This window comes from Brassica oleracea, chromosome C9 (assembly GCF_000695525.1).
Source record: "Brassica oleracea var. oleracea cultivar TO1000 chromosome C9, BOL, whole genome shotgun sequence".
Taxonomy (NCBI): domain Eukaryota; kingdom Viridiplantae; phylum Streptophyta; class Magnoliopsida; order Brassicales; family Brassicaceae; genus Brassica; species Brassica oleracea.
This window is the reverse complement of record NC_027756.1, coordinates 10,624,771-10,677,264: the sequence shown is the minus strand read 5'-3', so window position 1 is coordinate 10,677,264 and position 52,494 is coordinate 10,624,771. Positions and strand designations below refer to the sequence as shown.

Genomic DNA, 52,494 nt, shown 5'->3' with positions numbered 1-52,494 from the left:
TAATCCTACATGTCTGACCAAAGTATAGAGTGGTCGACAGCAGAGGTTCACTTTTTGACCATGTACACTCGATGTCAGAAGACATTAGAAAAGACCGGAAAGATCAAAATGGTCCAGTTACGGTTCAGTAATAAACTTGGCCGATTTGATTACCCCCTTCATGCACGTCCAGGAAAGATCACGCATCAAATGCGTAGACTAAAGAACATACACTGAGGTTCACATCAGGGGGAGCAGTACGTGTTGTACTCTTTTTCCTTCATCATGGTTTTGTCCCACTGGATTTTCCTGATAAGGTTTTAATGAGGCAACATTAAGCGTATTACAATCCCTGAATGGTTATGACATCCTAGAGAGAAAGAGAGAGAGGCGGCCATGACCTTAGGAGAGAGAGAGAGAGAGAGAGACGGCTTATGCTTTGGAAAAAATGAAACTTTATTTCTTTTTCCTTGTAATTGTTATCTTTTCATTATTATGTATTAGTTGTTTTTCTAATCCTTGTTGGTTTAGGTTTTTGGATACTTTCCTTTTCTATGACTTGTAATCTTTATATAAAGGAACCCATGTTATGATTAATAAAACACAGAACTATTCAGTCTTCAATCTTCTAATTACAACAAGACTATTATTATTTTTTTTTATTTGAAGATACGAGCTGATCTAAAAAGGTCAAATAAGGAAGACAGTACTTGACAATATTTTTTTTTCTTTTTAAAACTATTGACAATGTTTTCTCTAACAATATACTCCCTTTTTTTTATATATAAGTCGTTTTAGAGAAATTTTTATGTTCCAAATTATATAACGTTTTATGTTTTCTATGTAAAATTTATTAACACTTTATGTTATATTACCAATGATAATATACTTTCTATTTTATTATTGATTGATTTGTGGTTAGGTAAATAATTAATGAAGTTTTTGTTTAGAAAATAGAAAAAATTTTAATGATTTCTTAATTTATGTGCACAATTTTGAAACGATTTATATTAAAAAAACGGAAGAAATAACTAGTTAGTTGCAATTTTCTAGATATTTACTATACTCTCAAGTCTCAACGTTACTGAACGAATCACGTGAATGAAAACAAAAAGGATTATAATTAGGTCTACTTTAAAGCCATACCAACAACATGTCAAATATCAGTCAGAGGTCGAAGAATGGTATCACTGTGACGTCATTTCCCGACGAAATTACATAATTAACTGAAACAAATGTAGTCGCCGTGATATGTAGTGACGAGATGATCTGGAGCATCCGTTTAATCTTTATGGGACCTCACAAGGAAACAAAGTTTGGTCACGTGTCGACTTCAGGAGCAGTGGACCACTGTTCCGTCGGCGTTGCCTTTCCAAGACATGCGTAATAACGACAAAACACTACTTTTTCGGTGTTCATAATGTCGGTTATACCCCTGACCTTTCCCTTTATTTACTGGTTTATGGCATCGGTTTTCAACTAATAACGTCGACGACAGAGTTACTTTCATACGGTGACTGTCACTTGATCCGGATAAGATTCTCAATGTTCTCGAGTTTACCATATTCCACAGTCCACATGCATCCGCTACTTGTATTCCACAAGTCGTAATGCTCTTCGGCTTACATTCGAAAGCAACTAATAAAAAGTTGATGTTTACGTGTAAGAAACAAATATATTAAGTGTATGTAATAGATATGCATAGTCTTTTTTTGACTAAAATATATATGCATAGTTGCTAATTAACTTTCTTATACTTGGAAAAACAAGCATTAAAACATCTCAATTTGCTAAGTTGCTATTACCCACCAATCAAACTTCATATCACAAATTCGAATGTCAACAGACGAAAAATGCACTGTAACTATAAATAATTATTTATACACATGGATTGCATATATGTTAAACTTTTTCATATTACTGAAAGCACTTAATTATAACTGTGAAATTTCAATACTAAGAGAGGCATCTATCTTTAAAATGGCCTCAAGTAACTCCACATGGGATTCTATTAGATTTTACTTGCAATACTTGATTAGTTTGAACTTTATCATTTGTTACTATTTGGAATTTGAAAGTTATTGCGATTTTTTTGTACCTTCTTTTGGTTGATTAAACTGAAATAACATAGACTTAGCCAAGCTTTAGTAAACTTTCATTCGGCTTAAATTTCATATAGTAATATATTTCAACAAGAATTGATGTAAATAAATTTCATAGCCTCTCATGGAAATAGTGGGTAAATATGCATATCCCATTTATATTCCATTTTTCTCTCCAGGAACAAGATAACAAAACAAAAATCACCGAAAGGCTTACATGTGACTGGCTTTAATGATACTTTTTGGATTGATTATGAATGGACCGGCCCCGAGATATGTTCGAAAAGTTATTTATTGACTGTACGTGTCATTGATCACACACCAATATTATATGCGTACATATATGTACACGTCAAATTTAGAATTGAGATTTTAGTTAAAAACGTATCGATTTTGGCTAACACTGCACATACTTTTTTTTTTTTTTTAACACAAACACTGCACATACTTAAAAGACAATCCTATAAACGTATGGTTACCATCCATACAATATAAATCATGACGTATGATTGCGATCCATACAATGTTACTCGTGACCTCCAAAATACATCTTTTCGTTGAATAGATATTTTTAAAAAACTTGAGTGAAAAAAAAAAAATTCAAAAACTTGAGTCTATAGCTAGAAGACTTTCAGATATTTGATGCAAACGGGGTTTGCACATGTTGAGAACTTATCAATTGGTTTTGGCAAAAGGTGTCATATTCGTATATATGGGGAAAATATATAGGCCACAAGAAAGAATTTGAATTAAATGTTTAGATTATTTTTAAACGCATATATATGTCTCAACTTAATTATGATATTTATTTTCGAAATATTATTGTGAAGGTTGGCAACAAGTGAAAATGGTGTTTGCACCAATGAAATTACCAGTGTTTATTTCTTACATTGATGAATTTCAACAACATAAATTTCTTTCCACAACTTTTCAATCTAACATATTCCAAAAATAAAAATAGAATGACTGATAAGTGAATATATGATGCTTGGAGTTCTTCTTTTACTATGTTATATATTAATTTTGTTCTAAGTTTTAGCTGTTCGAATCGGTGTCGTTTTCACAAGCTAAACTAGTTATTATTGGCAAAGAAAAAGAATAAGATTTGAGCTAAATTCTCGACAAAAAAAAGGATTTGAGCTAAATTGATCTAGTAGTTTTACACCCCAGTAAAATTAAATTAAATTTACATTTTAAGTATTTAGTCGTGAATGTATATCTAATCAACGCGACGTCCCGTAGATGAGAAGATATGCATAACACAGAGAATGAAATCATAGACCTCAGGATGGGCGAGAAAATAAATTTGTGGCAGAGAATTTATGATACCATACGGACCTTTTCGAAACAGAAGGTGTCTTGACTCTATGCTCTCTTTCTTTCTTTCTCTTGCCTCGTAAATTTTAAAAGTTTCTTGTGGTCTCCACACGGACTTGTCTTTATGTTGACGAAAATAAATATGAGATTATGAAGAAAAACTCACAAAGAATTAAGAAAATTTTGGAATTGACTCGGTTGGAAAATTTTCAATTAATATGTGCAGATGAGAAGACACAAGTCAGAAGAGGGTTAATTTCAGCTGTTTCTGCATCAAATGTATGTATATTATTAATGTCATATAATGTTGTCAAATTGTGTCTGACATAACAAATTCCCACGAGACTAACGATTTTTTAACATTTGATCAAAAATCCTAAAAAATGATGTTTCGAGTTGTATTATAAATTTTATATAATATTTCTTCCGTTTCATTAAGATAAAAGTTTTAGAAAAAATTTTTGTTTTACAAAGATAATTTTTTTATGTTTTCTATACAAAAATTACAAATTTCAATAAAATTAATGAGTTTATTGAAAGACTATTGATTAAAAAGCATTGAAATTTAATAATTTAAAAAAAGATACATGATTAATGTGTTTCACCAAAACATTCATCTTTAAGAAACAGAAAAAGTATATGCTAATTTTACGGGAAAAATATGTGTCTGACCGTCGAAGCAAATGATAGAATGATATCATTTAGCATCTATCACATATCGCACCACAAAACCAACAGGCAAACATCAACACGTTTCTTATATGGTAACTATAGTCCATAAGAACCAAGAGCTCTTGGTTTAGTGGTATTGGAACTCCGGCTGGAGTGCCCGCCCTGGGTTCGAGTCGCCTTGGCCACCTTCCTGCCTATAACCGTGCGTGCCCGGATGGAAGGCCTCGTGGGGATTAGTTTGAGCTTACCGCCCGGAAACCCCACGGTCATCAAAACAAAAAAAACTATAGTCCATAAGGAGTCAAACGCTCAAATTTTCTTTAGTCGTTTGTACCCAATATATAAGCTAATTACAATTTTAAGACTCTTGCTTCAAAAACGGTATAAATGTTTTTATCAACAAGTGTGAAGGTTCAATAAAAGAGGTGTGAATTTAAAATGTTCACCTTTGATAGAAAATACTACTCTCTTCGGATTTTAATATAAGTCGTTTTAGAGAAATTTTTATGTTCTAAATTATATGATGTTTTCGATTTTCTATGTAAAATTTATTAACACTTAATGTTATATGACTAATGATAATATACATTCTATTTTAGTATTGGTTGATTTGTGGTTAGGTAAATAATTAATGATGTTTTTGTCTAGAAAATATAAAAAATTAATGATTTTTTAATCTATGTGCACAATTTTAAAATGACTTATATTAAAAAAACGCACCAAGTACGTAGTAGATTAATTTTTTTGCTAAAGCCGTAATCAAAGCTGGTACCACCTTATCATTAGCAGCGATTAATCTATTTAAATTATTGGCACACACGACACATTGAATATTAAGGAACGACATTACTTATTGTGTCACAGCTTTTAAAGTATTATATAGTATTGTAGAAATCGTAGCCAGGTTCTTGCTAGTTCAACATCAGCCTAAACCGCGGTCGACGCCTCACGTCGCTCGGTCCGTACACTGACCGAACCTCTCAAAATTTTTCCCTTTATTTAAAACATCGCCCATAGGCGAGGGCTAATTCAGATCTTAGCTCAAGACTACCATAGTCTTTTTTACTAGCTTAGATAAATTCAACACATACACAGCGGAATATCATCTATCATCCATTGGTCTATAACCAATCTAATACTCGTCCGGTCGAATCACTTCAGCTCTTGTAAGTCTACCCAACTACCAACTACCTCAAAGGTAGATCCTAAACCAGAATCAAATCATACAAATCCGAGGTTCTGTTCCCCTAACCTTTCTATCTAGATCTATGCAACATTGCTAGACCATACCTTTGCCACATCCACGGAGCTTGTTAGCTCATTGTCCCAGCTAACTTAGCTGTTTAGCTAGCTCATCCAGCTAGCTGAGCTGAACACTTCACTTGAGGTTCCATCTACTCTCTTCCAGCTGATAGAGCTGCGAGGTAGCTTCGACCAGCTCCCCGACTACTCGTACAGCTTTCTTGTACCTGCATAAACTCTTCCCTTTGGTACTTAGTCATTCAGCCAACCATCCCCACAAACAAAGTACATTTGGGAAGTCTTCAGCTACATTTCTGGCCACTTCCAAAAGTGCTCCAAAAATTAATTAAAATTCATGAAAACTCATGATAAATCCCAACTAAGAGATTCACATAATCAAAATCCAATGAATCGACCCAGATCATATGGATCCTGATCATGAACAGCCCGGCTAAGCCATGGACTTCATTCCTGAACCGGCCAAAGGCCTTAGTTCAGTGCCTCCATGTCTTAAGCGTATGGTCCCCTGGAGCCAAGTCCTCTTATGGACTAATAATGCCCATCAGATCCTAAGTCAATCAACCAACCACCCCACATGACTCAGAACTGATGAATCTTCACACTGCCATGGAACCATGTCCCATTGAACCCGATCAATCTTGCTCTTACAACCGGTGCATCCTTTGATCAATCAGATCAGACACCTTGATCCATCACCTATGGACCATGTCGTCCATCCTTGCCCAAGACCAGATAACACACGGCCTTCTTTGGATAAACACACCCGACCCCATACTTGTGGTCTATGCCACTTAGTACTGGCCTTACTCACCGCCACGGCTTGCTGTTGGTTCCAAACGAATTGGACCTTGCACTCCACATGGTTCCTCATGTACTAGGACCCCATGTGTCTCCTCCATGAGTCGGATCATTGATTCATACCATGATCAGAACCAAGACACACCATAATCCACCATGGATCACTATCCAATGAGTGGCCTCTAACTTCCATCCCACATGGATGAGTTAGATCAACTAAGATCCACCCCTTCTCTAAGGGTCCTGGATCCTTAGTTTACATCACAACATATGGTCTTCAAGGGGCGTGCCATACTTGGCCTTAACCGCACCACAAGAGACAAAAACATGAACTAGGAAGTAATCATAAACATGTTACCTTATACTTGATGGTTGTTGATCTTGTGTCCTCCTTTACCAGGAATGGCCATGATCCTCAAACCCACGTCTTTATCAAGCCCTTATCATATACTTACAGTAATGATAAGATCCATGCAAGGTTCGCTCATCTCTTCCCTTGAACTCCCATGAAACCGATTTCTGCACTGCATTCGCCTGCAAGGTTGTCCATGCCATTGAGAGTGGAGTCAGGCCTTCTCCCTTCTCTCCTGGATATTTGCGTGTGTTCCCAAGACATAGAGGAAGCCTAAGACGTGATCATCCATGATCAAACACAATCACAGGGTCGTTCCTAACTCTCATGAAACTGCTTTCCCACACACCTCTCTCCTTAAGGCTCTCTTGGCCATAGGAAGTGGAATCCGGCCATCCCTCTTCTTCCCTGACTATTTGCGTGTGTTCTCAGGCCCTGGAGGATGCTTTGGGTGTTATTAACACGAATCAGAACCCATCAAAGGGTCGTTCACAACTTCTCCTTTGATCTCTCCCAAAACTGCCTCTTTATAGCCTTCAAACCACTCTTGGTCTTGGATGTTGGATCCGACCAACTCTCTTTGTTTTCTCTGTTTTTCTGCCTGCCTTTTTGTAGAAGAAGGGGTGGTTACATCTTAACCATTGCATCCCTTCGGTATCAATTCTGGCCATTGATTTAATCAATAGTACATATTGCCCCCTTTCGCCTATGGCAGTTACCAGACGTCCTGGAACTGTCAAACCACTCCTGGACATGTCCAAAACAAGCCTACATGGATTGCCCATGCTTCTGGCTCAATCCCAAGAGCCCACCAGCCCATCATCACACCCGGGTCGCCCACATGGCCCGGCCACTGTCCAGACCTGGCTCAACTGCCCAAGAGTTGAACACTCAGTTCAGCTGAGTTGAGCTGATCCCCAGCTGACCCAGTTGAGTGAGCTAGACCATCCAGCTCAGGGAGCTGACCTACACTTCAGTGAGCTACACCGAGCTGCACTGCACTTCACCTAGCTGGTCGAGCTTGCTTACCGCATCGCCCAGCTGTTATACACTGCCTCTAGCTTGCTCCCTTTATCTTCTCCAATCCTTCTAAGTCCCTTAGTTTATTTCCAGACCTAAACTTAATTTCCCATGATCCATTTTGACCATTCACTTCATCGAACTTCACCCGGACCTCATCCAGCTACCGGCTCGCTTGTCCAGCTCATTTGAGCTTGCCTCTACCTTATTTTGGTTAAGTTCCAGCTATCTAATTCCCTTAACCACGTTTTGGACCATGACACGCTTGTCTTTAGGTCGTATGATCTGGCTGGTGCGTCTCCTCGCACCATGGTCCATCCAGACTATCCTATCTAGGACTACAAAAACGTTTAAGAAATACTGATTTCAACCAGTGGTCTACTTTATTTCATCACTAGCTAAATTTCGATTTCACAATTTTCAACACTCTAATTGACAAAGGTTTTTTTTTCCAAAGCAAAGCTTGATTAAAATTAAAGAATATGCAAGTTTTTTTTTGGTAAAAGGATATGCAAGTTTGTGCTTATATTGACAAAGGTTTTTTTCCAAAGCGAAGCTAGTGCTTATAATTATCTTACACTGATTATTAATTAAATAAAATGTTGTTGGAAACATAGTGTCTCAAACTAGAAACATTTAATAAAAATCATGGTGAAAATAGCTTGGCAAACTAAAAAAAAAGTCAAAGAGCTCCATGTGAAATCAGTAAAGCAACATTTCTGGGTTTTCTTCTTCTCTCTATAAATATGTACAAGCTGAACTGAACTTTAATAACCCACAAAGCCATCAAATAGATCTTAAAAATAATTATTTTTCTTTTCATAGCCAATATCTCAAATCACATTTTTCTTCATCACTTTTGAACCTGAAAATTCACCATCACCGTTATCATATTCTTTGATCTTTTTCTCTTTGCTTAAACAAAATTTTTTTTTGCTTATACTCCAAGAATCCGGGACGGTTTCTGCTGACATAATCTTTTGTGTGTTTACAGTTTGAAAAATGGAAGAAAGTAATGATGTTTTTCAGACCAGGTTCAGTCCCAAAATCTCAGAAATAAGAGCTTCTTTGTCTCAGATCATATTAGCAGGAGGACCAAACACGCTCGACTCAATCTTCTCTCTTCTCACTCCCTCCTCCCTAGAGTCCTCCACAACATCCCTAGACACTCTCAATCCTCCACCGCCTCCGCAGCTCGGCTCCTCCGTCTATCTCCAGCAACGAGATCTTATCGAGAGACTCCACCTTCAAAACAGAGCGGTCTCCACTCCTCCTCCTCCTCCTCCTCTGTTTTCCTCATCCGCAGCTTTCGCGGCGAAAAGGAAGAAGCTTTACAGAGGAGTGAGGCAGAGACACTGGGGAAAATGGGTCGCTGAGATAAGACTGCCGCAAAACAGGATGAGGGTTTGGTTAGGTACTTACGAGACGGCGGAAGCCGCCGCCTACGCTTACGATCGCGCCGCCTATAAGCTCCGCGGAGAATACGCTCGTCCCAACTTCCCAAATCTCAAGGACCCGAGCGAGCTGCTCGGACTCGGGGATTCCTCTAAGCTAATAGCTCTCAAAAGCGCCGTCGACGGGAAGATCCAAACGATTTGCCAGAGAGTCAGAAGAGAGAGAGCCAAGAAGAACGGAAAAGGAAGCAAAGATTCTTCCACCGCGACGGCGGACTCTTCGTATTCATCCTCGTCGGAGATTCTGTCTTCTCCGGCGGCAACGGTGACTGCCACTGTCGTTAATTCTGAGGACTCTCCGGCGATGACAGCGGAGGAAGACACGATGATGGGAGTGGATACTGATGGGTTTCTGCTTGCGAGGATGCCATCGTTCGACCCTGAGCTTATTTGGGAAGTTCTCGCCATTTAAATCACACAAACTGTGAATTTTGATCACGATCGTATGGAGAGTAAAAGAAAACTTGGGATTCAAGAAATGATGGGAAGATTAGGGGTTTGGGTGTGAATTAGGGTTTAAAGTAAACCGGATCTTTTGTTAAATAATGGAATATTAAAACTTAAGCCTCGTAGTTTTTGAAAGAGGTTGTGAAAGCTCCTTTTTTTAATTTATAATGCAATCATATCCAAGGACTTTCTGATTGTACTGTGAACCACTATTAATACGTTACAATTTTATTTGAGCAAGGCTTCTGGAGATTGAACACTGGTGCGAAGTTAAAACATGATGTTGGTAAGAAAGCTATTAAATAAGACTGGTGGGAAGGGTAGACAAGCACATGTCACAGTCTCTACCATATGCCCAGTGCTTAGTGGTCCCTTTTATTCCATCCTTCCATTGTGATAAGTCAAAAGACTATTTTTTTTTTCACTCGTTGATAATTTAACATTTGCAACTTGGTAGTATGAACCAAGCAAATTTCGGTCCAAACCATCGTAACAGATCTTGATTTAGTCCATTTGGATATACAATTCTACATTTGGTCCATAATATAAATCCATATGTACATGTACAATTCTACTTTTTATAATAAATTTTCAATATCTCAATCTATCTTTCTTCAGTCGTCTCTTTGGGATCATGAAAATCCACCAACATCAACATTCTTTTTTTGTCATCTGAATTTTATTGATAGACTTAAACGGACGATACATGTTCGAAACAAAGCCGGTGATTGCATAAATGCAATCCCACAGACATAAGTTGACGATCTAAAGAGTACAATCCCAGAGATAAGAACCGGCAGCTTAACTATTACAATCCCAGAGTCAAACACATTAAAACATATAAACAACGTTAACTAGACATAGCAAAAGCCACAGCATCACCATTCTCTTTTATTTTTGTTCTTTTTCTTATATTCCGGAAAACTTCTTGTTATAGTAATTTTCCCCTTTTACAGTGTTTGAAATGGTCTATAGACTAATGTTCTCATTTCTCACTACTAAACACCCTTAATTCTAAAATTTATAACTGTAACTGATAATTTCTTTTCCATTCATCAAACTCGCTATAGCAGATCCTGCAATACTTCCAACTGGTAAAGTTGTTCTTCGATCTTTGCATCTTAAAAACGGTTGATCTCGTCGTTATATTTTTTCTTAGATTTAATTGTAGTTTGGTGGTGATCTTGCAACTCCTTTGGAAATATTACCCTATTGTATATTAATATGAGATTGATCAAATTTTCTCAAATGTGATACACACAAAAGGAAACACACAAATGTGATCACATCGCGAGTAAAATTCATTTTTATCCTTGGTAAAAAATCATGAAATATGAATCACTTGTTTTGAATTTCACTGCTAATTTTCTTGGTAATTGATATGTGTTATATGATCTCTAGTCTTCTCAGTTGGATTTGAAACAAAGGCATTAAAGTATATTCATAGTAGTGAAACTCATATTTGGGACACAGAGACAGCAACCACCTAAGTGGCTTTTTATTCAAAGTACTACGTCTAAGTACTTTATAGTTTATATAGTCTCCCTTAGAAGCATCACGTTTATGGAAGTATTTGATTTAGTCGCTGTCGCTACCGCTGCTGCTTCCACTCTCATTGCCACTGGCATGCCCATCCTTGTTCTTCTTCTTCTTGTGCTCATTTTGCTTCTTATGTTTCTTCTCTCCATTGTTTATGAACATTCCTAGGCCCTTAACACCTTTGTTTGTGTCATGAGTTTTCTTCTGGTGCTGTCCTAAGAGCTTCCCATGTCCATGGCCCTTGTTAGTATCTTGGTTCTTGTGTTGCCCTAGAAACGACCCTAAGCCGTTCTGACCCTTTTGACCATTTTTACCCTTGAATAACCCATCAAGAAACCCACCGTGGCTACGGTAGTTCAGAGTCGGACTATGCCCATATACTGGGCGACTTTGGCTCTGTCCATATCCCTGGTGGTTCTGGCCATAGCTCTGGCCGCTCTGACCTTGAGCCACATCGTAGTATTCTTTCTCACGGGTTTCGTAGTACTGCATTTGGGAAGAGGTGAGTTTTATGATTATATTTGTACTGTGTGTGGGTTTTGGAGTGAGTTGTAGATATCTATATATACAATGATAATTTCTTACGGCTTTCTTGAATTCGAACATACTCCATTTGTTAGTGCTTGTCTTTTATCTTGAACTTATTCTTATTCTTAGTTTAAAGTTATCTACAATTGAATCTATTCGAATGCTTCTTTTTGCCTAATTTGGATGTCTATTTCAGAATTGGTTCTCAGATATAGTTGTCCAAGATTCATATTCTTTGATTCGTATTTATCTCATTGCTCAGTTACAGTGTAAAACTGTGAAAATCTACCCCCAAGTTTGTTTTTTTTAATATTGCAGACTATTAATTATGCTAAAATATACTTCTGCATGCCTCCTTTTTTTTTTCTTTAACGTCACTTATCGTTTGAAATAATATAAGTAGGTAAAGAGATATTGTAGAATTATCATTCCATAGTTGCTTTGCAAAGAAACCGAATGATATAGATAATAATGAGATAATCTCATTATTAATATTTTCATGAGGCATCCATCCTTGAATTCTTATTTGTTTCATTCATACATACTACATAATTTTTATGGCCTTTAGCTAATTGGTCTGTCTTCAACTCTCCGTTTACGTAGTCCAACAACCCATCTGGCATCTGCCCATCTAAAAAAGGAAATCGGAAACAAATAAAATAAAAATGAATAGAATAAATTAAACATTCATGGTTTTCAAGAGTTTTGATCTTAAGTTTGAAGTTCGAACCTTTATATATATATGTTTAGTAACGCGGGTAATTTTCGCTGCTGTAGCCATTGCCACAGCCAAATTTCTTGGCCCTCAAGGTTGGCCCACGATAGGGTCGGTTATCAATTCCGGACGATTCTCTCGAGATGCTGCGGCTAAACAACTGAGAGTAACCTGGAGTAGACATGGTGGTTCCTTTTTGTTTTTGGACAAACATGGTGGTTCCGTTATAATCTGATCTGATTCAGAGTCAGACTTCTCGGGGCATTTTTTTGGCTCATGTATTCTTTTGACTTCATTTCCTCACACGACATCGTTTTCACCTGCAAAGTGTTGTTTTCTTATTTTTCTTTATTGTTTCTCTGCCTTGGTGAATTCTGAGAGCCAAGGTTCCATATTTATAGATGAACTTGTATGCATGAGTTTTGGTATGTAAATGTATGCACATTGTTAATGGATTCCTCAAGCTTTTGTTACATCAAACTATGAATTAGATTCATTTCAAGTGGATACAAGTTTCTTGACCTTCACTGATGATAAAGCACTCGTAAGACAACGGAATAAGTGATAGTTTTTCTTACTCTAAATATTAAGTTTGCATCGGTGCATAACACTAATTTAAAATTATTCTCTCTGTGCATCGTACAGGAGGATAACTCCTAGTTAGATAGTATAATGCAGTGATAAAAAAACCTTCCAAGCAATACACTCTGAAATTGGTAAGGGATAAGCCTTGCACCGAATGAGATAGAAAGCAACAAACGATCAAGGGATGTGGATCAAAAGGTGATACAAGAGGGGCGGAAAGTCTCTTGATACTACCCTATAAAGGCCACCTCTAGATATGACATACTAGATTAGACCAAGTTAGACTGAAGGATATTACACACCAACAATCATAAAAGTTTTGACCAATGGATATGACACACCATGATAAGTGGTTGTAGCGAATGATAAGCTTAGTGGACGCAGTCGAGGGAGGGAACGTGTGGAGAGGCAGATATCTTGGCAGAAACCACCTTCCGGATGGATCAAAATCAATACTGATGGAGCAGCTAAAGGTAATCCGGGTCTTGCCACGGCAGGAGGAGTTCTGCGAGATGAGTATGGAATGTGGCATGGAGGCTTTGCGCTTACTATTGGGATTTGCTCCGCCCCTATGGCAGAGTTGTGGGGAGTATACTATGGGCTGTGCATAGCATGGGAGCGTGGGTTTCGTCGGGTAGAGCTGGAAGTGGATTCAGAGAGTGTGGTGGATTTTCTTCGGACAGGGATTAATGATTCTCATCCCCTGTCATTCCTAGTACGTCTGTGCTATGGCTTCATAACAAGAGACTGGATAGTCAAGATTTCGCATGTGTATAGGGAAGCTAATCATCTAGCCGATGGATTAGCTACTTATGCTCTTTCTTTATCATTTGGTTTGCATGTTTTCGAGTTTGTTCCTGATAGCGTTGGTGATATTTCTTTGGAGGATATTAATGGGATATCGAAACCTCGGCAGTAGGATACTAAACTTGGTGAGAAAGCTAAATACTTATTACATGGAAAATGAAAAAAATCAGTGCATGGAGGAGAGAGAATGTTCTTGAAACAAGCATTCCTTGCATGCAAGAGAGAGAAGTTTTCCATGCAATGAAACACCAAATTTTCGTAACTTCTCTTGGACAGCAAATAAACCACTTGTTTATGAATCTTTTTGGGCTTGTAATTGATAAAAAATGGGTTGGACATGCTATCTAACATCATGGATCAAATTCTGAATGTCTTTCATGCCTATAGCTTCATATACCAGCCCATGATCACATCATACTCCTCTTCTTCAAAAAGATTTGTCCTCAAATCTTGCTCTCCAAAGAAAGAAAAACTTGAATATACACTTCCCAAACAATCTAGCAGATTTGTAGAACATAAATAACAAAACCTTTTTTTTTCTTTTTTTCTTAGAAGATGGATAGATGAGAATGGTGGATAACAGAAGTGAATATCGCTTTCAGAGTGGCTCTGATACCAAATGATAAAAAAACCTCCCAAGGAATACACTCTGAAATTGGTAAGGGATAAGCCTTGCACCGAATGAGGTAGAAAACAACAAACGATCAAGGGATGTGGATCAAAAGGTGACACAAGAGGGGCGAAAAGTCTCTTGATACTACCCTATAATGGCCGTCTCTAGATATGACACACTAGATTAGACCAAGTTAGACTGAAGGATATTACACACCAACAATCATAAAAGTTTTGACCAATGGATATGACACACCATGATCGAAAACAGGTTTGAGAATCACTCTTAAAGTTCCAAGAATATAAACTCAACTCTTATTTTATTTCATGAAGATTACAACTTATTTATAGGATACTAAACTTGGTGAGAAAACTAAATACTTATTACATGAAAAATGATAAAATGAGTGCATGGAGGAGAGAGAATGTTCTTGAAATAAACATTCCTTGCATGCAAGAGACATAAGCTTTCCATGCAATGAAACACCAAATTTTCGTAATTCCTCTTGGACAGCAAATAAACCACTTGTTTATGATTTTTTTTGGGTTTGTAATTGATAAAAACAGGTTGGACATGATCAAATTCTGAATGTCTATCATGCCTATAGCTTCATATATATACCAGCCTATGATCACATCAGGATAATTCGTAATGATGTGGCTGTCACGCTAGAAAATAACCTATACGTAGCGTAGTATTCAAACTTCAAAACTAACAAGTATATATGGCCACACAAAATTGATTAACTAGTCAAGCCAATTGACGCTTTCTTCTTTTTCTTCTTCTTCTTTTCATGAATAGTGGTATTTTTTGCTTTTGGATCAAAGCTAGTACTTTTTTGTATATTCGTGTTTATGTTCAATAATTAGTATGTAGCTGTACTTCTGCTTATATACAAGTACGTATAATATTTAGTGAGTTAGGGTTTGATTGGTTGAAGCTGTGGCTTTTTATTTCTTAGTCTAAGATTTTGGCTTTAAATTTTTAGCTTTTGATTTCATTTATTTTGCTGTAGAAATTTTTTCAGAACACTAAATAAAAACTTTAGAGAAAGTGTTTTCTAAAGCTAACATATTTTTTATTTTAATGTTTTGGCTTTGGATTCAGTTTTAAAAATAAAGCATGATTGCTTTTAAAAATCGCTGTAAAAATTAAAAACTTATATTCAATTTCTGAAATAAAAACATGATTACTTTAAAAGATTGTTCTAGAAATTAAAAAAGCTATCTACAGCTTCTACAGTCACTGCCAATCAACCCTTTAATCATCTAACTAATGACTAAGCTAACATTTAACATAAATCTTAACTAATAATTTATGAGCTTGATGCAATTGTTCCTCTTTCGACGAGTCTCTTTTGAGTCATTCTGTTCTCCAGCATATTTAGCACTAGCTTAATAAATGCTTAATGTTTTTAGATTCCGAGTTTTTTTCATCCAGTCAAAGCTTTGAACAAGATTTTGTTTTTGCTGCAACATACTCTCAATACGATATATACCTTCATGTACTTTAGCATAGCAAGAAAGATAATTCAAATATCAGAGGTAAGAGCATCTAACTAGCGTTGGCGCCACGCATGTGTATATGGACCATAAGCTTGACATTGTCCATAAGTTACAGTCCAAAACAGGTAATAGATGCCAGTGAGTTCTACTCCATCCGTTCATTTTAATAGTCATTTTAGATTCATATACACAAATTTAAAAAATATTTAATTTTGTATATCTTTTAAAAAAAATTATTATTATATTTAAAACCATATTTAAGCCAATAAAAAATAGATTTGAAAAATATAAAGAATCATATAGCATAAAATAATAAATTTTGCATTGTAATACTACAAGGATACTTATTTTGAAATGCAAATGTTATTCTACAATGACAATTAAAATGAAAAAGAGAGAGTATCATTTATAACCCCTAATTAATTAAACAAAAAGAGTAAAATTCCCAAAAAAAAAAAAGAACATATCATTCCGTATTTTACTAGACTGAAGATTTTTCTTGTTCTTGTTGACTTGTTGTTGTTGGAGTTTCCTCATCATTATCTTCAGACTTCCTCAGAGCTTGTCTGAGACCCAACACGATGAACAAATTGGTGAGAGCAAGAAGTGATTCAGCTCCTCCATGTAACCAATCAACGTTCGACAATGAAGTTCCATAATGCACCTTAGCTTCATTTTCATCCAATTAAATATTAAAAAAAAACAGAGAAAATCAATCAGTTTCCAAGATCAACCACCATCAACATTAACTGAGAAATTTATATAACGTGGAAGAAACATACCATATATTCCAGCTGGTACTGCACCGTTTACACCCCAAATTCAATTGATCAAATCACCAAAGCCAAAAAGGAAATCAAGAAACGCTAAACGCTATCAGAAGAGCAAGACGCAAACGCTAAAAACAGGCTCTACTTACTCGTAGCTCCAACGAAGGCAAGCAAGAAGTAGAATCCGAAAAGTGTGAGCTTTGGAGCAGTTTTGGATTTGGTGAGGAAGTAGAGGAAACCTATGTACGGAAACAGAGACACCGCGAAGAGCTGCGATGCTATGCTCTGTGAATCTATGGTTGGAGCCCATGGGTCCACCGGAAACATCCCTCCTGCATCACAAACGATCGAAACTCTCCCATCTTCTCCTCTTCTTCTTCTTCTTTTCTCTTTCGTCTCTTTCAAGTGTAAGAAGAAGCTTTTGTTTCTAGAGATGGAGATACTAGGCTGAGAAAGTCGTCGAGTGTTGAACGGAGACGACCCCACATATTTAACGGCTGAGATTATCGCCGGAGAGTAAGAGAGCATCAGAATCATCTTCTTTTTCTCTTTACTCTCACGGTGGGTGAGAGAAGGAAAATGATGTGGATGAGAGATGACAACAAATGAAAAGAAGATAGGTGGAAAATTTCGTCCCGTTTTGGGTCTTTGTAAATTACATGTGTGCTGTTTCCCCATTTGCTAGATGGTTGCCCGAATTCGTGAATACAAATAGCTTTTTAAATTCAATATAATATAATATTTGCTATGTTTTTCAGATGTTATAATATAATTTTTTTTTTCAAATTGAGTGTGAATTTAATTTGTTATATATTTTCTATATAATTAAATTTATTTTTTGTTTATTTTGACTATCTTATAACATTTTAAAATAGAAAATATCATTTTGAAGTATTTATTAGATTTCTTATTAACAACAACTATAGTAAAAACAGTTAGTGTATGATTTAAATGTCATTTTAGAATAACTAACTATGTACTTTTTATTTGTGAATATCATTCAATTAATATTACATTCGTTTATACATCCAATAATATTTTCTAAAAATAATATATACATGACATCACAAATAATATTTTTTAAAAATGATATATACATGATAATAATTGGTGAAATCACAAAATATTTCATCGTCTAATATATCTTAGAGTAATTCGCCCTGTATATTATTTAACGCCAAACGTGCAAAATTTTGAAATAAATAACTATATTAAAAAAAGTTCAAAGACATTATGAACAAATTTCAATTAAATGATTCAGATAAATTAAAATAGTTAGCCACACCACATATATATAATTGAAATGTCTTGTAAGTCAAGTTTAAATGATTGTTCAATTTTTTGTATATCATTATCTATAAGATACACAAATAGCAAAAAACTGTTAATTACAAATTTTATTTTGTTTTTAGTTATATATATAACATGCTAGCACAAAGTTCTAAGAAATTATGAATAACTTTCAGTTAAATGATCGGTTAAATTCAAACAGTACAAACCACATATTTATATAACTGATATATGATTTGTAAGTCAAGTCTACATGATTATTCATATTTTGTATATAATTATCTATAAGATATACAAATAAAAAAAAAACTGCTAGCTACTAATTTTATTGTTAGTTATCTATAACATGCAAACGATTTTAAAAAAATAATTTAAAACAAATTATTTTTAATATCTGTAAAATGGTTTATCTGTTTTTACAAACGATATAGCTTTCTACATGTTTGATTATGAAAAAAGTAACTACAAATATTTTTTTATCTAAATTTTTTTCTAACATTAACTTTAAAATGAAATTATATTACATGTTTTGTATATCATTATCAATACAATATGCACCTAATGAAAATTACAAATTGTATTTTATTTTTATTCATCTATATAATATATAAGGAAATTTTCAAGTCTCTTCTTTCTTAAACAATTCATTTAAAATGTGAAATAATTTACCAGATTTTACAGTAAATATTGACTTTACATATTTGTTAATGGAAAATCTTAAATATGTTTACAATCTAGAATTAATTTTATTTTTTACTTTAGATTATATTATATATAGTTTTGTATATAATAATATATATAATACACAAGTAAAAAAAATACTAACCACTAATTTTATCTTGTTTTATTATCTATAAAATATGCTAAGGAAAGTTTTTAAATTTTTGTTTTCTTGAAAAGATATTTTCTTAAATAGAAAAAATAATTTATGACACAAATCCGAGCATTGATGACACAATTTCTTTAAATACATATTTGTGTTACCATTATTGTTAAGTATGATTTGTTTGGTTATTGATGTAAATTAGTTTTTAATTAATTTTTAACTAGAATAAATAAATAAAAGAAAATAAATCATTAGCCAATCAAATTAAAATATTTAACTAGAGAGATTTCCTATGATTAATACATCAGCAAAAATCAGTTAAGTGATTTCTTAATTAATATTATCTATAACATACTCAAATAACAAAAACTGCTAGCTACTAATTTATTTCCTAACATGCAAAGGAATTAAAAAAAAATCTTAAACATAATATTTTTAAATATGTATTAAATAATTTATCTGTTTTTACAAACGATAAAGCTTTCTACTGGTTTGATGATGAAAAAAGCAATTTCAATTTTTTATATCTAATATTATTTTAATATTTACTTTAAAATGAAATTATATATACCTGTTTTGTATATCATTATCTATATACTATGCACATATTATTTTTATTTATCGTTATAAGATACAAGGAAATTTTCAAATCTCTATTTTCTTAAACAATTAATTTAAAATGTGAATTTACTTACCAGATTTTACAGTAAATATTTAATTACAGATTTGTTAATGTAAAATCTTAAGTAAGTTTATTATCTAAAATTCCTTTTATTTTTTACTTAAGATTATATTATATATAATTTTGTATATTATTATCTATATAATACAGATGTAATAAATTTACTAACCACTAATTGTATCTTTTTATTATCTATAAAATATGCAAAGGAAAGTTTTTAAATCTCTGTTCTTTTTGAAAATTTTATTTTCTTAAATGGACAAAATAATTTATGACACAAATCTAAGAACTGATGACTCAGTTTCTTTAAATACATATTTACGATACCATTATTGTTAAGTATTATTTATTTGGTTATTGATGTAATTTAGTTTTTGATTTAATTTTTAACTAATCTAAATAAATAAATAAAATCAATAAGTAATCAAATTAAAATAATTAATTAGGGAGCTTTCCTATGATTGATACATCAGGAGAAATCACGTAAGTTACTTCTCAATTAATATTATCTATGAGATACTCAAATAACAAAAACAATAACCGAATTATGAAGGTTGCTAATTTCGATAAAAAGTAGTGTACGGCATTGGAAAAATATGAAAGTAAAATAAAGGATGAAAGTAAAATTTCTGACAAAACATTTGTTCTTGGGAATTTGTTGGCCTTTCTGTTAATAAAATGTTTTCAGCTAACTACTTAAATGGCAAGAATAAAAGTCATACTACAGTAAATAAACAGTGTTTCAAAATAGAAAAAAAACATGACCATAATACTTATTTCAAATACAGTACTTTTAAAGACTTTCTATTCATTAACGAGTTACGCTTACATCAATCAGCAAATTATATAATACTGATCAGGAACAAGATATACCCGCGAGACGACTCGGTGGGAATCGCTCTGACACGGTTTTTCTATCAAGCGAGTTGATCTCTGAGCCAGCCAATTCTATTGACTCTCTTGACTCGGGAATCGTCGTGAGGGATCCCGTCTTGTCGAAAACGACGTAGTATTTATCCATATCTACGCCGTGACATGCCTTAAAGGGAGTGTTTGACTGTTTCTGTCTGAAGATTGACTTTACGAGTTTCTGTAGAGAGCGTGAGATCTTGTTTGATGGCTGCTTTTTTGTCGCAGACGAAGACGTGGTTTCTGACGGTGGAGGAGGAAGGTGAGGCATTGACATGGATCTAGCGGAGGAAGAGATTGCGTTGTCGAGCTGACGATTGAACGAGTTGAGCTCGAACGAGTCATAGAGTGTGCTTTCGCAATCCCATACTTTCTTATTCTTCATCTTATGAACGTTACTCTCGTCTTCTGTGTTTTGTTTCAGGTTCATCACCTTCTTACCCTTGTCTTGAGTTTCTATCCTTTTAGTATTTTCTGATCTTTGAATCGAATGTTTGTCTGTAAAATTAGATTGCTAACTCAATATGAAACAAGAAGTAATCAAGAGAGTGTTCATCAAAATAATTATATAAATGATATAGAGATATAAACTTTCACTTTAATTTCTATATTTACTAGAAAAAGGTTCATGCATGATATAGGGTATAACAAACCTAAAATCGATGTTCAAACTTAATAATTTGGAACCAAATTCAATTACTTTATTGTAATTAAAAACAAAGACTATGATGAGAAAACATAAAAACTCACAATTTCCCATCTTGATTTCCATCACATATGATGATGATGAGGATCTCGGGCTCCTAGATTGATCGTCTTTTGTCTTACCTTGTCTTAAACCCTCAACGATTTTGAGATGCCCTTTAATAGTAGTGAACTTTTGACCATTACTGGTCATCATATTATATTTCTTTGTCTTCTTTTCATCCTCAGTTTTTGTTGCTATCTTCTTTGAGTCTGAGGCTTTTGGTTTAATTATCTCCATCTTTCTTTCTATGGTGGAACCTTATCAACCCTTTACTTTTTCTTTCGGTAGTGGTTATTTGCAGATTGTATATAAACTGAGAGCTATAGAGTTGGAGTGTTTGGTGAAGAATGAAACGCGTAGCGAAATAAATTGTCTATGTTTGAGACTTCAACTGCACACGGTCTCTTCATATGTCATACGTTGCAATTAATACCCTCTCTATATGTTTTATTTATATCTAATATCTAGAAATTTCGAATATAAGGTCGTCAGTATTTCTATGTGGCTATGTCCAAAACCAATTGATGATTTTTTTTAAGGGTTTTAAAACCAACGATGATATATGATGACACTTTCTTTATATAGCATGAATCACTTCTTTTTAGCTTTGTCTTCCCGGAAAACTTATTTTGTTTTTATTTATGTTATATTCACCGAAAACTTGTGCGAGAAGAAATAACTAAAACAATACTCTTCATCGTATCAAACATCTCAATTAGTATTAACAAAATTGTTTTCTGCTTATACGATTCAAACATTTCTATAAACTAACTTCCTATTTTGTTCTAAATTAACCCAACACAGTAACATGCACAACCAAGTTTATAATAACGCCATATTTTGTCAGCATTTTTCATTTCATTTTTAGAAACTATAAACAAATCAAGTTTATAAGGTTCCGGTAAGTATTTCAACGTCTAAACGTTACGACCGTTTACAAAAAAAAAAGAATATCACATGCATTATCGTTTAGAAATTAATGTGAAAATATACCCGTTACGTAATGCGAGGTTCATGGCAGTCTCACGTGCAGAATCTGGAGACAATGCAACTATATATATAATATATGTATTAATATGAACAATATAACATTTTCTTAATTAGTACCTTCAAATATTTTTTATACTGTCAATAATTTTGTTCAGAGACTTTTCAGTTTACAGAACTATAAGTTTAAGAAAAAAATTTTGCTTCAAAATCATTGAAATTTTCATTTTTACGTACATTTAACGTCGTTTGACATTTGAAAATATTTTTTATGTAACTAAGATAAATTGTATAACAAAAGTATTTTCTTAATATATAATATGTAATAATCTAAACATAAGTTAAAATAAAAAAGAAGAAGTCTTTAACTAGCCAACAACGAATTAGGAGGGCGAGCTGTCGTTAGGCCTGGAATTTTTATCCGAGATCCGGATTCGATCCGTGATTCGATCCGGATCCGATCCGAAAATCCGGATATCCGGAGAGGCCGAATCCGGATCCGGATAGTAAAATGTTGGATCCGTCAAAGCCGAATCCGGATCCGGATATCTTGATTTTTTAGTCCGGATATCCGGATCCGTAAATTTTATTAATAAATATTTCAAAAATAGTAATATCTACATATAAAAACTAATTTTATTTAATATATTTTCATTTTTATAATAGTATATATAAATTTTATGTAAATTTTGTAATATTATACATAGAAATAATTAAAAACATTATATATATTTTTATTTTTAAATTATTGTTAATATTTTATATATATTAATATTATTTTTTATTTATTTTAAAGATCCAAATCCGGATCCGGATATCCGCCGGATATTATAATATTTAGAAGGATATCCGACACCCGGATATCCGCGAATCCCGGATCCGAATAAGGATAGTAAAATTATGGATCCGTCGGATAAGGATCCGGATCCGGATATTTTAAAATTACCCGGATACCCGATCCGTTCCAGGCCTAGCTGTCGTATCCCAAAATCATGACGCACTTCAAATCTTTCTTAACATTATGATCGGATCCAATAGTTTTAGAAACTTTTTATTGGTTTGTAAAATAGTAAATACGAACAATGTTTAAATTGTAGTAATAATTTAGAGAAAATACTGCACTAAATTTTGGATCCTCGTTATATACGAAAAATAATAATAATATTGGAGCTTAGTTATAATAATAATAATAATAATAATAATATTGGATCCTAATCCTATGCCTATCATGTGTATGTATGCATATATTTGGTAATGGATAATCAATGAATTAGATTATTGATTGTTACTATTCTTAGTCGTACCCATGCCATCACGCAAACCTTAACCATTTAATTAATACGGGAGATTTTTAGCCACGTTCAATAATACGGAGATCAGTACATGTCATCACGCGGGTCGCGGAGCTAAACTACTTTGTTTTTGACCAAGACCGTCATTAACCCTGAACCTTAATGGGTTTCTTACGGAAAAATATGATTAAAATTAAATCAAAAGAAAAGAAAAGAGGGATTACCGATCCTTAATTTGAGTATTTGGTGATCGATTATTAGCGGGGTTTTAAACCCACGTGTCAGCCTCCTAGTTAAAGTGTTTTTTTTCTATTTTTTTTTTCTTTGTTTCTTTTCTTCTCACTTCGTCGCTCTGTCTTCTCGTGTTCTCCGTTCGAAGGAAAGAGGCGAAACCCATCGAAACCACCACCGATCCTCCACACAGATCACCACTGATCCTCCACCGATCAATCCTCCACCGATCGAAACCACCACCGATCCTCCACCGATCATCCAAACCACCACCGATCCTCCGCCGATCGAAACCACCACCGTTCGAAGTAAAGGTTCGAAACCACCACCGATCGAAACGACTACCGTTCGAAGGAAAGGTTCGAAACCACCACCGATCGAAACCACCACCGTGTCTCTGTCTTCTCGTGTTCTCCGTGACAGAGGAAGGATCGAAACACACCATCGATGGAAACCCACCACCAAGGCCGACGATTCCTCTGTCCCTCGATTCCTCTGTCGATCGATTCTTCAAATCTTCTCAGTTCCACGGCGAGTCCCTCGATTCCTCTGTCCTTCTTCAAATCGTTTGATGTCTCTCACTCTATTTCTCTGTTATTTTTGTAGGATGTCATCGGGATTGTAGCAAAACTATCAAAACTCTCTGAAGGTATGTCTAAGTCATCATCCCCTTCATTAAGTTCTCTTGTTTTCATCTGTGATCTTATTAGTTGTTTATCAGTTTTGTTTCAGTTTTGTAGTTACCGGAGCAATTGAAGCTGTTGAGAGACTTAGAAGATAATAGAGGGCCACGTTCTTGTTGAGACAGTGAGACTGGAGCAATCAAAGCCGTGTGTTTCATCAGATTGATGTCACTGATCCTGAGAACAAGAACGGCTTCTACTCTGGAAGGTATACTTTCCATTGTTAATTTTTAAAAGATCTATACTATTTGATAGAGGCTTGTTCAATGTCGTCCAAGTAAATAGTTTCAACAAGTTTTATTTAAATTTTTGGGCTTATAGTTCAGGGAGCAATGAGGCGGACCAGAGGAGAGTAACTTGGAAGTGTCTGAAGCTGGTCCTGATTGCAAGTCCAGGTAACGTTCTATTCCTAAAAGCTTTTCTTGCTTTTATCTTAATTGATTGCGTTTGGTAGTAGTTGATAGAGTTTAAGATCATCTGGTTGTGAGAATTAGGTTGTGGTTAGGGTTAAAGCGTGTGATGAATGCGTCTGATTAATGTTTCAATAGTGGATATAACTGAATGCTTGTTAGATACATGTCAACTCACCTCAATGCTTGGTCTATGTTTCATGTTCTGCTTGTGTTTAATGCTTGTTTTAGTGTTACTTTAGGAGATGGTTAGGTAATAAATATCTTAGATATATGTCAGTTCAGCTCTTATCATCTTCTTCTCTTTTCATCTTTAAATGAGGAGCCGTATCTTCCAACATCTTCTTCTCTTTTCATCTTTAAATTCGAGTATCATTCTTGTCTTCTTCTCTTCATCTTCCAACATCTTATTCTCTCTTCTTTATCATATTAGAATATGGATTCGTATAATCCATATAGCCAGGCCCCCAATTTTGTTGATCTGCTTAACAGTCAACAAGATAGTCTCCTTCCTGAACTCGGTTCATCGCAACTCCCTGTCTTTAGTACCCAATGTATAGAAACATCAACCTTCTGTGAAGAGTCACCTACCCAGCGCAAAGAAAGAAAGAAGTGGACTCCCTCTAATGATCTAGTGCTCATTAGCGCCTGGTTAAACACCAGCAAGGATCCTGTCGTAAGCAATGAGTAGAAAGCAGGTGCTTTCTGGAGCCGCATTGCAGCTTACTATGCAGCTAGTCCAAAGGTGGAAAGGGGTGATAAGCGAGAACCTCTTCAGTGTAAGCAAAGGTGGCAGAAGCTGAACAATCCTGTGTGCAATTTCTGTGGATCCTATGCGGCTGCAACAAGACAGAAAACAAGTGGTCAGAGTGAGAGTGATGTTGTGAAACTGGCACACAAGATCTTTTTCAACGATCACAAGCTTAAATTTAACCTTCACCATGCTTGGGAGGAGCTCCGCTATGACCAGAAATGGTGTGAGCATGCTAGTAGTAAGCTTGGTGGAAGCACTAAGAAGAGAAAGTGTGAGGATGGAGCAGAAACAACAAGCTCTCAAACAACTATCAATCTAGATGAGCAACCTACCAAACGTCCAGCGGGTGTTAAGACTGCGAAAGCAGCTTCTGCAAATAAGCCAATAGTAGATAAGGAGGCTGCGTTAAAGTTTCAGACCACGTGCTCTATTAAAGAGAAAGACTTGGGCCTGAAAGAGAGACTTTCGAAAATGGATCTGCTTAACAATCTCATTTCAAAAAATGAGCCACTTTCTGAAAAAGAAAAAGCACTAAAGACTAAGCTTCTTACAGAGATGCTGGATAACTAGTAGGAATGTCTCTGTGGCATGTTTAAATTGAGTGTATTTGGTGTATGTGTCATGTTCTGTTCATGTTCTTGTGTTATGTTATATTCTGTTTATTTGGTGTATGTGTCTATGTATCTTTGATCCGTTCTGTTTTATAATAAACTGTTTCGAGTTTATGTGATATGTGATAAACTGTTATGTTTTATAATAAATTGTGTATCTTATTGCCTCTCTTTCCGTTTGCAGAGTGAAAGAAGGCAGGACACGAAGGAGACAAAATGCAAGTTGTATGTGACAGGAGAGATGTCTGACGAGTGTTGTATGTTTGTGTGTCACAAGTTGAAGTTGTATGTTTGTATGCAAGTTGAAGTCACGAGTGTTGTATGTTTGTGTGTCACGAGTTTTGTATGTTTCTATCACGGGAATCAGTTTGTGTTTTGCATTCTTGTGTTTTGTATGTATGTGTCACGAGTTTTGTAGATGATTGTTTTACTCTTCTCTCTTGCTCTATATAAAGCATTGCATTGTAAGGTTTGTATACATATCATCATCACGAACACTCTCCTTCCATTCTTATCATCATCACAAACACTCTTGTTTGCAAAACACAAGCCATTCTCCTTCCATTCTTATCATCATCACGAACACTCCTGTTTGCAAAACACAACCACTCCCCTTCCATTCTGATCATCATCACGAACATAAGCCACTCTCCTTTCATCATCACATTTTTCTTCTCTTCTCCTTGAAAACAAATTCATTCTCTCCATAACATTCGTGATAGACAAATGCATCAACAACTCAAACATGATCTGGTTGAACATTTATTGGGTAAATTTGGACATGATGAAAACAACAACTGAGTTCAGAATGTTTCTTTCAAATTATTTTCGTTTATTTTAGTAATCCTTGTTTTTTTTTAATTTGAAAATCTATATTTAAAATGTTCTCTTTTATTATGTTTTATTTAATAAATAATTTATCTTAAAAAAAAAAATCTAAGAACCCCTAATTAAGAAACAACTATTGGAGCCCACATTTTTAATAGTTTTTTAACTCAAGTTCTTAAGTAAAAAAAAGTACAATCAATTAATTACAAAAACATTAAGAATCTATTTGGGGTTATAGGGTTAATGTTGTTCTAATAACTACTTGTTTATAACTCTTTTGGGCCCAAACCCTATGATATATATTTGTTCAGCCTCGTGGTCCTCGCTCGTCCCTTAGTTTAAGCGACGTGACTCTAATTTTTTTTTTGACTGAACTCTAACATACTTGCTTAAACAATAGAATTGCGCTGTTATATATCTAAGTTGGACGCGAAGCAATCTACACAAATCATTTCTTATAAATACATAAATCTGAAACATAGCAGGAACAAGCTGGCCACGTCTACGTTACTATATATATAGGCATTATATAGATCTAATTATTTATTTACATGCAACGTGTTTTCTTTCTAGTTTTTTATATTCTTCATATTAAACTATTTTTTTCTTATTATACAGCTGAAAATTAAAAAAAACAAAATAATAAAAAGAAAAGTCAAAACTCTAATAGGTTGATAGAATCCTATACCGATCATTTAAGATATAAAAGAGATAAAGCTTGTAAATAGTCGTTGTAGATAAAAAAAAGGGGGAAAATTTGGAGAAATACACTTAAATATGATATTAATTTGAAAACTACATCATTGTTTAAGTTTTTAGAAAAATACACTTTGATATATATAAATTTACTAAATTTTCCAATTTCAATATTTTTTAATTATTTATCATCATAATTATTTTATCGTCAAAGTAACAGTTTAACAAACAGGTGTTTCAAAAAAAAAATCTTTAGAATATCCAGACAATATTCTTTCTGATATGTTTTAAACTTTTTACTTTCTTCCATGTATGAAAGAACTTTTTTCTTCCTATGATCTCATTCAGAGGTTTGTTAATTCATGAATTAGATTTCAGTTTATATTTTATTTTAAATGGTTTTTCTTTAAAAAAAATCATGATGCATATAACTGGAGTTTTTGGAGAGAGGAAGGTGAATAAAGAATCATGGAATTTCACGGTGAATACAAAAAAGGAGGAAAATTAATTACCATTAAAGAAGGTTTGAAGTTTGAAGATATGGTTCAGATGGTTCATGAAGATTTTGGTATAGATAGGTTGGGTAATGATTTAGAACGTCTCAACTATGAGTTTTAGTGATACAACGCTAACGCTAGTTTATACAAAATCGTATGTGTAGAACGTCTCGAACTGTTGGCTTAGGTCGACTCTTGCTGGTCACACCCAATAAGTTAACACTATGACTATTTCACTTGATGCTTTTCTCTGCGCGAGTAGAAGCAAAGACAATTGTGGTTTTGGTTTGTGATTTGGCTGAGTGGAGGCAAGTACTGTCTGGAAACCTGTGTTTTTTTTTTGTCTATGAACTTCCGAAAGAGAATTCAAAGCAAGACATGAGCATTCCATAAGATATAAGAGAAAAGAAAGGTGCTTCAGAGATTGGCATAATGAACTCAGCTTTTCAAGAAATCCTGGTGATGAACAAATCAATAAGTTCTGGAGAGATAGATGTTTTTCTATACCTTTGAAGAACTTATCTGCTTTTGTTCAAGTTCGACGTAAGTGTCGTTTATGCGGCTTGATGGACTATGAATTGCATGAGTTGGTTTCCTTTTTTCTCAGCCTTTTGTTGTAATGTTTGTAGAATGGTACCATGAAGATGCATAGATATGTGCGTATAAGCAGGAAACTTTCCAAAACATCATTGTTTAAACATGATGTTGCTTCCTCTACAATACACTGCTTATTTCCTCCCAATTCAAATTAATAACAGTAACATAAACGACTACAACATGTTACTTTCGTATGTTGCTATGGAAATTTAAATGATTTTTTTTCCATGATTATAGTTTCAATATAATTCCAACGTTCTGTTATTATATTATATCCTTATTTTTGTAAATTTTTAAATGGTAAAATAAAATATTTATCTCAGCACACATATTTATCTTAAACATAAATAATTATAATAATATTATTTTTATTAATTTCGAATTTATATTCTAATTAATGAATTCTAATCTGGATAAAAATGTCAATTCACATTTAGGAAAATGTAGTTTTCAAAAAATAAAATAGATAGTATACTTTTCAAATTTCAAACTATTAATGGAGTAATTTACAAAGCACCATTAGTCTCCGGAAGAACTCTACATTTTATTCGAAGTTGAAACTCATTAAAAAATATCATTGGATCCACGATGTGGTTATTTCTAAAAACATTGGAACTTGAGAAAATTCATATGATAATGAAGCTGATATGGTAAAAAAATCCATTGACAAGAGAAAAGCTTGAGATATGCCGAAGACTAGCCGGGATGGCTGTTTCCACCACCTAATCAGAAAGAAAGTTTATTGGGTTTTTCCTAGTGGAAAAAACCCAATAGGTTTGGTTGGAGAGAGAACCAAACTTGGTTTGAACCAATGATACTAGTCATGAGATTAGTATTGAGCCTTGGGGATTAGTAAGACACTATATAAATTCTTTTAATTTAAATGTGTGATTAAAGTTGTCATTAAAAAGAAAAGTAATTAGACAAAAGAGAGAAAATGAGAAAAGAGGCAGAATTCGTTTGCGTTTGTCAAGGCATGTTTTGGAGCGTCAAACGGATCTTGATCTACTGATATTTTGCGGGAACCTTAGTCACAACGATTTAGTGGTTCACCTAGAGGATTTGAATTTCAATTGTTGGATCTTATATGTTATCTAGGTCTTCACAAAGCTGGTTGTCACAGTTCTCCAACAGTGTTTTTTTGAGTGTAGTAAATCCGACGGTGAGATCTTCTCTAACTGAGTTGAAATTTGACAAGTGTTATTAACTTGTTAAACTTGGATTTGTACGGTGGGGTCAGTGTGTGGTTGTTGTAATCCTTGTGAGTTGAGGTCGTTTTATTGCTGCCGGTTTTTGAAGCTCGGATTGCTCTCTTGTTATTGTAGTATCTTGTATTGGAGATAACTCTTTGTAGCTAAATTTCTGTTCTGTTTAAGGGTGTTGAACAGAGAGGATGTAGTTGTACTTATACACATTTATTTAGTAGATTTATGATTGGACTATGGTGCCGTACGTTTTAATTACATCAAGTAGGTTTCTTACGTGCTTATCTCATTTAATTATTGCTCATTGTATATCCTGATATCATCAAAGTCTTTCCTCACAGATTAACCAAGGTCAGGAGAACGCAAACATACATTCCATTGGGCATGTTTCCCAACAGAATGGTATCATAAGAATTAGCTCGTAATAGTTTGCATGTAAAAAACATCCACCATAAACAATCTTTTCTCTCTCTCCTAAAGCGACGAAACTGAGATCCCTATCTTTCGCCGCTCACCGCCGCCTCCTCCGGCGACGGTCCCCTCCGCCTCCAATGACGAAGAAGAAGAAGCCTAAAGGGAGGTCTGCCAACGGTAGCCCATCCGTTTCCGCCTCTTCCGAATCATCTCGCTCTCAGTCCTCGGTCCCCACCTCCTCAGACCTGGCCGTCGAAGTAACATCAGACCCTACAGATCTAGATTTACCTGGTGTTTCATCACTAGCTAAAACCAAATCCCAGTCTGTTGTTGAGAATGGTGCCGTCACAGCCACCAACTTCGACGGAGATTTCGAAAACCCCTCCTTTGACCATGACGGTGCCGTCACAGCCACCAACGTCGATGGAGATCTTGAAAGCCCAGTTTCTGAACTCTTAGGTGCCGTCACAGCCACCAACGTCGATGGAGCTCTTGAAACCCTTGTTTCTGAAACCTCAGGTGCCGTCACAGCCACCAGCTTAGATGGAACTATTGAAACCCCAGCTTCTGAACCCTCAGGTGTCGTCACAACCACCAATGTCGACGGAGCTCACGAAATCTCAGCTTCTGAACCATCAGGTGCCGTCACAGCCACCTTAGAAGAAGGAGAGTTCGTGCCTCCTGTGTCTGTAACTCCAACTATGCTTCAGACCGTGCCTGTGGACAAAACACAAACGTCTGAAATGGAGCAGCCTCGCATTCTTCATAGTGCGATTGACTCTGGCTCAGACAGAGCAAAACTGGCTGCCAACCATTGGCGTCAATTTGTAAAGACAACCTCACAGAAACTCGATCCAGTAGGGACACCTTTCACATTGGAATCAGGTGAAGCTTGCATCAAGATCCCTAACTCTGTGATAGAGAAGAACAAGAAATCTTGGGATAGCTTCATTCTTGGTCAATTCTATGAGGAACCGCCACCACGTGGAGCTGTTCACAACATTGTTAATGGCATTTGGAGCAAACAAAAACGTGATATATCAGTCTCTAAGATGGAACGTCACGCTTTCTTATTTTGAGTTCCTTGCCCTCATGCTCGCCGTCGTATTCTCAGGCAATGTTTATGGCAGATCGACGGTCAGACCATGTTTGTGGCCAAATGGGCTCCTGGGGTTCAGGCTGAAAAACCCGAGCTCACCACAGTCCCAGTATGGCTTGATTTCACTGGCGTACCTCTTCAATTTTTCAACAGAGATGCCTTGAAGGAGATAGCTGGCCTCGTTGGACACCCAATCTGCTTACACCCGTCAACCGAAAATCTCACAAATATTGAGGTTGCTAAGGTGTACACGGTGATTGATCCAAGGAAGCCACTACCGGAAGCTGTTAATGCACAGTTTGAAAATGGGGAAGTTGTTAGAATACAAGTTTCAAGCCCCTGGCTCCCTTCACTTTGCGGTCATTGCCTAAAGGTTGGTCACACTGTCTCAAAGTGCCCAGATGCACCACCAAAATGTAGCGTATGTGGTTCAGTAAAGCATTCTGCAGAAGAGTGTACTAGGCTTCGTAATGGCCTGCGCAAGGACAAAGCCCCCATAGCCAGCGAACTCCCTATTGTGGATCTCCCACCTCCCTCTCAGGTGAATCCTGTCCGGACCAGGGCCTCCACAGAGCACGCTCAACCTCACAGATCAGGAGGAAAACCTAATTCCAGCAAGAGCAATTCTGGTCACTCCGTGAAGCAGCAGAGTTCTAATGGATCTGCTCTTCCCTCTGCGCAAAAATCTCTCATATTTGTGGATTTAAATGCTACGGGATTAAGTTCTACAAGGAACTCCACTCAAGAAACAGACACGGACTTGGATTCAGGGTTAGAAAGCAGCTCAGCTGATGAGGATGATCCAACCGAAAAAGCTGATCGGTTCATTGAGGTAATGTCTCGCAAGCTGAAGAAGTCTCAGAGATCTCTTCGAAAAGCCGGAGCCAGAGGCTCCTTAAACCTCTGACTTTTTACCTCTTAATGGATATTTTTTGTTGGAATATTAGAGGAATAAATGATAAAATAAAGTGTCGCGGTGTTAGGAAATGGTTGAAGAAGTCTCAACCTCTTTTTGGTGGTCTCGTTGAAACCCATGTCCACCCGGATAAGGCTTCTTCCCTCATCAGCAGAGTCTTCCCGGGTTGGCATTTCGATTGTAATTATGAATTTTTGGAGTTAGGAAAAATTTGGGTTCTTTGGCACCCGTCCGTTTCGGTCTCTGTCTGCCATAAATCTCTTCAGTCTATCTCTTGTACTGTCAAACTGCCTTTGGTCTCATCTGTCTTCGCAGTAACTTTGGTCTAAGGCTCGAATATCAGAAAGGTTAGGAAGCAGCTGTGGTCTGATCTCAAGTTTCTTGCTGGCTCCTCTTGCATCAGAAATCTTCCATGGACAGTGCTCGGAGACTTTAATCAAACTCTTTACCCTTCAGAGCACTCTTCAGCGGATCAATTCTCTTCTCCTCTTGGTATGAGGGAATTCCTGCAATGCATTGGAACTACTGAGCTCTCTGACCTCCCTTTTATTGGTAACACTTTTACTTGGTCAAACAAGCAAGGAGATACTATTATTTCGAAAAAGCTGGACAGGATTATGGTTAATGATTGCTGGCTTGATTCTTTCCCCAACGCGTTAGGAGTTTTTGGAGATCCAGGGATTTCTGATCACAGCCCCTGCTGCATATATCTTGACACCAAAGAGAAGAAGGTTAAGCGGCCTTTTAAGTTCTTCAGTCTGCTCAACCAGAATCCTGAATTTCGTACATTGATAAGAGAATGTTGGGCAGCCCTCTCTTTTGATGGTACAAAAATGCTTCGGGTTTCAAAGAAACTCAAGGAGCTGAAAAGTGTGATTCGATCCTTCAGCAAGGAGAATTATTCTGATCTGGAGAAGCGCGTTAGTGAGGCTTTTGAGCATCTCCAATCCTGCCAGCGTGTAAACCTCAACACACCGACAAGGTTAGCTGCCATCTCTGAATAGAAAGCGCATGAAAAATGGTTTGCTTTAGCTACTGCAGAAGAATCTTTCCTCCAGCAACGTTCAAAAGTGAATTGGCTTGGTAAAGGAGATTGCAGCTCAGGTTATTACCACCGTTCCATCCGTACTAGACAAGCTATAAATCTGATATCCACCCTCCTGGATGACAATGGTCGCCTCATTGACTCCAAAGCTGATATTCAGAATCACATTGTAGGCTTCTATGAAAATCTTTTGGGTGGTCATCAGGATCAGTCTCTTGCTTCGCTGGATGAACTAATGGTCCTGCTTCCGCAAAGGCTCAGCATCTCTATTCTGGAAACTATCTCCCGACCATTCACTGATGAAGATATCCAGAAGGTTTTCTTCTCCATGCCCAACAATAAGGCTCCGGGGCCAGATGGTTTTCCATCTGAATTTTTCACTGGAAATTGGGACACAGTGGGCAGAGATGCTATCGATGCAGTGCAAGAATTCTTCTCTTCTGGCTCCCTTCTTCAGCAGTGGAATACTACTATCCTTACCTTGATCCCGAAAAAGAAAAATGCAAATAGAATTGCTGATTTTCGACCAATCTCCTGCTGCAATACTTTGTATAAAGCTGTGTCTAAACTCCTAGCTGAGCGCCTTAAGCAGGTTCTACCATCTCTCATCTCGAACTCTCAGTCAGCTTTTATCCCTGGAAGACTTCTTGTGGAGAATGTTCTTATGGCAACAGAACTGATCCAAGGTTACAATTGGAAGAAGATCACAAAGAGATCAATGCTCAAGGTTGACTTGAAGAAGGCTTTTGACTCCATTAACTGGTCGTTCATTGTGCTTATTCTTCGGGCTCTCGGTTTCCCAGAACCGTTTGTAAACCTAATCTACCAGTGCATCTCAACCACTCGATTCTCAGTGGCCATAAATGGAGAGCTATGTGGATACTTCAAAGGCGCTAGGGGACTGAGACAGGGTGATCCACTGTCTCCATATCTTTTCGTTCTTGCCATGGAAGTCTTCTCACAAATGATGAACAAAGAGTTTGATTCAGGGGCTATTGGCTACCATCCTGTGGCTTCAAACCCTTGTGTGACACATCTTGCTTTTGCTGATGACATCATGATCTTCTTTGATGGCCACTTCAATTCTCTTCAGCAAATCTTACTAACAATGGAACGATTTGCAACTTGGTCAGGACTGAAGATGAACCGTAGCAAAACAGAACTCTTCAATGCAGGTTTGAATCAGGAGGAAACTACAAATATGATGAGTCTCGGATTCTCCATTGGTTCACTTCCGGTACGGTATCTGGGTCTCCCTCTCATGCACCGGAAGCTCCAGATTTGTGACTACAGGCCACTTTTAGATCAACTGATAGCACGGTTCACTTCCTGGTCCTCAAGGGCTCTCTCATTTGCAGGCAGAAGAGAGTTGATTGGGTCAGTAATATATGGCACTCTGAATTTCTGGTTCTCCAGCTTTATACTCCCTAAGGGATGTATCAAACAAGTGGAGTCTCTGTGTTCGCGTTTCTTGTGGAATGGTAACATAAACAAAAGAGCAGCAGCTAGAATTTCATGGTCAACATGTTGCCTACCAAAGTCTGAAGGAGGCTTAGGCTTGAGGGATCTCTATATATGGAATAAAACCTTATGCCTCAAGCTCATCTGGCTATTATTCACTGAAAACGAATCTCTATGGGCAGCTTGGTGCAAATTGAATAGAATAAAACATGATTGTTTGTGGAGTCTGGATAGTTTGTCTCAATCATCTTGGATTTGGAAGGCTCTCCTTAAACTAAGGCCTCTAGCGGAACAGTTTCTAAGATGTCACATTGGTAATGGGAGAAGAGCTAGCTTCTGGTTTGATCACTGGACCCCCATGGGACCCCTCATCAAGTTCTTTGGCTAATCTGGACCTTCGCAATTAGGCGTCCCCCTGAACTCCAATATCTCAGAAGCTTGCTCCTTAACGGGCTGGAATTTACGGCCGGCTCGTTCCCCTGAAGCTGAAGCTCTGCAAATCCACCTCTGTTCAGTACCTCTCCCATCACTTACTCATGCATATGATTCTTTCTCTTGGGAAATTGATGACTTGTCGCTGAAAGCTTTTTCGGCAAAGGACACTTGGGAAAATATTAGAAACCGAGGTACATAGCAAACATGGACTGATTCTGTTTGGTTTAAGGGCTGCATACCAAGTCATGCCTTTATGATGTGGATGACCCACCTTGATCGCCTTCCGACCCGTCAACGTATTGCTCGTTGGAATGTTCAGTCCCTGGACAAATGTTGTGTCTGCAATACGTATATGGAATCACGTGATCATCTTTTTCTAAGGTGTGGCTATGCTGAACATGTATGGCTCTTTATAACTAAGAGGCTGGGGTATAAGCCATTTCTCTTTCACACATGGACAGCATTCATGGACTGGCTGGGGCTAAGGGACAGAGTTTCCCCGTTGACTCTCCGCCGATTGGTCGCGCAAATAACAGTCTATTCTTTATGGTGGGAGAGAAATAACAGACTCCATAACTCCATATCAGCACCTGCAACAGTTACTTACAAGAAGATAGACCGGCTGGTTAGAAACGCAATACTAGCACGAAGGGAGCGCAAGAAATTTCGCAACCTGATGTCACTATGGCTGAAGTTTGACTAGTCTCTGCAGTCACCGAAATTATTCCCGTTGGCCATTCTTTGTTTTTATTTTTTTTGGCAAAGAATAGCTAGAATGATTTAAACCTTTTGTACTAAGCAAACAAGCTCATTTTTGAAAAAATGAAATTCATATACTTATCAAAAAAAAAAAAAAAAAAAACTAAATCGATTCTTAGACGCCATCATGTGCGATATTACCCAACACTCCGCTACAACTTCACAACATGACAATAATGCCCCCCATATTTTGAGTGCATGTCTATAAAGGGCAGAGCAAACCCCTTATATCCAGTTCAAGTCCTAGTCGAATAACATAACTATGCATTTCTTGTCGGGAGAGAGAATTCAATAAACCAGCACAAGACCCAAATGCAATGGCAACAAGAACAAAATCTGGCTTCCTACTACTTATTCTCAGCTCACTAAACAGATACAAAGCGTCTAACGCATAGAATCTTACAAGCTGCGTCACGAAATAAGGATCACGCGCGACTAACAAAGCTCATTGATAATCAAACGTAATTGCGTCTTCGATGACATACAGTCGGAAAAAAATCAAATATCAGAAACTAGAAAATCAACAAGGGGAAGTATCTAACGAACGAATTGAAACTAGTTAATTTTTCACACACAAATATTACAACAAGTGTGGGTTTCAAAGGCTAAGTTAGCTCAGAGTCCGAAGCAGGACCAGAGAGATGTCTGCGTCTTCCATGGCCTAAAGGACTCATAGGACTCAAAGGCAACCTTGTATCCTTCCTGGCTTTGCTGTTTCTTCCAAACGGACTTAACGGCAATGTCACTTTCGGTGCTGGTCTTGGCTTTACTGGCGATGATCCTGTTGACCGTAAACCTATACAACATTTGAAAAAGAGTTTAGTCTTTAGAACTAAGGATCATTTTGGTAGTGTAAAATGTAACTAACCTGCGCTTGAGTTTCTTCTGAGTTTGGCCATGTCACCACTTTTCTTTGAAGCTGGTGAGATCTTTTTCTTAGGAGCTTCTGAGTAAATTGATCTTGTATCAGACTCTGAGTATTCAGATATTGCATCTAAGCACAATGACTTTGTATACTTTGGCGTTGTTGTTGGTGGATCCGAAACGCTTTCTGAAGCAGACTCACCTCCTGTGTCCGAACTCTCTTCTTTGCTCAAGTTTGGACTCATCTTCTCCTTCTCTGCGACTCTATACGAGTAAAGCTGGAACGGTATTTGCATCACGGACTCCGCGTGAGACCCTGTCTCGATTGAGAACTTTTTCAAGAATCTTGCTTCCAAGTCCCAGCAATCAACAAGCGGAGTTTGGATTTGGATGTGACCCTGATCCGGATTCACAACTAAGAACTTCTTTACGTAGCGGAGTATCCGGCAAATGGAAGAGAAAGTCGGACGCTGGCTAGGTTCTGAGTGCCAACACCGTCTGATAAGACTAACGAGGTATTTAGGAGAAGGGAATGGGAAGAGAGGTCTATCTCCCCTTCTTATGTTCTTACCCATCTCATCTCCTTGTAGATGACTATCTTCAAATGGTACCTTACCGGTTATAAGCTCAAAACACACCATAGCAAAGCTATACACATCAGCTTTATGAGTAAACTTTGATCTCGGAACTGTTATACCTTTGAGATCTTGTTCCATCTCTGTTAGAACCTCAGGTGCATACCAAATCACAGGAGCAGGAGTGGTTGGTCTAGAGGAAGCTCGAGTAAAAGTTTTGACTGAGTTCAAACCGAAACCGGATATCTTGGCGTGGAAGTAACCTTCGGTGTGACTTCTCTCTTTCAAAAGAATATTCATTGGATTCAAGTCTCCATGGAAGATCTCGTTTGAATGAAGATACTCCATGCCTCGAGCGATCTGAAGCATTATATCAATCACAACGGGAACAGAGAAGAGATACCTTCTTCGAGGTCCACAGTTCTCCTTCATGTAGCTTTTCAAGTCTTTGTGCATTAACTCCATTACCAGAGAACATTCTTTCTTCTCTTCGTCATAGAATCCACATAGGTACTGAAGTATATTCGAGTGACATAGCGATAACAGAGAAGATATCTCTGCATCCAACGGCTCAAGATCTCCGAAAAAATGTCTCAGGACAAAAGAATCACCTAACCATTGAATCTCCTTGTACTGACCACCACCGCCTAGTCTCCTCCTCACTTGGTAATCTTTAGAGCCAACGAGTATCGAACTCGGGAAGAGCCTACCGTTAAACTGTTCCAAACCGGTTAGTTTCTTCAACAGAAAGTCAGCTAAACGCTTCTCGGTTTTCCCAATCTCATCGCTCTTGGACTTTCTCTTCTCTTGTAACGCCTCAACTAGATTCCATCTGTCTTCTCTCCATGAATGCTCAAAGCGGCTACAAATATCCTTGGGAACCAGATACTGTTTCCCAAACCTCCACTGAAACAGCTTAGGATCATTCCACTCTCTATCGTACTTTCTAGAGAAGACAACTCTCCTTCTATCCATCTCTGAAGGGTCGAGACCAGAAATCTCTCCAGCTGTCTCTATCGCCTCGATCACGGCGGGAAAGTAACAGAACAAGTTGTGTATGTGAAACTCAACACAATCTTTGTTCTGATGAAAGTTGATTACTTTGCCCCACCAATCTTTATTAGACATGCAGCTTCTAACGTACATTTCACCTTCTTTAAACACTCTGTAGAGCTCTCTCAAAGGCTGTTCAAGGGCTCTCCATTTGGAATGCTTCTCTTCGAGCTTCAAGTTTTGTCTGATATCTTCCGCTACGGTGTTGAACGCCAAACTGAAAATCTCTAACAACAAACAGCATTGTCTTTGGTTGATCAAGATATCGTCTTGTAACACCATAAGCGCGTTTAAGCTTCCAAGAACCTCGCCGATTTGCCTGAATTGCTCCATCAAAGGCTTGTAAATGGTAGAACTAAGGTTGTCTGCCAAAGAAAGGAAAAGAAAAATCAAATGAAAAGCAGAGGAAAATTCAATTATATTAAAACTGTTGAATGATTTTACAATGGAGGAAAAAGAAAAAGAAAATAAAAACAAAACAGAATCAAGAGAAAGACCTGTAATGAAGATCCTTGTTCTTCAAGGATCGTTGAGTTCTGTTTGGATTATTTGAAATCACATACTCCAGTAATCGATTCCGAGCAAAACATAAACGATCTCCAACCTAGATCTTACCTATAAAATTAGGTTCAAAACTAGAAATTCGAGATGAAACCTAGATCTTACCTATATAACTTTGAATCAGAAGAAGTTTCAAAAAGAAAAGAAAAAAAAAAGTAAATTAGTTTCCCTTTTATCTCTTTAGGGTTTGCTGCTTGCTTCTGAAAGTCCCTAGAAAAAAAATCTCCTCGAAGGTTTTCGCTGTCTCAATGTAACGGTTTTGAAGAGAAAGCAGAAAAATGTTTTCTCCAGAAAATCTTTTTATTAATTGCCAAAAAAAATAACATTGGAACAGGTTTGATTTGGTTTGTGTTTGGCCGTTGTCCGCACTCTCTGGGAGCCATTTATGTTCCCGCGACTTCGTCGTAACTATTTATTAAATAAATGTAATTTTTAACCAGAAAATTATATTGTAATTAATTAGAGTTTGAACCAAAAAGGAGGGAAAATAATAATATGGAAGTCTTCCACATGGTCCTCTGTTTTGTTTTTTGAACTTTAACTTTTATGAGTGTTTTTTGGACTAAGATCGCATAATCTTTAGGGAGAATTTAGGAGATATGTAAGTTTGGTAGTTTAATTAAGTGCAAATCATTGATTTTGACATAATTAGAGAAGTAACAATTGTGTTTCCTTTCATTTGGTTATAACTCTCTGTCCTACAAGTAGCAGGTGAAGAGAAGAAGGTAAGTTCACGTCGCCCACGTGAAATATGTATATTTACCGGTGACAAATGATAAAGAGTGACGTTGACACCAACTTATGTGGCCTACAATTTACGTGACCCTTGCATAACTTACGAAAGAAAAAAAGAACCACATCACTTTAATTTTTTACCACATAAATAAATATAGATAAAAGAAGATGAATGCATGAAGAAGTTAACGCTTACCAGATTGCGTGTATACTATTCTATCTCGGTTACACGCATGTACTATTGTATATCACTCAAACCTCTACTGGAAACTATACAAGACACACCAGTGATTAATAAAGCTAAACCTTAATCAAGGAAGCATAAACCCAATGTATATAATATGGTTTACTATACACAAACCTCTACTTAGTAAATCTAAATCCTAGGCATGAACCTATAAACTCAAATACAATCTATAAATTGTTTTCTAATATTGGACATTTGAAGACACACTTAATTGGTTAGCATGTTGCATATCTTCTATTTCATATAGTATAAATAGTATAGTAAACGAATGTTCCAAATAATCAAATTTATCCAGTGATGTATCCATAGTATGAAATGCAAGCAATAAGCTCTCCACACCCGAAAAAATACAACAATACAAGACACACCACTGATTAGTAAAACTAAACCCTAATCAAGAAATCATAAACCCAAATAGAATGTATATAATATGGTTTACTATACACAAACCTCTACTTAATAAATCTAAACCCTAGGCAGGAACATATAAACCCAAATACAATCTATAAATTATTTTCCAATATTGAACACTTGAAGGCACACTTATTTGGTTAGCATGTTGCATATCTTATATTCCATATAGTCTAAATAATATAGTAAACGAATGTTCCAAATAATCAAATTTGTCCAGTGATGTATCCATAGTATGAAATGCAAACAATAAGCTCTCCCCACTCGAAAAAATACAAAAATACAAGACACGCCACTAATTAGTAAAACTAAACCCTAATCAAGGAAGCATAAACCCAAATATAATGTATATAATATGGTTTACTATACCCAAACATCGACTTAGTAAATCTAAACCCTAAGAAAGAACCTATAAACTCAAATACAATGTATAAATTGTTTTCCAATATTTGACACTTGGATACCATTTACTTGGTTAACATGTTGTATATCTTCTATTCCATATAGTCTAAGTAGTATATTAAGCAAATCTTACAAATAATTAAATTTGTCCAACATTCGAAAAAAACTGATATTTATATTACAATCAATCACAAAAAATTACAGAGAAGAGAACTATCAAATTTGAAAACATGACATATTATTATTATTATTGTGTTAAAAAAAAAAAGACATATTATTATATCCTTAAGAAATAGTATAGAAATATGTCTCAAATAGTATGGTACTCTTACATAAATAGGTACACTAAAATATATATACTATAATATTCCTTTCACCGAATATAGTATGGACTGAGTGTTCATATTCTTCATTTCTTTTTTTAGACATGTTGATGGTGATACACATTTACTAGGCTCACAATCATTATTCTTCATCACCATATAGAGCTCGTCTTCATCTCCTTTCTTTTTCCGACAATGCGACATTTTTACCAATCCGCCGTCGTTATTCTTCACCACTGTATCTGGAAAACAAAACCAGAAACAAAAACAAAGTATTAAAGTAAAAGCATGATTGTAAGTAATCAATGATTTAAGATAAGAAAAAAAAGAAATGAAATAGTTTTGTATATGCTCATTGTAATCCTTCGCCATGAACACAATAGAGTTCGTCGGGAGGCGCTACACATCTAACAAAATTGATTAATCTTTCTAATATTTACTAATATAAATAACATTTAAAGATTATCAAAAGGTATGACTAACGAAGGGACACAAGTAACTTTGCCACATTAATTATTATTAAATTTTGTTTTTTGTTTGTAGGTTTCTCTGGCTATTCACGAGAGCAATATAGCTATTATTTATAAAAGAAAAGCGGTGTATCAGTGAGTTAGGGTATTTGGATAGATAGTTAAAGGTTTTAAAGGCCTAATTCCCCTGATCTTTATTTCTGAAACCATAGCATATAATGTAATATGGTCTTCTTCCAAGCGAGGTTTGAATATTCTTTAGATAATCAACCATACACTGAAAATTTCCCTTCACCTTGACCCTATTGGCCTTTGACTCAGTTGCAGTTCTCTGCTTTCATCCATATCAACCCTCTCGTAGTCAGAACGAAACGGGAACAAAACGTAATTGGTGCGTTCCTTCTTTACGTGAATCATGTTCAGTTTCTGTGTGTTTACGTTGTACAACCAAAGACGACCCCAGCTTGAAAGCGTTACCATGTCGTTGTTTGGAGTCCACAACACGTTTTCTCCTATCCCCATCCGTTTAATATCTTTCACTTTTACCCACGACTTTTCAAAACTGCTCTTTAAAACCCATAACCGGTTTAATTCCTCTCCGGAACCCGTCATCCACCAACGGCTAACACCTAGCTTCCCTTCGTATCTGACCAATGTTGGAGAAACGCCAAAGTTTGGAGTTTTAAAGAAAGACCAAGTTTCAGTTTTGAGACAGAACCGAATCACATTGTCGTCCGGTGATAACCAGTGCAAGAATCTAGAAGCATGAACCGGGTTTGAAGGAATAAGACCGTCTTTTCTTGGTAGACGCAAATTATTTATCCTCTTCCACGTAAACGAATAAGAATCGAAAACTTCACTGACGAAAGTTCTATGACTCCGATTCAGTATACCCGGTAACCTAGAAAGCCTGAGTATTTTATACCGGAAAGGGTTCAGTCGGTTTACCGCTAAACCGAATGAGACAGCGCAAGTCTGCATTGTTGGGTTCGGTAAGATCTGATACTGTTTTGTGGTTGGTTTGCAGACTATGTACTCCGTTACACTTGGTCTTGTTTCATTAACACAGAGCAAAATCCTATGACTTGCATCGCAAGCTTCAATCTTTACTTTTCCCGGAAAATCGATTGAGACTCCATTGTTTTCAGAAACTGTCTTCTCATGGATAAATCTGGTATGATAGTTGTATTCTCCTCCATTGTATTGCGCAAAGTAGCCGGAAATAGAATTGGTTCTGTCGTGATTGAGGTTGAGAAACCAAGACTCGTAGCTTCTCTTGTTGCACTCTTTGTTAAGAAGCCTGGATTTTCCAACATCCGAACCGGAAAACGAGAGAGAATCTCTAGGATCATGTCTTGATTTATCACCGGAGAACTCATGATCCTCTCTGTGAAAAGAGATGAGAACCCTGAATAAGAACAGAATGAAAAGAATCAGTATCGGTTGACAATCACGAAGTGTTCATGTATGTACATTTTTCTTTAAGGAAAAGGAAAAGTACCAACATTACCTTTCTATTAGCTATCTCCAAAGCAAACAAAATAGCAAAAAGATACACAGAAGTCTTGTTCAGTCTGACTGTCTTACTTTCCCTTTTTTTGTACGATTATTTTGTTAATATAACTAGGTAAGGAACCCGTGCGATATCGCACGAGAACTCATTTTATATAAAAAATATGCAACATTTTATATAACTACTTTTGAAAAATACAATTGTTAGAAAGTTATCTTGCATGCAGCTATATTTTTTTTATTGATAATACTAAAAATCTATATTTTGTTTATAGGTTTGGCTGTAATAAAATTATAAATATGTCAATACCAAATAAGATATTTTTCTTATTATTTGTTTAGCTAAGTTATTTAAAAATATCGAAGAAAACTGAATATTTGAAACTAATAAAAAGTAAACACATTTCATTCTTACCATTTACTAATAAGATAACTTATAACGACGAATCGAATATTCATAATTTATTTGAAACCATATAAGATATGTGTGGTAAAAAACATGATTTGATGGTAATTTTAAGAGATCTTATTCATTAGTATATTTTTTCTAAGGAAATTACACATACATTCTTCTTTTTTGTGTATCTTCTATAAAGTAAAGTGTTTTCAAAGAATTATATCCTTACAAATTAAAAAAGAGATTTTGGTATAACAATACACAAATTGAAAGAATCTTAAATTGTTTGTGACAATGTAAATTTCATTCTTATTTGATAGATCAATAAATTTGAAATTTTAGCAAAACAATTATAGAAGATACACTTATTGAAATATTTTTAAAAATATTAAAAATATATTTTTTTTATTATGAGAAGACACAACTATTGAAACTAATAATTGTAAAAAGACATTTATTGAAGATATTTTAACAACTTTTAGAAATATTTATAATAGTTGCATGTTGGAATAACAAAATTAATCTCAATTTTTAATGAAGATATAACTTTTAATATCAAATGAGAGTAAAAATAACCTGTCCTTTAAAATGAGAAGATACAACTCCTAAAATTAATAATTGTAGAAATACCCAAATATTTTAACTACTTTAAAAAAATTCTCAATAGTTGCATGTTGAAAAAAAAAACTAATGTCAGTTTTTATGATAAGACACAACTCTTGACATTATATTTAAAAATAATTTGTCTTTTATTGTGAGAAAATACAACTCTTAAAACTAATAATTGTAAAAACACTTACTGAGATATTTTAACTACTTTCTCAAAAAATCCAATAGTTACATGTTGGAAATAACTCTTAACATTAAATAAGATTCTTTTTAATAATAAGATTCATATTATTATTTTTCTATGAAAAGACACAACTTTTAACATTAAATAGGATTTAACATAATCTTTCTTTCATAATGAAAAGTCACAACTCTAAGAACTAATAATTGTAGAAATACACTTATTGGAATATTTTAACAACTTAAAAAAAAATTCTCAATAGTTGCATGTTGGAAAAATAAAACTAATGTCAGTTTTTAATGAATATACACAACTTAACAATTTTTTTAAGATAATTTTTTTTATTATGAGAAGATTTGACTCTTAAAACTAATAATTGTAGAAAACACTTATTGGAATATTTTAACTACTTAAAAAAAATCCCAATAGTTGCATGCTGGAAAACAAAACTAATGTCAGTTTTTACAAAAAATCGCAATTCTTAACATTATGTTTAAAAATGCCTTATATTTTGAGAAAATAAAACTCTTAAAACTAAGAATTGTAAGAAAAAACACTTATTGAGATATTTTAACTACTTTCTGAAAAAAATTCAATAGTTAAAGGTTGTAAAAAAAATTAATATTAGTTTTTCTTTTATGAAAAGTTACAATTCTTAATATTAAATTAGATTCACATTATTAATTTTAATGAAAAAACACAACTCTTAACATTATATTTTAAAAAACAATTTACCTTTCTTAATGAGAATATACAACTCTTAAAATTAATAATTGTAGAAATACACTTATTGAAATATTTTAACTACTTTTTTAAAAAAAATTCCAGTAGTTAGATATTTGAAAAAAAAAAAACAATTTCAGCTTTTTAATAAAAGTCACAACTCTTAACATTAAATGGGATTCATATTATTATTTTTCCATAAAGGATACACTTTTAACACTAAATGGGATTTAAAATAATTTATCTTTTATAATAAGAAGACGCAACTCTTAAAACTAATAATTGTAGAAATACACTTATTGGAATATTTTAACTACTTTAAAACAAGTCTTAATAGTTTGGATAAACAAAACTAATTACAGTTTTTAATTAAAGGATACAACTCTTAACTTATGTTTAAAAATAATTTTTCTTTTATAATGAGAATTTACAACTCTTATAACTAAAAATTATAGAAATCCACTTATTGAGATATTTTAACTACTTAAAAAATTATCAGTAGTTGCATGTTGGAAAGAAAAACTAATGTCAGTTTTTAATGAAAAGACACAACTCTTAATATTATGTTTAAAAATAATTTGTCTTTTACAATGAGAAGGTACAACTCTTAAAACTAATAATTATAGAAACACTTATTAGAATATTTCAACTACTTTCAACAAAATTTCCAATAGTTAAATGTTGGGAAAAAAAACTAATGTCATTTTTTTTTATAAAAAACACAACTCTTAATATTAAAGGCATACAAATATGTCACACACTATCAAGCAACATGTGAAAAATAAATAATATGTTATTAGAAATGATGGTTGTTAATGCACTAATATGAAACAAACCAAGAGAAGCCCGTTGTTATTGTGTGATGCACATGCTTAAAACCGGCTTTTGTGGCATGATCAAACACTCTTATATAACCAAAGTGCATGAATATATGGAGCACAAATCATGTGTTTATGAAAAAAAATTGAAGAAAAAATACACTTTTTATCTAGTAGAAGAAAATTAAGATTAATAACTTCATTATTTCGTTTAGGATTGCTAGCCAAATACGAATGACCCTTCCTATTATTCTTTGTTGGCAACGTTTCATTTGAATACTTTCTGAGTAATTGTAATCAAATAACTACACACGACCTTTTTTCTTCATCATTTCTAAAAAAAAATTGTTGAAGATTTTTAATAAAAACTCATAGATACCTTTTCAAAGTTATATATGAATAGTCATATGACTTTTCAAATTATAAGTAGTTATTCTAAAATAATATCTTTACAATATATTTTGAAAAGACGCATCAAAACACCATAACTATAGAAAAACACTTCTGACATATATTAACAACTTTAAAAAAAACTCTTATGTCTTTTACAAAAAGACATGAATCATTACATTAACTATGAACTTCTCCTCTACCCATGAAAACACTCTCATTTAGAGATATATATATTAGATTACTTGATAGTGATGAACCAAATGGGTATAGCCAACAAGAGGAAACCAGATTATATTACCACTTGAAGAAACAGAACTCGCAAGCCTGTCTTTGTTGATAGATTGCCGAGAATGAAGACTAGTTTAAAGACATGAAAAGTCACGCATGCATAACGTTTTTTGAGGGAGGATACATATTTTGCAGATACGAGTCGCAACTATTCTTTCTTCTCCTTTTAAACCATATATTATTTATGTTGTAACTATCTTTTCAGCATAGATACTAAATTACGTAGAACTTGTGTAGACAATGCAATAAGAAAAAGTTGAAGAAGACAATCCGACGGCCTTAGTCGGCCTTAGTCGCCGGAGACATTAATATTTTTGAAGAAACAGTTTGATAGGCAAAAAATATTGTATTTATAGAGTTGAAAATACGTAAATGGAAAAGATGCAATTTTCCAAATCAAAAGTGCTAATAAACTAAAAATATGAAATACAGTTATGAAACTTACAAATCATAATAAATAAAATGAAAAGACATAAATTAAAAAAAAATGTAATTTAAAAATGAAAAACAGTTGTAAACAAAAAAGTACCTGTAATAATTATAATGAAAAGAAAAAACCATAAGAATTAATTGGGATTGAAAAGATCAAAGTAATTTATAAACAAAAAAGTATCACAAATGGTTATGAACAAAAATATATAATAAGTAATATTATAATGAAAAGAGATATCCATTCGAATTAATCAAGATTGCTATTATTAATAGATAAACTTAAATACTATTTTTCATCGTTATTATTATCAAAGAAACTAAGAATATTTTGTGCTTTCTTGAGTGCATTCATGAACAAAGTGACCTAGTAAGCTACAGTTGTAGTATTTCATATTGGTCTTATCCTTCTTGCCTCAACGCTTTACATTTGGAACTTTTCTTTTGCTTCTGAAGATAAGTTTGATCGGGAGCATTATATCCATTGTTACCATTCTTGCATTTCAAACCCAAGTCTGAATTTGCAAAGTTGGTCTCTAACTCAAAATGACATGATATATCTTCAAATGTTTTAATATTGATATTCGACATCATCTAAACCTTCATACGATCCCAACTTTCATGTAACAAGCAGAGAAATACTTGGATAATCTGACCAACATTTTTGATCTCTCTAATTATGTTTGACATGATTCTAAGATGCAGTCTCGTCAAATGATTTGGAGCTTCTTGTAGTCATTAAACTTTTGATTAAGTATCCAAAGTTTAGTCACCAACATAGTACTAAATTTCTCTTTCAAAACTTTCCACATGCCTTTTGTAGTTTCATATTCTCCAAACTCATAAGATCATCATGCATACAACTCAACAATCTGATGAGAGCTATGCTATATATGTATATGTGTTTAGGAAACATATGCCTCTTGATCTCTGTCATATTGAGTTGTATTAGTCTGCTAAACCTCTTCCATGAAATACAAAAGATGTCTCTTTTATCTCTTCCTGCTCAAGGACATGCTGAACATTGTGATACCAATTATCATAATTATCATCGTCAAGTTTTTCTCATCACATAAATTATCAATAATGTTCTTAAAAAAAGCATACTACATACTTTCTCCAACACCTAGAGACAATATATTTCTTTGCATGCTCTATATAATATAATCTTGCAATGAACATAAATTAAATCATAGTAATCTGATTTAGTTACACGATCAACCGATCACACATTCTTTGTAAAATTTTCTAAATACAAAACAATATAGGAAAATCGCATAAAAAACCTTGAAATTGTCACTTGCTAAAACTTTAAACTTTGAAATTTTTCACTAACACTTTTAATCTTCAAAGTGACATTTATATCATAAAAACCCTCCAAAAAAAAAATTGACCTGTTAAACAGGTAAAAAATGATGTTGCATTATTTCAAAAATAATTAATTAATTAATAAAATAAACAAAACAATTAAATAAAAATCAGAAAATTAAATAAAAATCAGAAAATTAAATAAAAACTCATATATTAAATGAAAATTTAGAAAAATTAAAAACATTAGAAAATTAATTAAATACTAGAAAATTCAAAAAATAAATGAGAACAAGTTAAAATACAGATAAAATAAAAAAAAAAATCATAAATTTTAATAGTTTTTGATAATTCAGAAGTTCAAAAAAGTTTTTTTTTTCCATTTTCCACGATGATGTCGGAAACTATCATTGGAGATATGCCAAAAATCATCATTTTAATGGTTATGTGAGAAACCATCATCGTCACTAGTGATATATTTGAAATTATTATTGTCAACGATATATGATATATATTTTTTAAAAATTTAGTAATTAAAAAAAATATTTTAAATTTTCTAAATTTTTGAAAATTATTAATTTTTATTTAGTTTTCTGTATTTTAATTAAATCTTATTTATTATTGAATTTTTATTTATTTTTTAATATTTTTTTTAATTTTCTGAAATTTTATTTAATCTGATTTTTGTTTTGGTTTTCTGAATTTTTATTAAAATTTTCGATTTTTATTTAATTTTCTGAATTTTTATTTCTTTATTTTTTATTTATTTTATTAATTAAATAATTATTTTTGAAAAAAAAACTGACACATATTTTTTTACCTGTTCAATATGTCAACTTTTTATTTTGGAGGTTTTTATGATACAAATGTCACTTTGAAGGTCAAAAGTGTTAATGAAAAAAATTCAATATTTAAAGTGTTAGGAAATGACACTTTCAAAGTTTCTTATGCGATTTTCTCATATTATATAAAGATTAACCATTCATGTTATTCAAATAAAACGATAGCAAATATATAATAAAAAAAATTTATACTAGTATCATATATAGCATTTTATATGTATTGAGTAATCTATATAATATTTTATAAGTAAAATTTATATTTTATAAATAATAGAAACATAATTTATAATAAAAAATAATATCCATATAGTAATTATTTTTAATGGTAAATTTCTATAAACAAATATAAGTAAAAAAGTGTATATAATTACGTTTTGACAGAAAATATTCTATGAATAAAATATAGTTTTTGAAAATATTAAAAAATAACTAAATTTTAATTATAAATATGGATTCACTCTTGTAGTTGATAAAGTTCAAGTAAAAGATAACGATATTAAGACCAACTCCAATGGGGGTATCTAGGAAGGTTCTATCTAATTATATGCTCAAAATTAAATCAAAAAAAGGAAAAATAGATAGATATAGTTCTAAAAATGGAAATTTGGAACCAACTCTAAGTTAATACGTGTCACTTTCTGATTTGTTAGTATTTTTAAGAAAAAAAAAACACACCCAATTTCTCTCTCTCTCTCTCTCTCATTTCTGATTGGTTAGTATTTTGAAACTTAGAACCTTTAATTGATTCTACCATTGGGGGGGGGTTAAAACTAAACAAATATCTAAAATTTTAATTTGATTATTTTCAATTAAAAAATTAATTTAGAACTCTAAGACCATATCTATCGTTGGAGATGGTCTAAGGAAGAAGGAATTGCATTAAGTGAAAAAATCTTATAATACTAAAAAGGGAATATGGTGAGCGAAGAGAGTGTCCACATCAGCATGAAAATTCGAACCAATCAGAGAGCATCATTGTTATTGGGTCATATCCAACTAATAATTATACATTCTTTATTCTATATTTCCGGCCCTATAATTAAAATTAAGCCCAAAAGAGCTCAACTATAAGATTGCCAAATCGACATTCCTCCTCCCTCCCCTTGATCTCCGGTTAATTCCGTCCACAGTTGTTACACACATTCTTACTGCGACAATCAATTACTTCCCCAAAGCATTGAATCCTCAACATAATCCCATCGTTGTTCTTCTTCCCCTCCCTCTTCTATATAACCTTATGAATCCATTATCCATTCAAGCCCCACTTCTCCGCTTTTCAACACAAACGGATCATAACAATGGCTTCCAACCAACCGGAAGGCAAATCGTCCCTCCCCTAACGTGTGACTTCTCCTTTAGCTCTATATTACTTTTAGTAACAACAAGGTAAGTAGGATTAGTGTTTTCTTCCCGTCCTTTAGTTGTCTGGGATTCTAATTTGGTATTTGATTATGTGATATTACGTGTATACGCACACCAATTAACCTAATGTGCACACTGTCACAATCGAATAGTATGTCGATGTAGCACTTCGAATCCACAGAGACCAATGATTACACTTTATTTCTATAGGATCAATATCAAGCTAAAAAAATATGGGGGTTTTAAAGTTGATTTCGTAACAAGCAAATAAGAGGATGATTTAAGGCTTTTCAGATGATTAAGAATGCTAGCCTAGGGTGGTTTGATCGGGTGTTAAACAAGTGTGAGCCAAACAATTATTCAAGTTCAATTAAGAGTAAGTCTAGAACTCGGATCATTCAGGTTGAATCAACCCACTCTCGTGGTATTGAATCCTTTGCAAGTCGGTCTTGATGCCTAAACTCTCGTTTTGATCAAGACGTGCTAGCAAGCTTTAGAGATCAAGTCTGATATGTTCACAATACACCCTAATATCTACTCTCGCTGACTAGGGATGCAATGCTCATTCATAACAGATCTAGCAACCTATTACACGGTTAATGAACAGGTTAAACCTAGGATCTAACATTAAGCGGCCAGTTTAATGCAAGCATTAAGAACAGTTATGAATGAAGACAATCAATGGATTCACTTATATATGTTTAACTCACGGGTCTAACACCCTAACACCCTAACACCCTAACACCCTAGACTAAGCAAGTGGATTACTCAGCCATGGACAGAGAAAACATAGATATAACAGATGAAGAAAACATGTCTGAATCAATAATAAAAAGCAAAGAGGGTTAAGAAATCTTCTCCAAAGGATGTAGAGATTCTTCTCCCTTAACAAGAGTACAAGTTTTCTCTCTCTAAAATCTCTCTGAAAAATAGCGTAGAATATCTAGAATAATAAGAAAAGATATATATGCAGGTTTGTGGCGGCCAAGGAGTAAAAGGGGGAAGTCCTAGGTAAAATTCCGAAATATTTGGAAACTTCATTAAAAATCTCTGCCGCTGGAACAGGCACGTCAGACTGCTCCGCACGACTGTTCTGCATGAAAAACTCCAAATTGCACTCTTTTTCTCTTCTTTTCTCCAACTGGTCTATCTCCCATCCAATGCAACTTCAGGCCTGTAATGGCTCGAAAAGGACTAGGAAGACTCGATAAAGACTTGAAAACCAATTTAAAAGCATATATACAAGATGCCAAAAACACCATATATCATTTTGAAGTTAATAGACGGATGGAGCGGTAGAGAGGGTTAACGCGGCGGAGTCAAGACGTGTACCAAAATTATAGCAGGTTGTGCACATGACGAGAAGAGCGAAGACTGGTTCGGAGGGGATTCTGACGTTTTTGACGTCTGTGGCGATCAGAGTGTTTAAAATGTTTAGCTAACAAAAAAGAGAATTTTTATTTCAGGTACTTGCCCCCACAAACTTATCGGCCAAAAAAAAAACGTATGATTATCGAAGGTTTGCGACTGGTCAGTGATGTCTTAATCAGATTGTGTTGAAAAGTTTTGTGGTTCTAAATTGTGTTCAAACTTTAGGTTATCTAATGTTCCGTTGGAGTTTTGTCTTACCAAATTTTATTAAGAAAACAACCCATGGCCACTTTTTTGTCTCCAGCAATGATCTAGAATTTATATCATTGCTTTGTAGTGCTCATCATGTTTGTAATATTAATCAGACGATTCTCTTTGATTCATCAAGAAACTTTTGAAGTTTTCTTTCAAGTAATATCAGTTGGAGTCCAAGGTGACAAGAGAACACATTCTATGTCGTTTCTCATCTCGTAGTTACAAGCCAAGACGGAATGACTGCCAATTGGTAAACTTCTTACTTTCCTTATTACCGATTCATATAGAACCCGTTTGACCATTCGACTTACTGCTTTGTTGATGTGAATACTTAAGGTTGGTTAATTCAGTTATTGTGAGTATTTTTATATTTGAGAACTTTATGACTGTCGATTCTTTTCTCCGCCAATAACCCCTTCCCAACCAGCCCGCCCGATCGATTTGTTTTATGTATTCAAGTATCTAAAACTCACGTATATATATATTTCGTGTGTCTCATACCTGTTTAAACGTTTCTTCACTAT

General features: G+C 34.7%; 7 protein-coding genes and 1 pseudogene across 7 annotated transcripts; 3 read left to right on the top strand and 5 right to left on the bottom strand.

Moving 5' to 3' along the window:
- The first annotated feature begins 8,250 nt into the window (after nucleotides 1-8,250).
- On the top strand, nucleotides 8,251-9,695 carry LOC106316059 (ethylene-responsive transcription factor ERF061). The gene has a single exon (XM_013753923.1). The coding sequence runs from the start codon at nucleotides 8,506-8,508 to the stop codon at nucleotides 9,367-9,369; it is 864 nt and encodes a 287-aa protein (XP_013609377.1). The 5' UTR covers nucleotides 8,251-8,505; the 3' UTR covers nucleotides 9,370-9,695.
- Nucleotides 9,696-10,819: 1,124 nt separating this feature from the next.
- LOC106313445 lies at nucleotides 10,820-11,492 on the bottom strand. The gene has a single exon (XM_013751247.1). It carries the CDS (start codon nucleotides 11,433-11,435, stop codon nucleotides 10,983-10,985), a length of 453 nt encoding a protein of 150 aa, XP_013606701.1. The 5' UTR covers nucleotides 11,436-11,492; the 3' UTR covers nucleotides 10,820-10,982.
- A 4,534-nt stretch (nucleotides 11,493-16,026) lies between these two features.
- LOC106315568 lies at nucleotides 16,027-17,091 on the bottom strand. The gene is made up of 3 exons (XM_013753334.1): nucleotides 16,616-17,091; nucleotides 16,479-16,496; nucleotides 16,027-16,365 (listed from the first exon to the last, which is right to left on the bottom strand). The coding sequence occupies exons 1-3, from the start codon at nucleotides 17,001-17,003 to the stop codon at nucleotides 16,178-16,180; spliced, it is 594 nt and encodes a 197-aa protein (XP_013608788.1). The 5' UTR covers nucleotides 17,004-17,091; the 3' UTR covers nucleotides 16,027-16,177.
- A 2,904-nt stretch (nucleotides 17,092-19,995) lies between these two features.
- On the bottom strand, nucleotides 19,996-21,200 carry LOC106316412. Its single transcript, XM_013754295.1, has 2 exons — nucleotides 20,924-21,200; nucleotides 19,996-20,671 (listed from the first exon to the last, which is right to left on the bottom strand). Exons 1-2 carry the CDS (start codon nucleotides 21,156-21,158, stop codon nucleotides 20,121-20,123), a joined length of 786 nt encoding a protein of 261 aa, XP_013609749.1. The 5' UTR covers nucleotides 21,159-21,200; the 3' UTR covers nucleotides 19,996-20,120.
- Nucleotides 21,201-24,960: 3,760 nt separating this feature from the next.
- On the top strand, nucleotides 24,961-25,848 carry LOC106314301 (glutathione S-transferase T3-like). The gene is made up of 2 exons (XM_013752198.1): nucleotides 24,961-25,078; nucleotides 25,247-25,848. Exons 1-2 carry the CDS (start codon nucleotides 24,961-24,963, stop codon nucleotides 25,846-25,848), a joined length of 720 nt encoding a protein of 239 aa, XP_013607652.1.
- A 5,423-nt stretch (nucleotides 25,849-31,271) lies between these two features.
- On the top strand, nucleotides 31,272-32,132 carry LOC106314300. Its single transcript, XM_013752197.1, has one exon. It carries the CDS (start codon nucleotides 31,272-31,274, stop codon nucleotides 32,130-32,132), a length of 861 nt encoding a protein of 286 aa, XP_013607651.1.
- Nucleotides 32,133-36,318: 4,186 nt separating this feature from the next.
- Nucleotides 36,319-39,176, bottom strand: LOC106316775 (mitogen-activated protein kinase kinase kinase 7-like). The gene is made up of 3 exons (XM_013754646.1): nucleotides 38,831-39,176; nucleotides 36,710-38,698; nucleotides 36,319-36,637 (listed from the first exon to the last, which is right to left on the bottom strand). Exons 2-3 carry the CDS (start codon nucleotides 38,664-38,666, stop codon nucleotides 36,447-36,449), a joined length of 2,148 nt encoding a protein of 715 aa, XP_013610100.1. The 5' UTR covers nucleotides 38,667-38,698; nucleotides 38,831-39,176; the 3' UTR covers nucleotides 36,319-36,446.
- A 2,597-nt stretch (nucleotides 39,177-41,773) lies between these two features.
- Nucleotides 41,774-42,861, bottom strand: LOC106314298 (annotated as a pseudogene).
- Nucleotides 42,862-52,494: the final 9,633 nt, after the last annotated feature.

Excerpts from the sequence above, each read along its gene's own strand:
- LOC106316059 (XM_013753923.1), top strand. The coding sequence starts at position 8,506 with ATGGAAGAAAGTAATGATGTTTTTCAGACCAGGTTCAGTCCCAAAATC.
- LOC106313445 (XM_013751247.1), bottom strand. The coding sequence starts at position 11,435 with ATGCAGTACTACGAAACCCGTGAGAAAGAATACTACGATGTGGCTCAA.
- LOC106315568 (XM_013753334.1), bottom strand. The coding sequence starts at position 17,003 with ATGATTCTGATGCTCTCTTACTCTCCGGCGATAATCTCAGCCGTTAAA.
- LOC106316412 (XM_013754295.1), bottom strand. The coding sequence starts at position 21,158 with ATGGAGATAATTAAACCAAAAGCCTCAGACTCAAAGAAGATAGCAACA. Across the intron at positions 20,672-20,923 it reads GGAAATCAAGATGGGAAATT|ACAAACATTCGATTCAAAGA; the intron begins GTGAGTTTTTAT and ends CTAATTTTACAG.
- LOC106314301 (XM_013752198.1), top strand. The coding sequence starts at position 24,961 with ATGGATTCGTATAATCCATATAGCCAGGCCCCCAATTTTGTTGATCTG. Across the intron at positions 25,079-25,246 it reads CCCTGTCTTTAGTACCCAAT|CTTACTATGCAGCTAGTCCA; the intron begins GTATAGAAACAT and ends GCCGCATTGCAG.
- LOC106314300 (XM_013752197.1), top strand. The coding sequence starts at position 31,272 with ATGTTTGTGGCCAAATGGGCTCCTGGGGTTCAGGCTGAAAAACCCGAG.
- LOC106316775 (XM_013754646.1), bottom strand. The coding sequence starts at position 38,666 with ATGGAGCAATTCAGGCAAATCGGCGAGGTTCTTGGAAGCTTAAACGCG. Across the intron at positions 36,638-36,709 it reads CAGAAGAAACTCAAGCGCAG|GTTTACGGTCAACAGGATCA; the intron begins GTTAGTTACATT and ends AATGTTGTATAG.